At 47.0% G+C, this 71,205-nt stretch overlaps 2 protein-coding genes across 2 annotated transcripts in view; both read left to right on the top strand.

The window, feature by feature from the left end:
* The window catches only part of GAL3ST2 (galactose-3-O-sulfotransferase 2), a 111,566-nt gene extending 99,376 nt beyond the window's left edge, over positions 1–12,190 (top strand). The window contains exons 4-5 of the mRNA XM_044669512.1: positions 1,631–1,889; positions 11,384–12,190. Of these exons, the coding sequence (XP_044525447.1) occupies positions 1,631–1,889; positions 11,384–12,190 (1,066 nt within the window). The remainder of the gene's footprint in view (positions 1–1,630; positions 1,890–11,383) is intronic.
* A 32,683-nt stretch (positions 12,191–44,873) lies between these two features.
* Positions 44,874–51,698, top strand: NEU4 (neuraminidase 4). Its single transcript, XM_044669511.1, has 3 exons — positions 44,874–45,074; positions 47,492–47,747; positions 50,653–51,698. Exons 1-3 carry the CDS (start codon positions 44,874–44,876, stop codon positions 51,696–51,698), a joined length of 1,503 nt encoding a protein of 500 aa, XP_044525446.1.
* Positions 51,699–71,205: the final 19,507 nt, after the last annotated feature.

Here is a 71,205-nt window from a genome sequence, read left to right as displayed (position 1 = left end):
AGGTCCTTCCTGATTGCAGGCCCGGTGCTTGGTCCACTTTGCCACCTCGCTGCCCAGGAGTTACTTCTTTCTGGCTCCAAATTGGTAGACCTCTTTGAACAGAAGTAGCCTTGTGGTGTCAGCAGGTCCAGCCTGAGGTAGCAGGGGAATGGCCAGTCTGGAAAGATCTTAATTGGCAGAGCGATGGATGCTTCAGGGTCTGTAGGTTCTCAGTGAGTCAGAGGCACAGTTTAGGCTCTGTAGTAGAAAGGACTGGAGGAAACAAAAGGATCCTATTGGAACATGGTGTGGGATTGGGGAAAAGAAAATGCCTGATTGATTGACTGAGGATACTCTCTATATGTTTGGGCGCCCCTTCCCCAGATCATTTTCCCTTCTGAACGCCTAGTCCTCAGCACCTTATACTCATTCCTTTGAAAAAGCACCAGGTGACCTTGAAGAAGTCACTGGATAACTCTGTCAAACACTGGGTTCCATTTTGGTCCTTTTGTACTTTTCTCATCCCTTTGGATGCCTGGGACCGAGCAGGGGCCAAAATGTTTCTCACTCTGAATCCTTTTTGCTGATGAGACTCTCTGAACCCAGCTAGCACAAAACCCACAGCCCCAAATCCATTTATTAATCACTTACTATGTGCCAGGCATCATGGCTAAGCTCTGGGGATCAAGAGAAAGGCAAAGACATAAAACCCAGTCCCTGCCTGCCCTTGAGGAGCTTACATTCTTCTTGAAACCTTTCCAGCTTGGTGGGATTGATGGGAGCTTGGGCTCCTTTGACTCAGCCTCCAAAGACCCAGAAGCACCTCTATGCTACTCTGAGGGGTCAGGGGAGGATTTTAGTGGCAGGCTTGACTCCTGCAAATGTACACAATTCCCCAAACCTCACCAATACAACATTCTGAAAAGCATCAAGGTTCAACATTTGTCTTCCACGTGGCAGAGAAAGGGCAAGAGCTGGAACAGAGGGATCAGGTGGTGTGGGCTAGCTGGGGTGAGGATGGGCAGGGTGCTAGGGGTACAGGGCCAAGGCCAGAGGGACAGCTAACATATCATGAAATGGCCAGACTATAGAGTGGGGGAGTATCTCAGAGGTAAGCACAGTTCCAGGCCCATAGTTAAAGGGTTAATAGATGTTGACTGACTGAGAAAAGGTGGTCTGAGAGACCTGGAAAGAGAAAGAGGAGAAACTAAGGACAAAGAGCAAGTTTCATGTGAGTGAATGAATGGGAAATTTGGAAGGGTAGAGAAAGGCATTTCAAGAGCTATGGAGAGAGAATCAACAAGACTTGGCAACTGGACAGCTCTGTGGGGTGAGGAAGAGTGGAGAATGGAAGATGATTCCAAGGTTGCAAACCTTGAGACGAGGAGGCTGTGGCACCCTCATAGAAGTGGGGAATTTCAGAGGGAGATGGAGGGGAAGGTCACGAGTTCCATTTTGGACGTGTTACATTTGGGATGCCTATGGGACATCCAGGCAGAGATAGCCAGCGTGTAGCGGGTGCCTTGGACTTGGAGCTCAGGAGATGCCTGGGCTAGATAAATTGTTAGCCAAGGTTTTAGTGAACAAGAGGACTTTATTGGTAACAGCATTAGAAACTGATGAACGATATCTTCCACTCTTCTCTCTTCAGTCTCTTCAGCGACCAGGAATCCTTCCATCCGGTGACCAACATCATGTTCCTGAAGACCCACAAGACTGCCAGCAGCACCGTCATGAACATCTTGTTTAGGTTCACAGAGAAGCAGAACCTCACGGTGGCCCTCCCTGCAGGGCAGCTCTTCCACCTGGGCTACCCCTGGCTCTTCATGACCAAGTATGTGGAAGGATTCAAATCCCTGAATGGGACCTTCAACATCATGTGCAATCACCTGAGATTTAACCCCCCAGAGGTAAGGGCCATGGTCTGCACTGCTCTCACCTGGGTAAATGCAGCACCATCCAAGCTCCTCATTGGGCAGCCTGGCTCAAGCTCAGCACCCCTGAGCATCAGCATGGCAGCTGGATGGAGAGTGGAGTCAGGGAGCCGACTGGGAAGCTACAGAGCAGCACGAGGTCAGTGCTGAGTGAGAGTGTCTTTGGGGTTGATCTGGAAAGGTGGCTCTGTACCGAGAGCCTCATTCTTTATCAAAATTGTAGGTGGGAAAAAGGACAGATTTGAGTGATGCCACATCTTGAAACAAGAGATGGGAGGATGTTGGCTGAGGAGGATTTAGAGTGGAAGGGGACCTTAGAGGAATAGGGTCATAGATCAGAGAGATAAAGGGATCATGAAGGCCACTGAGTTACTCTTCTCATTTTACAGATGAGGAAACTGAGGCTTAGGCACACTATGTGCTTTCATGGCTAGTCTCTGAGTCAGGATTTGAACTCAAGCCTCCTTGTTCAAGGTCAACCTTTGTTCCTCTGCCTCAAATCATGGACCTTGAGATCATTCCTTAGGAGAATATGGCCATGTTGTGAGAAGAGAAGCTCTTGAGGCAGGGGCTCTTTTGCTTTTCTTTTGGTATCTCTGGAGCCTAGCACCGTGCCCGAGGGTGGCATGGTGGGAATTTATGAAAGAACTGTGGATTGGTTGCTAGACTGACTGATAGCCTGCAGAAGAAAAGCCTTTGGGGAGCATCCGTGGGAACTTTTAGCAGAAGCCCACAATGCCTTGCTCAATGCCTCACTTTTGCCTTTCTTTGTTGTGTCCCTAGAGCTTAGCAGGTGTTAAATAAATGCTCTGTGACTGATTGCTATGTGATGGTCCCCCGATCTCCTTCTCTGGGCTTGTAGGCATCCTGCCTAGCCCTTGCATTCCTCTCCTCTTTCCTGGATTTTCCCGAGGCTGCTGCCCTGGCAGTCTTTCTGTACTCATCAGGCTGAAGCCCACCCTTAGGTATTAATCAGCCAATAAGCATTTATTATGCACCTGCTCTCTGCAGGCCCTAAGAATGAATGAATGAAAATAAATGTAGTAAGCATTTAGAGAGTGCCAGGTACTGTGCTAAGTACTGGAGTTCTGGATACAAAAGCTGACGGAGCCCCTACCCTTCAGGAGCATACATTTTATTTATTTTTTATTTAAAAAATCCTTATCCTCTCTTTTAGAATGGATACTAAATATGGGTTCCAAAGCAGAAGAGCGGTAAGGGCTAGGCAATGGGGGTGAAGTGACTTGCCCAGGGTCACACAGCTGGGAAGTGTCTGAGGCCACATTTGAACCCAGGACCTCCCATCTCTAGGCCTGGCTCTCTATCCACTGAGCCACCCAGATGCCCCAAGGAGCATATGTTTTAGTAGAAGGAGAGAGCATACCGGGGGAATGATGGACTGGGAGGGAGGTTTTGGCTTGGAAAAAGACAGGGATGGTGAGAGGGACTGTAGGTGAATAGACTGACATATTCCTTCCAGAAACAATGGCAGAGCTGATAAAATAATGATTCGGAACCTGGAAGGGGTTAGAGTGGAAGGTAACTTGGTGAAGAGATGCCCAGGGAAGGAGGTGAAGCGTGGCAGGGGCAATCTCCCCGTGGAGGGGAGGAGTGAATGAAGAAGTCACCCCTTAGGTCCCGGGTCCATTGGGGTATCTGGGAGGTCCTGGGATACACCAGAATGAGAAGATCTCTGCCTTCAAGGAGCACATGGTAGAGAAGACCAAACAACACGGATCCAAGGAAAAGTATCCAGTTACCAGCTCCTGGCCAAGCTGGGCAGGGTGGCAGAAAACAGTGTTGGGTTTGGAGACAGGACAGCCAGAGATCACAACTTACCGCAGACACTTACTGCCTGTGGGACTCCAGGCAAGTCACTTTCCCTCTGCCTGCCTCAGTTTCCTCCTCGATTAAACGGGGACAATAGCTCCTACCTCAGGGGGTTGTTGTGAAGATGAAGTGCGATAATATGTGTAAATGTTAGCTGATTGCCATCCATCTGGCCCCTAAAGCTACCTCCTTGGATTTCGGATCATCCCACATCTCTCTCCTTGGCTCTCCTGGAGAAGGGAACATTGAAAAGAGCTTTTCAGCCCTTCAAATGGCTCTCCAAATGCTAGCAATTATATGTACATATATATGGCTATTTATAAACACAGCAATTCCCAAATATAGTGATTTCTAAACAGGGCTAGTTATAAACATACCTATAAGTTTGGCTATCTAAAAATATCGCTATTCTTCTGCCTCGAAACCGATACTTAGTCTTGATTCAGAGACGGTAGGTAAGGGTTTAAAAAATAAATCTAGATATTTGTAAATGAATATTTATAAATTTATTATCATCCTCTATTCCTAACAGATGACATTGGCCTGATTTATCTCTTGATTTTAAAGGCTGTGATCAGAACGGGGGATTGGGATAGGGGCAGAGGCTGGACCTCTGGTAATATTGGCATCTGGGACTCTCAAATGAGGAATACGTTTTAACAAAGCAGTCTGGAACCTTCTGTTCCACTTAGAAAGTTCCTTTGAGCACTGAGGAATGACTTGACTTGCTCAGGGTCACACAGCCCATCAGAGGCAGGACTTGAACTCAGATCTTCTTGGCTTTGAGGGCTGTTCTCTATCTCCTTCCCTCCCTTGCCTCTATTGGACATTCCACTAAATTCCTGCTTCCAGTGTTAAGAGATGCTGAGCTTGTTTAGAGAATGGAGATGAATGATGAGCCCTTCTCTTAATAAATGATCTCCTGGTTCAGGGGACTTGGAACTTAGAGGAACCAGTGACTTTTATACCTTAGAGACTTGCCTTGGAATTGAGGTGTTAAATGACTTAATGAGGGTCACACATCCAGTGTGCACTGGAGGCCAGAAGGGCCATCAGGCTACGATGTCTCTCACTTGTCTTTTTCTTTTATTGAACTCCAATTGTCTCGCTGGGACCTCTGTTTATGGATTCCTGATCTCCCCTTGGAGCCCTGAGGGATGAGCCTAACCCTCTTCGACATGATAGTTCTTCAAATATTTGAAGACCTTCTCAGGTTTCTCCTCCTACCTTCCTGAATCTTGGTCAAACATCCCACTTCCTTCTACCGCTCTGTGTCTGGCATGGTTTCAAGTCCCTACAGAATCCTGGCCTCCTTCTTCTGGACTCATTCCAGCTCTTTTATGATTCCGGTGTCCTTCGGAGAGAACAACTTTCAGGCTCCTTTCATCACTATCTATGGGGTCAGAAAGGCCTTGAACACAGTAATGAGAGTGGCCAATTTCCATGTCCTGTGAAATATAAATTACCCTGGTAGAAGGAGCTGCCCAAGGCACACAAAACCCCACAGATGTGTAGGAAGGCTATTGCTTGATCCTTTCCATTGAGGGAATATCCTTTCCCTATTTTTCTAGTTTCCTCCTAGTGCCACTTCAAAAAAGCCATTTATAAATCTGACTAAGCTGTTGCTTTGAGCCACAGTTCATTTCAATCTAGTTCCTGGACTCAGAAAGACCCTAGTTCAAATTTGGCTTCTGACATATACAAGTTATGTGTCACTGGGCAAGTTGCTTAACCTCTGGCTGCCTCGGTTTCCTCATCTGTAAATAGTGATAATAATAGCACCTGTCTTCCAGGGTTATGGGGACCAAATGAAATAATGTCTATAAAGTATTTTGCAAACTGAAAACACTATATAAATGCTAGTTATTACTATTAGTATTAATACTAATACTAATTATTAATTAATTACTTTTAATTAATTAATACTAATACTACTAAGTGTCAGGTACCATGCTAAGGACTGGGGCTACAAATATCAAAATGAAAGATTCCCTGCCCTTAAAGAGCTTCTCTTCTAATGGAACACAACATGTGTAGCAATAAGTGAAAAGAACATATATACGAAATCATTTCGACAGAGGAGTGGGGAAAGAAGGAACTTTGAAAGATTTTTTGATCCCTTTACAGAATTTTTAAATTTGAGCTTCAAAGCAACCCTGTGAGGTAGAAGCCATTTTAAAAAGATGAGGAAACTGAGACTCTTTGAGGTGAAGTTAGAAAGGCTATGTGGTCCAACGGAAAATTTGTCAGCTCTGGAGTCACAGACTTGGGTTCAAATTGTCTTGGTGCTTATTAGATGTAGCCAATGTTTGATTCTCACCTCTGTAACTGTGGGCAAGTCACTACCCTGTTCCTTTTCCTTAGTGGCCCCCTTTCTCTCAAGATCTGTGATCCCGAGTATGTAAAATACTTTGAAAACCCAAAAGAACTATACATGTATCCACTGCAGTGATGATGATGATGGGATCCAATCAGCTGTTACAAGCCATGAATGAAGGGATTCTTTTGAATCAAAGCACACTTCCACATTGGCTGAATCCTTCAAATATTTGTCTCTTTTTACATTCTGAGTCTTTTACCTCTGTATTAAGAGGTAGGTAGTTTCACCATTAGCCCTCTGGAACCCTGGTTGAACTTTACATTGAGAAGAAGCATTCAGCACAATAGTATTTCATCACATCTATATACCATCACTTGTCCAGCTGTTCCTCAGTTTGTGGGTACTCTTTCTTTGCCACCACAAAAAGAACTATAAATGTTTTTGTATATCTTTAGAGATTATTTTGTTTTGGACTAATCTCTTCCTTAATCTCTCCCTCTAATTCTCCCAACTTCCCCTTTTCCTCATATTTCACTGTTCAATGAAATGTGTTTCTGTGCACAGCTCTCTCTCTCTCTCTCTCTCTCTCTCTCTCTCATTCCTTCCTTCTTACCTCCCTTCCTTCCTTCTTTTGGCCAGTTCTCATAAGAGTAAAATTCAAGGATTAGTTGCTTTCTCCTCCTACCCTTTCCTCCTTGTTTCAATAGATGTCTACTCATTTACCCACCATGATTATATGAGATAATTTTCCCAAAGCTTCCTTTTCCTATCCTGTCTCCCTCTCCCAGTGTATTCCTCTTCCCCTCTCTTTCCATCCTTTTCTTAAGACTATCCAGACACAATAGAACCACTCCTAAGTCTTGTCTATTTGGGATGTCTCTATCAGGGAGGGGGTAACATGTATTTTCTCCCCATATCTAAATGGGAAAAGTTTATCCTTTAGTCCTTTATCATTGTTCATTCATGTTTACCTTTTTGTGTTTCTCTTCATTCCTGGTTGGAATTTCAAAGTTTTTCTGCAGCTCTGGCCTTTTCATCAGGTATGCTTGGAATATTTCTATTTTTCTTAAAGTCCATATTTTCCTTCTGTAGCATTACACTAGTTTTCCTGGTGAAGTTGTTCTTGACTGTGAGCCCATATACTCTGCCTTCTGAACATTGCATTCCCAGCTCTCTGTTTCTTTAGAGTAGTGCCTGCTAAATCCTGTGCAATCCTGACTATGGCTCCTCAGTATTTGGACCCTTTCTTTCTGGAAGCTTGCAATATATTTTTTTCTTTGATTTATCAGCTTTGGATTTTGGCTGTGATATTCCTGAGAGTTTTCATAGGTGATTTCTTTCAGGAGCTGACTGGTGGCTTTTTTCTATTTCCAGTTTCCCCTCTGGTTCTAGAGATCTGGGCAGCTTTCTTTTAAGATTTCTTGAAACAAGATGTGTAGGCTCTATTTTTGGTCATAGGTGTCACAGAATCTATTATTCTTAAATTTTTTTCTCCTCAATATGTTTTCCAGATCAGCTGTTTTGCAGTAATATCCCTTATGTTTTCTTCTCTTAGCCTTTTGACTTTGTTCTAATGTTCCTTGTTGCCTCACGGAGACCCTGGCTTCTCTTTGGTTCATTCACATTTTTAGAGAATTTGTTACTTGAGCAAGGTTTTGTCTCTTGTGCCAATTGTTGATCTCCTTTCTATTTCTTTCTAATATATCTCTCATTTCTTTTCCAGCTTCCCTACCTAAGTCTCCCTATTCTATTTATAAGACATTTTAAACTCTTTTAAAAAATGCAGTTGCTTCATCCCCATTTGTGTTTTGACCTGGGCTGTGTTTTTGTCTGAGGCTTTGCTTGTAGATGTTTTGGGGTCATTCTCTTCTGCATTTGTGTCTTGAGGGTTCCTGCCACCATCAGCTCAGAGCTCCTTGTGGTGAGGTTCTAATTTTGTTTGCCTGTTTGTTTAGCCTGCTTCCTGACACTGAGCTGGGTCCTGAGCATTTGTAGAGAGAATATCTGGGTTGCCTCCTGTTGCTGCTTTCCTGGGGTATTGAGTATTGTGCTTTTGGAAGATCTCCGGGATAAGCTGGTGTCCAGGGCTCCCAAAGTGGCCTGATCCAAAGCAAAATCTGATCTCCGCCCCCTAGTCTTAACTTTGCAAGCTCCAGACCCATACGTTTGGGTCTGAACATGAACTGTCTGCTGCTGCTAGACTCTACCCCTGTCCTCCAGTTGGGAAATTCTGCTGGATTAAAATAGCACCACCGAAGGCTTGCCTTTGGCCTGGGATTCCAGCCATGGTTATTCCTCTGCAGGCTGGTCTAGAGACTGGGAATGAGATCCTGCTCTGTTTCTGGGGTTTGAGTCATGATACTGCTGCTGTTGCCTTCTGAACTTCGATCTTTCTTGGTCCACTGCCCAGGGCCCTCCCTACCTGGGTTCAATTCTCTCTGGATTTGTGGCTTGGAGCTGGGTAATGAATGACAAAGTTGCCAGTTCCCCCCAGTCCCCGTCAGAGTGTCCTAGTATGGATCTGGGGTGCCCTGATGTGAATCTGGCTGATTATTCAGCCTCTCCCTGGTGATTGGAGACTTTAGCATGCAGAGCACTCCTGGCCCAACTCCAACCCCAGGGCCTGCTGTCTGTCTTCTTTCTCTGACTTCTTATGGTGACTGGGGCTAGGCAAATGACTCTGTCTTTCTGGCTGTCCCAATCAGCATTTGGCTGGGTACATTTTCTAGATATATTTATAGGAGTTTTGTGGAGGAGAACTCCTGCTGTTCTGCCCTCTTGGTTCTGCCTCCTTGACCTGAGACTTGAGAGAAATCAGGGAAGCTGGAAAGCGGAGATGAGGAGGGAAAGCATTCCAGGCTTGCGGGATGACAGGTGCAAGGAGCAGGAGAGCACTCAGGATGATGGGGAGGGTCAAAGGGCTGGAGAAGGAAGTGAGGGATGGGATTAAGAATGCACATAGAATGGTTGGTCTTGGGGCAGCTAGGTGGCTCAGGGGATTGAGAGCCAGGCCTAGAGATGAGAGGTCCTGGGTTCTAATCTGGGATATGCAGAAATGGGCAGCCATTTTCTGTAGGTGCAAGTTAGCAGTTTGCCTCTTTGGAACACAGAACCTGGTAAAGCACCCCAGGGCATGTGCCAGGGTGGCAGTTCAGGATGGGGTATAAATAGGGGTCCACAAACCCCTGGGGACTTCAGTTCTTTCTCTCATCTCAAGGATTAGAGAGGAGGTGGTGGCAAACTGGGCCCCTAGGTGGTTTGGGAGATTTGGATTAGGCAGGCAGGTAGGGACAACCTTCATTGCTAGCCAAATCAATACCTTATTGGCATAGCTAACAACCTTTAAATCAAGCGAGAGTGAACAGCTATTTTCAAGAAACAACAGCATCTGACCGAGGGGCCTGACAGCCTCTGGGCTCAGCTACAAACAGCAACAGAGTTGGGAAGTGTCCCTCATACTCTGCACCTTAGGGAACAACTTATGCTACAGTATTATTTTAATTTTAAAGATCTAGCCAAGATCATTTAGGGTACCCTTCACCCGCCTTTCCTTTTCCCTCTTACCTACCCTCAGTTTGATTACAAATAAACTCTGTTTGATCCTAAAGCCTAAATAATCTTTGAAACCAAACTACTTACCTTATTAATAATAACTAGTTTCCAGCAGTCAGATCCAGATAACACCTCTAGCTGGCTATAGTCTTTTCCAAGCCAGTATGATCCTTCATTTCAACCTAAGGTTCCAGGAACTCACATTTTACTTCCTGGAAACCCCACCAACTGCCTGTCTGGATTGGTTTCTAAAGCCTTGTGGTTTAGCAAAGAATCTTGAGCTCTTAAAGGAGGCTTAACCCAGCTGGTGTGGGAACAAAACTATACTCACGTCTAGCTGTGGTTAGGGTCTCTCTCTCCCTGTTTAAGCAACCATCTCTAGCATCTCCTGAGCCCCCTGCTGCTCATAACAAATCTCAGACGATTCCTAGCTGTGTGACCCTGGGCAAGTCACTTCACCCCTATGGCCTAGCCCTTACCATTCTTCTGCCTTGGAACCTATACACAGTGCTGATTCTTATATAGAAGGTGAAAGTTTAGAAAAAAGAATTAGTCTGGGCAAGGAGAAGGGCCACCTTTTCCAGTGAGATAAGAATGATGGAGGCTGAGATAAGAATGACAGAAGCGAGTGAAAGAAAGCATCCGAGTGATAAGTGATGAGAGGGGAGGAAAGGACAGAGGAAGAAGCCTTTCTTGAGAGCCTACTATGTGCCAGGCACAGCACTAACATGATCTGATCTGTTTATCACAACAACACAAATAACGACGCTGTTATTGTCCCCTTTTGCAGTTGGGGAAATTGAGGCAAACTGCAGTTAAGTGACTAGATGAGGCAAGGCCCTCCCCAAGAGGGTGGGAAAAGAGGTGCCAGAGGAGCAGAAGAGACTTGAAGAGGGATGGAAAGGTTTGGCCACTATGGGATAGTGAGTCAATTTTTATTGTTTAGTCATGTCTGACTCTGATCCCATACTGTTTGCGGGGTTTTCTTGGCAAAGAGACTGGAATAGTTTGCCATTTCCTCTTCCAGTAGACAAAGGTAAATAGAAGTTAAGTGGCTTTCCCAGGGTTACACGTCTAGCAAGTGTCCGAAGCTGGATTTGAACTTGGGTCTTCCTGACTCTCAGCCTCGCTCTCTATCCTCTGAGCCATCCAGCTGCCTTGATTGATTAGGAAGGTGTAAAAGGATTGCCATTGAGGGTCAGTCTGAGATTATAGAACACAAATCAGCCCAGCTTTGTCATTTCTTCTTGCTTCACTTAATACATAAGAATAGGATAAAAGGAGGCGGATAGTGGAAATAATCCAGGGCTTGGAGTTTGGAGAGGCACGACTGGCTCTAGGACTAGGGGAGGGATTTGGTAGTAGAGGATAACAGAGAGTTGGAGAGATTTGCCATGGGAAAGACGAAGAAGGGAAGGGAAGAGGAGGTGGCAAGCCCTGGGGTGTTAGCCTAGGAAAGAACGAACGAGTGAAGGGATTGGAGATTGTGGGGAGGAGAACTGGCTTTGAGTGGGTTCTTGACAGCATCAGGTATGTCACAGAACCTTCTACTCATGAGCCTCTTGGAAAGAGCTCTGCGGAAGCTGCTGACATTTGGCTGGCGTGATGTCCTCCGATGGGTCCCGGGAGGTGGTAGACGTCGCTCGGTCCAGGTTAGGTGCTCCCGGCTCCAAGCCTGGCCCGGGGTCCTTCTCGTGCTCCCAGCATACCTTTGGGGGACCGCCGGAGCCTGCTCATAGTCTTTTCTCTTCTCTTTTCTCTCCCAAAGGTAAAGAAAGTCATGCCGAACAACACGTTCTACTTTTCCATTTTGAGGAACCCAGTTTTCCAGCTGGAGTCCTCCTTCATGTACTACAAAGGCTACGCCCCAGCTTTTCGGAAGCCCAAGAGCTTGAATGAGTTTTTGGCATCTCCACTGAAATACTACAACGAAAGCTTAGCCATCAAAAACATCTATGCCAAGAATAACATGTGGTTTGACTTCGGCTACGATAACAACAGAGAGGGCAAAGGCTACGTGCGGGCTGTCATCGAGGAGATCCAACAACAGTTCCAGCTCATCCTGATTTCCGATTATTTCGACGAGTCCATGGTCCTCCTGAGAAACAGCCTGCACTGGGAGCTGGACGACGTGGTTTACTTCAAGCTGAACTCTCGGAGCGAGAATACGATCCAGAACCTGACCAGGGAGAACCAGGAGAAGGTGAAGCAGTGGTGCGCTTTGGACTGGGACCTTTACCAGCACTTCAACAGGACTTTCTGGCAGAAGATCAGGGAGGTTGTTGGGCTGAAGAAGCTGGAGAAGGAAGTGGCCCTCTTGAGGGCCAGGCAGCAGGAGCTCATGGACATCTGCATCCAGGACGGGAAGCCAAAGAACAAGACCCAGATCACAGATCTGAACCTCAGGCCCTACCAGTCTGGGGACGCCAACATCCTGGGCTACAACCTCAAGCAACAGTTAGACAATGAGACCCTGGCCATGTGTCAGAGGATGGTGATGCCCGAGATACAGTACATGTCTCACTTGTACTCTCAGCAGTTCCCCACGAACCCCCCCAAGAAGATCAGGCCGTAGGGATGGGAAAGCGATCGTCTGCAACTGGAAGCTCAACGCTCGGGGGCTTGAGGGCCCTGTCAGGGGGTGACCTCCAGACTCCCGAAGGCTCATCAGGCTCTGCTGTGGCCAATGGGGAAAAGGCTTCAAAAAAGAGGGGTCCCGGGGAACACCTTGGTCCAAAGGGTCTCAACTCAATCCAGAGTTTTATTTTATTTTTTTTTTTAAATCTACTGTGGAATATAGCCTTAAGATAACAGGATTATTTTCCTTTGAGGGGATGGGGTGAGTGTGTGTGTGTGTGTGTGTGTGTGTGTGTGTGTGTGTGTGACCAAAAAAGGAGGTTCCATTTTCCAGGTCACTGATCTCATGGTCTTCTCCTCCCTGAAGAACTTTGGCACGGGAGCATCTAAGCCAAGAACTCTAGGTGATTTTTCCAGGTTGGACCCAGGTAGTAAGGGGACAACATTGGAGCCCAAAGAGGAACATTCTGGGGCTAATGTGGAAATATCAGCCTGATGGGTGCGATGATGGAATTTTAGGTCTGATTGTTGCTCTTTTCTCCCCTTGAATAAACTTTGGATTTAATTGGGGTGGGAACTCCCAGGAAGAAAACTCCCTCTACCAATGCAGGTCTGCCGTTGTTCTAAATTTCAGCCCACCTGGGGCATGGAAAGGTTAGGTGATTGCTCTGGGCTCCCATAGCCAGGATGCGAGAGGGTCAGGACTTGAACACAGGTCTTCCTGTATGTTAGGCCAGCTTCCTTTGCACCATATCCCCCTGGTTACTGAGACTGGGAAATATAGGTTCGAACGATCCCTTTTCTTGTGTAAAACACATGCCCATTTGGAAAGGATCTTTAGCTGCAGGGACTCTGGCCACAAGCACTTGTTGCATGTGTGCTAGGCACTGTGGGGGGAGAAAGAAAGGCAGAACCTCAGATTTAACTCGAATGTTAGGAGAAGGGATGCTCGGCTTTAAGGAATAAAGGGCTGAACCCCGGACACTTCTGAACCCGGGTATTTATTTCCCAAGCCCGGCTTGAAGTGACTCTCGAGATAGTGCATTCTTTGTTACTGGTCATGCCAGGGCCCAAGTTTCTGCCAACTATCAATTGCATGTTTCTATGAGAGAACGATTATGGAGCTCCATTGACAATGGTCCATTCTGCCGTGTCCTAAATGCCTTTGGGCTCGTCAAGGCTGGTTTAAATTATGGTCAATGGAGCCTGCAAAACAACACCGGCCTCTCAGGGTTGGTTCGGGTGCCCAGAAGCTGCTGATTTCAAGACATCCCTGAGAGAGTCCTTTCTGCATCTTCCCTAACAAGGGGCCATTCACTCTCCGCCTTGAACACCTTCAGGAATGGAGAACTCACTACATATCAAGGCGGCGTTCAGCAGGTGGAATTGTTGAGAAGTTTTTTTTTTTATATCAGATTGAAATCGGCCTTGTGGCTACTTCTCTCCCCTGGCACCAGTCCTCCCTCGTTGGGCCAAGCCAAACAAGTCTAATCCCTCCTCTCTGTGACAGCCTCCAAGCGCTTACTGGCAGCTGTCAAGCGCTCCCAAAGCCTTCTCGGGTCCAGAATAAACATCGCACGTGCCTTTGACGGACCTCTACGGCACCCCTCGGAGGCCCCTCGTTATCTGCTTGCTTTCCTCTAGGCACCGCAGAGCTTAGTCTTATCATCTCCTTGGCAGAGCTCTCCTGAGAGGCGCCTGAAGGATTCCTGATGGAGCCTGCCCAGAACAGAGCCCAGAATGGCTCCTCCTGCCGTGTTCTAGAGGCGAGCCAGCCTTCCAGGAATGAGCCCAAGATGGCCCCACTTTCATCCGACCATCGAGTTCCACGTTTTCCCAACACTCCGAGCCTCAGTGGGCTATGAGTGGGGAAGATGAAGTCGCCACCTTTCTCTTTCTTCTCCTCTTTTGAGCAAATGGCTCGGGCTTTTGTCCACTCTTCCTTTGGTTTCCCAGTGGAAGTGGAGGGCCATTTCCTCTCCCTGACTCTTCCTTGATCATGGAAGCACACACAAACCCGGGCACATTTCTGCCTCCGTGAGCCTGATCCTGGACGTCAGCCTCACCTCACCATGATTCTGGCCCACAAGAAAAGAAGCCCTCCATTCCCCAGACCTGAAACGTCCACCTGCCAAGTGAAGTCACTTTTCCATGTCTCTGATTGGCCGGACTTGACCCCAGCCTGGGTCAGAGGCCAGTCTTCTGGATGCCAGGAACCATGTGGGACGAGAGGCAAATGTCTTCTGGGTGCCGATGAGCCCCAAGATTTCTGGCACCCTCCCAGAGGGCACAGGAGGCCCCCTCAGGCCTCGGACTCAATCACAAGGTGGGGTTGAATAGTAGCCTCAAAAGAAGAGGGATTCTGACACTGGAATAGCAGATAAAGAGCTGATGTCCAGCTCCATCTCATTCATGGACCAATTTGGCATCATTTCAAGATCTGAGATCATTGAGATGAATGTTGGGTAATTACTTTTTGTAACTTAAATTGCAACATCTTTCTGGTTAATTAGTAAATGAGCTTAGAGATTTCTTTTTATTTTTTCAAAATTCTGGGGGCAGCTGGGTGGCTCATAGGATTGAGAGCCAGGTGGTCCTGGGTTCAAATCTGGGACTCTGACACTTCCTCGCTATGTGATCCTGGGCAAGTCACTTCACTCCCATTGCCTACGAGCCTTTACCACTTTTCTGCCTTGGAACCAATATATGATATCGATTCTAAGTCGGAAGGTAAGGGATTAAAAAAAGGAATTCTTACCTTCCATCTTAGAATCAATACTATGTATTATTTCAAGGAAAAAAGCAGTAAGGGCTAGGCAATGAGGGTGAAGTGACTTGCCCAGGGTCACACAACTAGGAAGTGTTTTAGATCAGATTTGAACCCAGACCTCCCATCCCTAGGCCTGGTTCTCAATCTATTGAACCACCCAGCTGCCTCCTTAACATGTTTTTAAAAATTCTGAATTTCAAATTCTCTTTCTATTCCCCTCCCTTTTCTCCTTAAGAAGGCAAGCAATGTGATATAGATAATACATGTGCAGTCATGAAAAACATGTTTCCATATTAGCCATGTTGGTGAAAGAAAACCCGGGTCACACTGCCCCCAACAAAAAAAATAAAGAAACGGTATGCTTTGATCTGTATTCAGATTCCACAAGTTTTTGCTCTAGAAGTGGGATCATTGTATTGCGGAGAATAACTGGGTCATTCACAGCCCATCATCATTCGTTATTGCTGTCACTGTGTACAATGTTCTCCTGGTTTTGTCCACTTCATTTTGCATCAGTTCATTTAAGTCTTTCCCGGTTTTTCTGGAATCATCCCGCTTCTCCTTTCTTAAAGCACAATAGCGTGTGGACCACAACTCCTTGAGCCATTCACCGATAATTAGCATCCTCTTAATTCCGGATTCATCGCTGCCACCAAAAGAGCAGCTATGAATATTTTCATACATTTGGGCTTTTACCTTTTTAAATGATCTCTTTGGGATAAAGACTTAGTAGTGGTATTGCTGGGTCAAAGGGCAGACGTAGTTTTATTAGCGTTTGAGCATAGCTCCAAATTGTGGGGGAGACATTTCTGTAACGACTGTCCTTGCTATCATTTCTCATTAAATCCATTTCCAATAAGCTCCCAGCGTGCTTCTGGTTTATTAGTACCGTGGAACACGAGGGATGGGGGCTCGTGAATGACAGCACCAGAAGCCTCGTCCCCTAGAGTGACCATTGTGCACGGAAGGGGGAAGCAGACAGCGCTCTACGAATGTGACTGGGAGTTGGGAGATGAGTCATCCCGGGAGTGCTGCGTGGACGTAATCGTTTGCCGTGTTGAAGCTACCAGAAAGGTCACAGACTCGCTTCTGACCGTATCTGTGACTCTCAGCTTCTCATTTATATAACACTTTCCCATCGTCAGTTGTCTCAAGAGACCAAGTGAAGTCGTTTCGCTAGAATTTCCTTCACTTTATGCAAATTACAGGTAAAACGTGTCTCTGATGCAGGAAGTCCTCTTCAGCTTCTCTCTTCGTCCCAGCCACGAGGTCTCTCCGTATTCAGAACCCGAAGGGACCTTAGAAGTCATCGAACTCCCTCCCTCCATTTTGCAGACGGAGAAGGAGGCCCGGAGACCTGGGACTTCTCCGAACTCACCTGAGGAACGTGCCAGAGGCCAGATCTGAGCCAGGTCCACTTACCAGTCCACGTGGGTTCCATGGGATCTCTTCTTAGAACCACTGTTAATCCCTTACGTGTTGGGCGACCTTGCAGATAAGGACAATAACTGCCCGCGTCATCCGTGTGGGAGAGCCTCGTGGAACGGGTGCTGCGTCTTCCCCGGCCATCTTGCCCGTTGGCGCTTCGCTCTCTTCTTCTCTAATTGCTTTTTTTTTTCTTTTATTTTTTAAACCCTTAACTTCTGTGTATTGGCTCCTTGGTGGAATAGTGTAAGAGTGGGCCATGGGGGTCAAGGACTTGCCCAGGGTCACACAGCTGGGAAGTGTCTGAGGTCAGATTTGAACCCAGGACCTCCCGTCTCTAGGCCTGACTCTCTATCCACTGAGCTACCCAGCTGCCCCCTGGACTTGCTTTTCTTAATGGCTGAGTCCATCAGGCTGGCTGCTTCCGACTTACCCCCAGTCCTGTCTCGCTCCTTGACGCCTTCACGTGGCTGTTTCTTTTCTCCCTCTCAGAGGATGCGCTCCGGGCTGCCGGGGGCAGTTCTGTGAAGTTCCTGCCCTCATGGAGGACGTCCGCTATGGAGCGGAGCTGCTCTCACACGGCCTGTGGCCTGGCCCTTCCCTGGAGTCTTTGCAGCCGGATCGAGCTGGGTAGAAGCCGGGGCTCCTTCATCTACCGTCCTCGAGAGGCCGGGACCGCTTGGGCCCCGGGCGGAGCTCAGCTGGACTATGGCAGAGCCACCGAGGCTGGCTTCACTGAGGGTGATGAAAGGACCACAGAACCAGGGACCCAGGCCTGGAAAGGACCTCAGACTCCGCGGACTCTAATGCCCCCCGTTTTACAGATAAGGAAACCGAGAAAGGGGGAAGCGAAGCGACTCGAAAGAGTTACCCAGCTAGCGAATGTTTGGAGTGGAATTTGAACCCAGGACGTTTGGCTTCACGTGGAGGTGAAGTGATCCGTTCTTGCTATGTCAGGAGTTTTGGTGACAGTGAGAGGCCGCTCGTCTCAGCAGGGAAATAAATGTGCTTACTCTTAGGTGTCTCCTGCTTTCATTCTTAATCAGCGATACCACAGAGACACACACCCTCGGCCAGGCAGTCCGCTTGAGGAGGAAATGTGGCTGCTTCTGCCTCCCCCCTGCCGCCCTCCCTCCATCCTGGGCTTATTCCATTTTCCTGGGTGGGGGGTGTTTCCTAGGTCTGTGTCCTCCAGTGTCCCCCCTCCACCCCCCAAGGCACGAAGAGTCCCCAGGCAGTGCTAGGCAGAGCCCGGGCTGCTCTTTGTGGTTTGCTTGCTGCAAGAGCCACCCACAGAGCTTCTGGGGACCACAGAGGGGCTGAGAAAGGGGGCCGTCCCAGGCTGAGGTCAGCCTTGAGGCTGGTTTTCAGCGGAGGCAGCACAAATATGCTGAGGTGGCCCGGCCTGGGGTCCATATCGCCGTGCACACAATTCTATAAGGTGCTGCTTTGGTACAGGGAAGCTCATACTAAATGCAGAACCGTGGCAGCAAGCAAAAGTGTACCCATACATACCCATAACACATACATACCTACAGAGAGAGAGACAGAGAGGGAGGGAGAGAGAGAAAGAGAGAGAGAAAGAGAGAGAGGGAGAGAGAGACAGAGAGAGAGAGAGAGAGAAAAGAGAGAGAGAGACAGACAGACAGACAGACAGACAGAGACAGAGAGAGACAGAGAGAGAGAAGGAGAGAGAGAAAAGAGAGAGAGAGGGAGAGAGACAGAGAGAGAAAGAGAGACAGGGAGAGAGAGAGGAAAGGAGAAGAGGGAAAGAGGGAGGGGAAGAGAGAGAGTGAGAGGATGAGAAAGGGAGGGGAAGAGGGAGAGAGCAAATGTAAAGAGAGGGAGAGAGAGGGAGGGGGAGAGACACACATAGATAGAAAGAGGGAGGAGAGAGAGGAAGAAGGGGACAGAAGGAGGAAAGAGTGAAAGAGAGAGGAAGAAAAGGAGAGGAGAAGGAGAGAGAGACAGTGTGGTTTACTGGTTATATACTTAAACACATATGCACATACATACATACCTATACATACATTTACATACACACGGATACACAGATGTGTGTAGACATTTCTAAAAGTATACATGTTACATAGACACCCAACATATCCTTGCATACTATTCAGTGCAAACATCTACAAAGGGCTTGACAAGATCCTCCGATCTAAGCGAACATTTTGCTGATACTTGGTGGCTTCAGCACAAGGGGAGAATGATGAAAGAAAGAAAATTAAACCTGATTTGGGATTGAGAAGCTCATTAGGTCAGAGGCTTCCAGGTTGCTCAGAAGTTTCCTGCCTGGGTCCCATCAGTGAATGTCTCTTAATAGGAGGGAGTCTAAGAGCGCCGAGCATCTTGAGCACTGAGCAATGTTCCAAAGGGTGAACCTCAGACATGCCTAGGGAAGAGTCTCCAGGCTTCCTCAGATATTCAACCTATGACTGAATCTGAAAATAGGGACTAATGGTTACAATGAAGATTTCAATTTTCCCAGTGGCCTGCTATTTTCAGGTCGTTCAAGTTAAAAAACCTCATGGTGACACTGCTAGTTCCTTGATTTGAATGATCTTCTTTCTTTTCATGGTGAAGAAAGAAGTAGTTTTTTGGGGGGTGGTGTGGAGAGGTGTATGGGATATGCAGAGAGGACTAGCATCTCTGATGTTAGGGCTTGCCAAGTCCTTTTCAGGGCTGCCTGGTTTATAGTAGCTCTTATTAAATGTTTATTGATTGGGAGCAGTTAGGTGGTTCAATGGATTGAGAGCCAGGTTTAGAGACAGGAGATCCTGAGTTCAGATCTGACCTCGGACACTTCCTGGCTGAGTGACCCTGGGCAAGTCACTTTGCCCCATTGCCCAGCCCTTATCTGTCTTCTGCCTTGGACCCAATGCCCATTATTGATTCTAAGATGGAAGGTGAGGGTTAAAAAATACTTATTGGCTCTACATATGTAGAAAAGGTAGCTCACATGTCCTATACCATAGGGCTGCTAATGTCCTCAGGTGATTTTCTACCTTTTTTCTGCTTCTCCTTGACTGCTGCTGGGTGGCTCTCCACCGTGAGAAATCAGAGAAGAACATACTCCATATATTTTTGCTTCCTTTCAGAATGGAGAAGGTCTCAGCACTTCTGAAGGGAAGGGAGAAGTAGCCATAGAGAGGGAGAATTTGAAGCTATAGGAAGGGTAAGTAAGGGTAAGTTTATTAGGACCCTGGAGGAGAAGGAAGGAGAGAGGAACACAGGCACTTAGCTTTGAAAAGGAAGACACCTGCCACTTTCTCCAAGATAGAGGGAAAGAGGACCATCAGTTCAGAGGTCACTGGCTAGAAGTTTCTTCAGGGTTCAGTGACTCCCACTCCCATCATTTATAGGTGAGCAAACAGGACCACAGAGGAGAATTAACTTGCCCAAAGTTATTCAGGGAGTGAGGGACAGAACTGGGATTTGAACCCAGGTCCTCTGACTCCATCTCCAGTGTCTTGACACACAATCTTTGTGGTATGCAAGAGGAGACTTGAGGAGATCCTTCAGATGACTTTCCTCTCACCAGAGAACAAGATGATCCATTAAGGGGACCGGCTAAAAGGAAGACACAGGAAATGTAAGAGAGTGCATAGTTTTGTACCAAGCTCTCTCAATATTGTCAGCGGTTGCACTGTAGATAATATTGTCCCTTTACACAGATTATAAATGATGTAATGATTCAGGGCACCTGTAGGGGCTGTTTCTCAGGTTGATGTTTCCCTGCAGGGGTGCCTTTTCTTTGCTTGGTCATTAGTCTTGCCCTTAGGGATCACTGTCTTCTTTTTTCTTAATTGCACGGAGAAACAAAGTTTGACACTTGCTATCTGACATTTTGAGATTCATTTTCTCTCCCTCCCTACATCCTCACCCTCTCTCCAAGGCAGTAAAGAGTCTGATATTGATTATACCAGTGCTGTCATGCACTTCAAATGTCCATATTCTTCATCTTGTGAAAGAAGACACATATCTCATATACAATGAAAACCTCATAAAGGGAATAAAGTGGAAGATGGCCTGCTTTGATCTGCACTCAGACCCCAACAGTTCCTTCTTTGGCTGTGGAGAGCATTTTTAAACATTAAAAAAAAGATTTAAACCTTTAATTTTTAAAATTTTGAATTCCCTGGAGTTAACTTGGAGCCTTACTTTGCTGATAATAGTTTAGTGACTTTAGTCTTTCACAGTTGATCATTGGGTAACATTTCTGTTATTGTATAAGCTGTTCTCCTGGTTCTACTCACTTGACTTTGCATCAGTTCATATAAGTTTTTTCAGACTTTTTCGAACTCATCCTGTTCATCATTTCTTGAGGTGCGAGACTATTTCATTACAGCCATACACCACAGCTCGTCAAGTTGGCATGACTGTGTTCTAACTAAGCTTCAGTCTTACCTGCCCAAGTGGCTTCTTCCAGTCAAAGAGGAAGATGCACGAAAGAAAAATGAAAATTGCAATTGAGAATCATGGGGTTCTCCCACCACTTGGGCAGCCCCAGCAAAAGAGCACCCACTCTCATGGAAGCCTTAACCCCGAATGGGAAGAGGTGGAGTGGCTTCATCCAACCCTAATTCTCTGGGGAAATTTCCAGCACCTGCTCCTTCTGCCCATTTGTGAAACTCCTCGCATGTGAGCAGAAGCGGCACCATGGGCTTCTTTCAAGGGAACCTGCAGGGTTTGCCTTCCTAGAGTTGGAAAGATGGCCCTTCCTCTGGAGTCCTTCCTCCAGAGCCCTTCCTCTGCCCTTTCCTCTCTAGAAATATAGGATTCGAGGGGACAGTTTTCATGGGGAATTCTGGCTTCCCTCCTTTTAGAACTGCTTAATAAGAGTGTTATAAGGTGGGAGGGATTAAGGGAAGACAAGGGGACAGGAACAAGATCAAAGAGGTCCTACATACTATTAACAAACCTCAGAGCTGGCTGGGACCTCAGAAGTCATTTATTACAGGGAGAGCAAAGGGACTGAGGTTCCCCGGGCTCCCGGAGGGGCCGAAAGTGCGAGAAGTGACTTGATACAGCCCATGCCTGAAGGTGAAGGACAAGGGAACCGGCACCTGGGAAATCCCCAATGAACAGGCCTCTTTCTTCCTCTGGGAAGGGCCCCTGAGGATCTGGTGTCAGTGTTTGGGCTAAAGTAGAAGAACTGGTTCAGGAGAGCTTGGGACGCTGAGAGCGGAACATGAGCTTCCCTGGCAGAGAGCAGAGGAGGGGCGCTCCGAGGGTTTGCTGAGCCTCTCCTTGGCCTTGGGTCATGTTGACTGCATGAGACTCATGTTGGAGAGAGTAGAAGGGAGCCATCTAGACTGGTGTCAAGGCAAGGGTGCTCCCCAAAGAGGTGATGGAAACAGTCCTGGATTGGAAGTCAGCATCCTGTTGTGGTATTGTTTACTGGCTCCTTGTACATGATATGTCATCTTCCTCCTCCATTTCTTTTTTATTTTAAACCCTTAACTTCTGTGTATTGGCTCCAAGGCAGAAGAGTGGTAAGGGTAGGCAATGGGGGTCAAGTGACTTGCCCAGGGTCACACAGCTGGGAAGTGTCTGAGGCCGGATCTGAACCCAGGACCTCCCGTCTCTAGGCCTGGCTCTCCATCCACTGAGCTACCCAGCTGTCCCCCTGGTAATTTCTTATAGAACAATAGTATTCCATCACAACCATATGCCACAAGTTGTTCAACCATTCCCTGAATGACTGGAATTCCCTCAGTTTTCAATTTTGTCCTCACAAAAGAGATCCCACAAATATTTTTGACCAAATAAGTTCTTTCCCTTTTTCTTAGTTATCTTTGGGATACCAACCTCGTAGTGATGTTGCTGGGTCAGAAGATATTCTCTACGGCCTTTGGGCATAATCATGAACTTTAAAAAATATGTTTTGATGATTATAATTCAGTATAATTGAATTTTTTGGTAATTCTGGATATTTTGTTTTACGCATTTAAAAACATCATTTTAAGATGGACTGATGCATAGGCTGCACCAGGTTGCCTGCTGAAGACATTGATAACAAGGAAGAAGGCCTGGCCTAGATGATCTCTAAGTTACTTTGTAGGTCTGAACCTAAGCTCATCTTTACCAAGAATGAGGAATCAGAGAAAGACTTTAGGGGCAGGGGACCTGGAAGAGAGAGGGATTCCAGGGCATTTCCTCCTGGAAAAGGGGGGATGGCGAGTACAGTAGCCCCCCCTTCCAAATATCTCCCTCACTGCTGCTTTTCCTAGAGGACAGTCTTCTTGTTCAAATGTGCTCCCTTGCTGAATGACCCGATTAAATTGTTCTGACATCAGGTTTAGACATTTTTGGTTCATGAAAAATGTGGGCATAATTGATTGTGGCTTGACACTTGTTGATTGTCCATGAGGTCCTGATCTGCCTACAGAACAACATATATGTGACACCTGGTGCTCTGTGCAATAGCCATGGGCAGCCTACCGAGATGGCGGAACTCATCTTTCCAGAAAAGCCTCGCCCTGGTCCTCATGGCTTCTGGGTCTAGTCCAGGCCATGCCACTGCCTAGTTGGCTGATCTGGAGGCCGGCTAGCTCTCTTTTTGAAGCCTCAGTTTTCTCTTCTTCACAATGAGGGTATGGAAGGAGATGATGCTTAAGGCCCCTTTCAGAGCTGACATCCCAGGGCTCTATGATGATATATGATGATCAGGTCAGATGCCTACAGCTATTGTGCAACTGTCCAAGTCTGTGATGCATTGCTTGGCTGTTTCTGCTTTCTGCTGACCTCTTTAATCTGTTATCTGGTAGACTCATGTCAGTCTTCTCTCTAGTCTCACTGCCAGCTCTTGGATAAGGCACTTGTTATCACACTATTGCAAGAGACTCAACTCATCTTTCCACCTCCAGCCTCTGTGTCTTTGCTCAGGCCAGTCCTGAAGTATCCTCCTTCCGTTACTTTACTTGTTGAATTTTTGTATATCTTTTAATGCCTCCTCCTTTGTGTAAGCTTCTCTAGGACCCCTGGGAGATGACTTTTCCCCTAGGAATTCAGGTAGCCCTTTGCTTTTGTCTCTTTGATCAGGTAATTTTATGTTTTACTTAATGTAGATGTGTCTTACTCCTTATGATATTGCGGTTTCCCCTGGGAGCAGAAGCCCTGCCTTATGAAAACTTTGCATCGAAGTGGAGCGTCCTGTGCAGGATATAAATAACATTATTTAGCAACTACTATGTGCCAGGCACGATTCTTTTTTTATTTTATTCTTTTTTTATAATGTTTTTCCATGGTCACATGATTCATGTTCTTTCCCTCTCCCCCAAGCCACTCCCCTCCCCGTAGTGGACGCACAATTCCACTGAGTTTTACATGTGTCATTGATCAAGACCTATTTCCATGTTATTGATAGTTGCACTGGGGTGGTCGTTTAGAGTCTACATCCCAATCATGTCCGCATCAACCCATGCGTTCAAGCAGTTGTTTATTCTTCTGTGTTTCTACTCCCACAGTTCTTCCTCTGAATGTGGATAGTGCCAGGCACTATTCTAAGTGCTGAAGATACAAAGAAAGGCAAAAAACCTCTCCTAAAAAACCCAACCCAGTCTCTGCTTTCAGGAAACTCACAGTCTAAACAAGTCTGTACTAACAACATATACTTGTCCACTCTCCCCCTCCCAACCTGGAAAGCCTAATCTTCTAATTAGAAAACAGATGACCTAATATTGTAACCTGGTTAATTATTCCTTTGATTCTTATATTGACTTCAGGGTTCAGGTGATGATAAAAACAGCAAGTGGTATGTATAAAAAAAGAAACTGAAGTTCTCTAAAGTTTTAGGATTGGAGAACAGAATCTAAAAGATTGCACTAAATTTCATGGAGCCTTGTTGCTAGCAGATTTCACCAGAATTATCTAGGAACTTCTACAAGGGATTTGGATCTAGAGAAACAAAGCTCCCTTCAGAGCTACCTTGAGAATGATGCCTATTCCAGAATGTTCAAGAGAAGATATCCAGAGACCAGAAGATTATATGAGGCATCTAGATTCAAGATGTGCTGATTAAATGGAGATTGGTTGTGGGTTACTAGACTAGAAGGAGACTTGATGCTCGTTAATATTGATGATTATTACATTCCTTTTCTTTTAGGTTCCATGGTCTTTATGTCGAAGTTTTCTTGGTTACCTTGGTGACATGTAAATCTCCCTTCTTAAACGGTCCATTGTGAGTCCTCTAAGTAGTTTGATCAGTAATCTGACTTATGTGTGTTTTATAATACTCCATATTGTATATTCAGACATTCTAACATTTTGTCCTATTTTAGACTTACTTTGACCACCTCCATGTCATTCAATTACAACAAATTTTTGTTTTAATGTCATATCTAGCCTCTTCATTTTTTGCATCATCAGTGTTTCCATCTGAAACACTCTTCTTTTTGCCCATTTTATCAAGGTCTCTTAAAAAAATAACACGAGCATTGATGATATTGTACACAGCTGCATGTGCTTGAGGAGCATGCTCAAGTGGGCTTGCCCCAGGCGCATTAATTGAATTTTAGCTCTTGTTACATAAGACCCAGAATCATTTTATAATTCATGCTAAATCATATTTTGCTTTACTTAAACTTTCATTGATTGTGAGTGTGCTGTATAGGAAAAACGTGCAGCCAGGGAACATGCCTGGCTGGGAAACAGAGCGGGTCAGCTCACCTCTCGAAGGCAAGAGTTTTGTTGTATGTTGCCCCAAATCATGCATAGTGATGGTGTCCGGCTAATAGCTATTTTCTTGGCTGCTCTGTTCTCTGTTGGCACTCGCTCTGGGTTTCGCTCTTCTGCAAGTTCCTGGTATTTCTACTGAACTGCGGCTGCACCTGCTGCCAGCACTTTGAGTTAAAACTATTAACAACCACAACAATACTCATGATAGCTCAATTTATGAGGACTTTGAAGCTTACAAAGTTCTTCACATATATTGTTTAATTCTTGCAACAGCCTAGGAGGTAGAGCTCCTTTTTAGAGATGAGGAAATTAAGGCTGATGGAGGTTGGTTTTTACCCAGGGTCACCCAGTTAGTGTCTGGGACAGAATTTCAACTCAGATCTTTCCAACTTCAAGTCTGACACTCTATTTAAGTGGTACTATGACTTTAAGTGCCAGGGGGTATTTCAGCTCTTTTATGATTTTGTACCCTAACCAACCGCACCCAGTCAACTAGTTAGAGAAAACTTTAGGGATTCTGGTCTGTATGTTGAATCAATTTTGTCTGTTGCTACTTTGGATTCTTTTAATATAATTATCATTTGAATTATGATTAGAAAATGCCAGCCAGGGTATCCCTCACGGCTCTTTTCTTATATCTCTTTGCACTCATTGCTCTGGTTACCTCATCTACAATCATGGTTTTGGGAATCAGTGATTTAAAAAAAATTATATCATTTTTATTTGCTTGATCTGCCATTAAGACAGCCTTTCTCCAACGCAATAGAAATCTATTAGGACATGAGTGTACAGACACACAAATGATCCTGAACATGATCGCAAGGGAGCTAAGTAGAATTTTTATGAGCAGATGTTCCACCATATTATCTCAACTGATCCTCACCACATTTCTGGCAGGTAGTTGCTATTTTTGTCCTCATTTTGCAGATGAGGAAACCAAGGCAGTCTAAGGTAAAGTGAATTGCTCAGGGTCACATAGCTGCTAAGTGTCTGAGGCTTGATTTGAACTCAGGATTTCCTGACTCCAAGTCCAGTGCTTTATAAACGATGTCACCTGGTTGTCCAGCAGGTAGTTTGATGGTGAGAGACTGGAGTTCAGGTGAGAGATTAAAGGCAAATTTTCAAAAGTTGGGAATCTTCTGGGATGATGAAGGGGATTTTGAGAGATGATTCCTGGAACCATGATTATAGATGAGGTAACCAGAGCAACGGGAGTAAGAGGTGTAAGGAAAGAGCCTTAGGGAGTACCCAGACCTAGGAACCTTCTTCTACATGGTGGCTCTGCCAAGGCAGCTATCATACCCTCCCCAAAGTCTTTTGCACGCCACCCCCTCTTCAGATGGTCAGATCTCCCCCTGCAAAGTCTCTGGGCCCTTCACCATCCCAGCTGCCCTCATCTGGGTTTATTTAGCCAGGACTGAACACAATGGAATTTGGAAAAGTGATAAAGATGGCTCTCCTGGGTAGTGAAATCCCAAAATGGATGGAAACCAACCATAGACATGGCTGTTCTCTCTTCCTCCACTTTTCTTGGACTGACTGCTCTGGGGAAGTGTTGCATTTCCCTGAACACTAGCTTTCTGTGGGGACAAGAAGAACACCTTGCACATAGTAAGTTCTTTATTAAATGCTCATTGAGTTGAAAGACCTTGACAAAGCCCTATGGATCCAGCAGCAGAAACTGGCAGAACTGGTCCACAGACAGAGCTAGAACCCATAGGGAACCCAGAGGCCAAATAGTTCAACTCTCCTTTTGTGTGGAGGAAGAAATTGAGGCCCCGGAAGGAATGTGATTTACCCAAGGTCAAATGGAAGGGAACAAGGACATACAAGCAAGGTTTTAGGCCTGGATTTTCTTTTCCTTAAAACCCTTACCTTCCATCTTAGAATCAATGTGTATTTGTTCTAAGGAAGAACACCAGTAAGGGCTAGGCAATAGGGGTGAAGTGACTTGTCCAGGGTCACACAGCTAAGAAGTGTCTGAGGCCACATTTGAACCCAGAACCTCCTGTCTCTAGGCCTGGCTCTCAATCCCCTGAGCCACCCAGCTGCCCATGGATTTTCCATCAATTGTATTGACTACTTCTCTGATGCTCTTCAGCTCAGTTTATTCCTCTGTACAACTTAGGCATCCTAGGAGCAAAGGATTTAGAAATGGGTGTAGCCAGTGCCAGTACCAGTGTCAGCATGAGCATCCTGAGTGTCAGAGTGACAGAGCCAGTGCAACATGGTCACGGAGGGAGGAATGTGTTTGATTTAGTAAGCTAGCTTGGGAAGGAGAGGAGCTTTTTTCAGAAAAAGAACAAGCCATCAATGAACTCCCAGGAAAAAATCTCCAGGGCCAGATGGATTCACAAGTGAATTCTATCAAACATTTAAAGAACAACCAATCCCGATTCTATACAAATGATTTGACAATATAAGCAAAGAAGGAATTCCAACAGATTCTTTTTATACTGTCATCCAAGGTCACAGAGGTTGTCACAAAATCCATTTGGATTTGAACCCAGCTCTTTTGATCTCCAAATCCATTGTGATTCCCACTAGACTGAATTCTGGGGCATGCTTAGGGTACACTGGCTCCCATGGCTTGTCCTGGCCAAAACGTTCCAGGGTAATTGTCTCATTGTCCCAAGCAGTCATACCATGGCACCATTCAGAGCAAAAACATTCCCACTCGGTGCCATTGACACTGTGCATTATGAAGCATCTCTTGGTGGGTGAGATTAAACTCTAAAGGACTCTCAGGACAAGGGACCTCCTGACAAAACATGCCTGCCCACAATGCACTGGAAAATGAGCAAAAGTGGCAAAAAAGCAAATAAAACAATCAATAGGCTTAGAAGAGGAGGGAGAGGGTAGCCCACTAGGTCGCAGGCTCATGCTAAGAACTTTGCAAATATTTTTTCATTTGATTGTGTAGAACCATAAGGATGAATGCACCCACAGATGGGCAAACAGAGCCTGTGCTCAGAAGGCCTGAATGAAGTCTATCAACAAATGAATGAGGCAGGGGAGCCCCATCCCCAAACATGCTCCACTTAACAACTAGAGCTGCACACACACACACACACACACACACACACACACACACACACACACACGCTTATAGGCCAGGCAGGCTTGGCATAGTTGTTGGCCTTCCAGGATGTCCCAGAGCCTATGTGGGACTAGCTACAGAGAAGAAATGAGTCTACTTCCTCTGTGACCTGCTCAGCTTCCCCTGGATGGGCTGATGGATAGGCTGCTCTTCCTCCTCCTCTTTATTCTCCTCCTCCTCCTCTTATTTCTCTTCCTTTTCCTCTTCTTCTTCTTTCTCCTCTTCCTCTTCTTCCTCCTCCTCCCAGCTCTAGACCTCCCTGTCTGTGGCCAAAGATGGAAGGAAGGGCCAGGCCAGTTATTGGCCTATCCATGCTCTGGGGGGGTCTCTGTCCTCTAGGAATCTGCAGCCAAAGCACTAGGTAGGAAAGGTGGTGCCCGCCTGAGCTGAGATTCTTGGCCATTCCAGGCATGGCTGTATTTGGTATTTTCTTTGCCCATAGAGTCTGCATCTGGTGCTGCTGGTAGGCAGGCTCTTTGGTTTAGAATGTGCTCAAGGTTTGTATCCATCTCCTGTGCCTTCTCACTCCTCAGAGTCCAACTCTCTTGTAAGCAACAAAGTGGTTATAGTGAATCGTTCCCCTCATTCTCTGGGGGCCCTTCTGTAAAGGGGTGAAGTGGGCAATCCCATGGCAATTTAACATAAAGTAGCTTTCTGTTAGTATGTCAAGTGGTGTGTCCCACAAGCACCAGGATTCCCCAGCGAGCCTTTGTCTCCTTGTTAGAGGTGTAGATGATGAACATGGGCACCCTACAATCCCAGGCATGGCTGGTTGGCAGCTTCTTTCTCAGCTGAGAGACTGGCTATGAGTATTGGCATCCTTGACATCTGAAACCCGAAGCACGAGAAATGGGTGGGTGTGGCTCATTCCTAAACATCATGGGGAGGGTGTAAAACTCCTGGCATCACTCCGGGTAGAGTGGTAGAAGCGTGCAGGAAATGACCCCAAGGGACTCGGCAGTGCCTGGCAAATAGTAGACACTTAATAAATACTTGATGACTTGGCCTGTAGACTCTCAGATTATGAATTCAAGTAGTTGCAAAGACAGGGCTGTTTCTGACACAAATGGGGAAGTTTAGAGGAAGGACGGGTTTGGAGAGGAGGGGTTGGTGCCTTCTGAATAGGCCTGGCCAAGGATGGTGAGGTCCCTTTCATCAAGTCAGTGTAGACAGAGAGCCCTGCCAGGGCAAGAGTGGGTACAACACCTTGGGAAAGGCCATGGGAGAGTCACTATAATAATGAATGTTTTTCTCTTAAAAACTGACACATAGGCCATATGAGTTTATTTCATCCCAATAACAAAACTACGGGGTAGATAACAACTGTCATATTTCTACCCTTTAATGGTGTGCTGGCTGTGCAGGGGTGACGAGCATCTCTACGGGGAGGGCTGCCAAGTCCTTTTCAGGACCACCAATTCAGCCACCTTTGGTGTCCACCTCCCACCCAACTCTCACCTGTGACTCCAAGAAGTTGTGGCATGTGCAGCAGCCACACATTGGTAAACCAGCTCAGCAGGTAGGCTAAACTAGGTTGAGGGCAACCTGCAGAGAGTTAGAGGGAGGTCTACCCCAGGCATGTGAATGGGTAGATAAGAACATTTGGTTCCAATAGCCACAAAAGGGGTAGAAGCAGGTACTCTGGGATGCTTAGAGCTTGGTTAGATGTTGAAGAAGCCAAGGGCATCCACTGTATCCCAAGCCATCCCCAGTCATACTGGCTTTATCTTGCCATTGGACTTTGATGATTCTGGAAGAGAGAGTAAGGCTGATGACTGTGTAATTCTGCTTCATTTAAATCCAACTCATGATAAATTCAAAATGGGTAAATGACCTAAATATAAAGAGTGAATCATAAATAAATTAGGTGAATATAGAATAGTATACTTGTCAGATCTGTGAGAAAGGAAGGAATTTAAAACCAAACAAGAAATAGAGAACATTACAAAATGTAAAATGAATGACTTTGATTATATCAAATTAATAAGGTTTTGTACAAACAAAACCAATGCAACTAAAATTAGAAGGGAAACAACAAAGTGGGAAAAATTTTTATAACAAAACTCTCTGACGAGGATCTAATTTACCAAATATATAAGGAACTAAGTCAAATGTACAAGAAATCAAGCCATTCCCCAATTGAAAAACTATCAAAGGATATGAATAGGCAGTTTTTGGTTAAAGAAATCAAAATGATCAATAATGACATGAAAAAGTGTTCTAAATCCCTCTTACTTAGAGAAATGTAAATCAAAACAACTATGAGGTACCACCCCATACCTAGCAGGTTGTCTAATATGAAAGTAAAGGAAAATAATGAATATTGGAAGGAATGTGGCAAAATTAAGACATTAATACACCTCTGGTGGAGTTGTGAATTGATCCAACCATTCTGGAAGGAAGTTTGGAATGATGCCCAAAGGGCTTTAAAAGAATGCCTGCCCTTTGACCCAGCACTTCAGGTTTGTTTCTCAAAAAGATAATAAGAAAAATACTTATATAAAAATATTTATAGCTGCGCTCTCTGTGGTGTCAAAAAATTGGAAAATGAGGGGGTGTCCCTCGACTGGGGAATGGCTGAACACATTGTGGTATGTGATGGTGATGGAATACTACTGTGCTATAAGGAATGATAAAGTGCTTGATTTCCATATGAATTGGAAAGACCTCCCCGAACTGATGCAGAGTGAAAGGAGCAGAACCAGGAGAACATTGTACACAGAGACGGATACACTGTGGGACGATCAGATGTAACTGACTTTGCTACTGATAGCAATGCAATGACCCAGGACAATCCCGAGGGGCTTAGGAGAAGGAATGCTAACATATCGAGAGAAAGAACTGTGGGAGTAGAAATGCAGAAGGAAAAATTTTCACTTGTTCATATGGGTATTGGATGTGGGGTTTTGGTTTTTAAAAGATTATTACAATAATGATTAATGTGGAGGGGGCAGCTGGGTAGCTCAGTGGATTGAGAGGCCAGCCTAGAGACGGAAGGTCCTGGGTTCCAATCTAGCCTCAGACACTTCCCAGCTGTGTGACCCTGGGCCAGTCATTTGACCCCCATTACCTACCCTTACCACTCTTCTGCCTTGGAGCCAATACACAGTATTGATTCTAAGATGGAAGGTGAGGGTTAAAAAAAAACAAACAACCCAATAATGATTAATGTGGAAATAGGTATTGAGTGACGATGCATGTATAACCCAATGGAATTGCTTGTTGGCTCTGGAAAGGGGAGGGAAAGTACACAAATCATGTAACCATGGAAAAATACTTAAATAAAAATCCAAAAAAAATCAACTCACAAACAAGTCAAGACATCACCCCGTGACGTCATCGGTCCTCTTCAGAAACAAAAGATGAACAATAACAACTTATTTTAAGGATAAGAAAACTGATTTTCAGAGAAGTGGCCACTGGGCTATCTAGTGAAGCTCTTAAACTCAGGGCAGCTTCAGGATCCCTTTCCAGGCTGGCTTCAACCCCTCTTTCCATACTGGACTTCTTACTCTTCTATCTTACTCTGGACCAAACTGATTTCCCTTGCTATTTCCTGTACGTGACCTCTCCCCTCCTGCTCCCTTGGCTTGGCACAGTCTAGGATCTTATAGGTGAAAGGGGCAGAGTCCCAAGTCCAAGTCCCGAGTACCTTCCAAGGAGCAGCATTGCGTCTTGACTCTCTGGGTAAAGGAAAGACGAAGTTGAGTTCTCTCTTTCCTATGAACTGAGGGAAGCCCCTGAGTTCATTCCATGAGCCTCTCTCCCTGCTCAGCCCCTACTCTCCACTGATGTGGGGTTTGTGAAGGCCCCCAGGCACATTCTGGAGTGTTGTGCTGTTGACTGTGCACATCTCTGAATGTGGGGTCCAACCCTGCTCTCAGATGCTATGAATCCCTGGATGGGTCCCGTCTCCTGGGCAACTGCCAATCACGCGCGTGCCCCTGGCTTCCCTACAATGGACCGCTTGTCTGAATGCCACTCTCTGAGCCCAGGCTGCTGACTCATGGCTCTTTCTCCTGGCCATTCACTGGCCTCACTATTAGAGAGCGATGGGGAGAGCAGGCAGGGGAGAAGAGACCAGAGCAGAGAAAGAGAGAGACTGTGTGATAGGGATAGAGAGGAATAGAGAGAGTGGAGGAGAGAGAGAGACAGAGTGAGACAGAGACAGAGAGAGACAGAGAAAGAGAGACAGAGACAGAGAGAGACAGAGAGAGAAAGAGAGAGACTGTGTGATAGGGATAGAGAGGAATAGAGAGAGTGGAGGAGAGAGAGAGACAGAGTGAGACAGAGACAGAGAGAGACAGAGAAAGAGACAGAGAGAGAGACAGAGAGAGAGACAGAGAGAGACAGAGAAAGAGAGAGACTGTGTGATAGGGATAGAGAGGAATAGAGAGAGTGGAGGAGAAAGAGACAGAGAGTGGAGGAGAGACAGAGAAAGAGAGACACAGAGACAGAAAGAGAGACAGAGACACACACAGAGGGAGAGAGACATAAAGAGACAGAGACAGACAAAGAGAAAGACAGAGAGAGACAGAGAAAGAGACAGAGAGAGATAGAGAGAGAAAGAGAGAGACTGTGTGATAGGGATAGAGAGGAATAGAGAGAGTGGAGGAGAGAGAGAAAGAGAGAGATAGAGAGAGAAACAGAGAGAGACAGAGAAAGAGAGACAAAGAGAGAGACAGAGACAGAGAGAGAAAGAGAGAGACAGAGACAGAGAGAAAGAGAGACAGAGAGAGACACACAGAGAGAGACACACACACAGAGGGAGAGACATAAAGAGACAGAGAAAGAGACAGACATAGAGACAGAAAGAGAGAGACAGAGACAGAGACAAAGAGAGACAGAGAGAGAGGTATAAAGAGACAGAGAGAGACAGACGTAGAGCCACAAAGAGAGAGACAGAGAGAGAGATCAGGAGAAAGACGTAAACTAGAGGAAAACCAAAATAGTGTGCTGAGGATAGTCCCTTGGCGAGATACCTCCCCTCACAGTCAGTAACTGAGTGCACTTCAGCGGTGGAGAGGCTTTCCTTGGTGGAAGTCAGTGGGCTTCCAGGGGCCCCAAATCTGTAAAAGGATGAATCTGTGGGTTCCTGTTCCAGGGCTGAGTCTTGGCTTAAACTAGGACACGACTCACTGAGAAAGACGTTGGTAAGTTGATTTTATTCTCTTCTCTTCCCCCTAATCCTGTCGTCACCAAGAGAACCTTCCTCCACCTGGAGCACGCTGGATCCGGGGCACTCCTGGTGCATTGCTTTGCCCTTTGTGGAAATATTTGGCCAGAGTCTGGTGCTTCTGCCAAAGGTCTGAGTGAAAGGGCTTGGGGTGTGTGTGTGTGTGTGTGTGTGTGTGTGTGTGTGTGTGTGTGTGTGTGTGATCTGAAGAGGCTGTGACCACAGTATCCTAGATTTAGAGCTGACTGGATATTTTGGAGACCATGAACCTCACCCCTTCCCTTTTTGGCAGGTGAGGAAACTGAGGTAGAGAACGGTTCACAGGATCACAGATTTAGTGGTAGAAGGTCATCAGCTCCAATTCCTTGATTTTATGGATAAAATAGAGGCACGGAGGCCAGGAGGGATTTGCCCAGGGTCATTCGGTTAATAAACATCTGAGATAGAATTTGAACCCAGGTCTTCCTGGCTCCCGGTGCAGTGCTTTTTAAGCTATGATTCCATGTTGCCTTTCATGACAGATTTCCTCCCCTGCTCCCTGCAAATTCCTGCTCAGTATTCTGTTGTCCCTCTCGGCCCCCCTCCCTTCCCTTGGCCTGGACGTGTCACTTCATCTATCTAGGTAACTTCCTGTGTGGAAAACACCCTTTACCAATGCACCTGCACTGAAACTCGAGCTCTTAGAACGTTGCTCCGGACTTTAGAGGTTAAGGTTAGACTTGAGGCTTGCTCGGTGTCGCACAGCCAGTATGGGGCAGAGGCAGGATTTGAACCCGCAGCTCCTGAGTCTGAGGCCAGCTCTGTCCGCCACCACAGGGCTGCTCTCTTGACTCCGACAGACAATCGTAATGGCCGATGTTTACCGTGACAGACGGGGACAACAGGCATTGCTCCTCCCATCTCACAGATGAAACAACTGAGGCTCCCGGAGGTTCACTTCACTCCAAGGAGCAGGAACAGACAGAGGATGGATAACAGGCCTGGAATGCCACAGCCAGGGTCGTCGAGGCAGCGGCTCGGGGCTGGCATAGTACGCTGAGAACTTTAGCCCGTTCAGGTTGACATCAGTGCTGGGAGCCAGGGAGGACTCTGGAGAGCACAGATCTCGAACCTGGAGCTCAGAGATGTTCACTGACTTGTCCAAGGTCACCCAGCGAGGAGGGATCTGAGCAAGATCTGCACCCAGGCTCTCCTGGCTCCAGGCGTGGGGCTTCCCGCAGCCTCCGTCTAGTTAGGAGCGTCTCGGAGGGCCTTTTCACCCCCCCCCCCCATCCCTTCCTCTCTGGTTTTTCGGATTCCCCCTCCCAGGCCTAAAGCCTTTTCTCTTCCTCTGACCCACCTCCCGAGCAGAGAGCAGGGCCATGCGGGGGCTGCTGGGCAGTTGGGAGAAGCGGCTCTGCTCGCGCCCTCGGGTCCAGCCGCTTTGTCCGGAGAAACCTCCCGGCCCAGCTCGGGGGCTCTCAGTGAGTCTCAGGCCAAAGGGGTCTCGGCACGGATGGGCACCGAGCCGGACTTGCTTTTCTTTCTCTTTTAAACGAGAGTGAGACGCCCGTCAGTGCGAGCTGCCTCGGGAGCGGGCGGTCACGGGCTCCTACTGAGATAACGAAGAGAACACGCGGCCCTCTGGGGAGCCCGGGCAGAGGGCAGGCGGTGATGGCCGGCTGAATGAGCTGGCACGGCCGCCTTCTGAGGGGGGCCTTCTGACTCCTCCAGGGGAGCCCAGCCTCTGCCTCTGCCACGGTCTCTCCACACTTCTTCTTTCTGGAGAGCTTCAGGGTGGCAAAGTCCGCTCTGACTGGCTCTTGTGAGCATCTCTGTCTCAGAATAACCCTCCCTGATGAGTTTTCTTTCTTTCTTTCTTGAACCCTTGCCTTCGGCCCTAGAATTGCTACTAAGTACCAGTTCCATGCCAGAAGAGCTCACAGGGCAAGGCAAGGGGGTTAAGTGACTCGTCCTGGATCACAGAACTTGGAAGGGGCTGAGGTCAGATTTGAACCCAGGACTCTTGCCTCCAGGCCTGGCTCCCTATCCACTGAGCCGCCCAGCTATCCCTCTAACCCTCGTTTACAGAGTGCTCTCCCAGTTACTGAGTCTTCTCGTCTGCTTCCTTTCTCTTTTCTTTTTCTCCATCCTGGACTTTTTCTTTCTTTTTATAGGATGTTATAGATGTCTGTGGCTCCTCGACATTTACAGAATTCTGTCTCTGTGACTCTCTCTGTCTGCCTTTCTTTCTGGGTCTCCTAAAATCCCATCTATAGAGAGTTCAGAGTTTACAAAGTGTTCTCTGTCTCTCTCAGCCTTGCTCTTTGTCTCATAATAGCTCCATTTAGACAGTGCTCTTAAGGATTGCAAAGTGTCTTCCCCCTTCTCCTCCCTTTGTCTCTCTCCGTCTCTCTGATTCTGTCTCTGTCTCTGTCTCCCTCCCTCTCTCCTTCTGTTTCCTCCATCTCTGTCTCTTTCCTCCCACTCCCTCTATGTCTCTGTCTGTCTTTCTGTCTCTCTCTCTGGTTCCCTCTCTGTCTCTCTTTCTCTGTCTCTGTCTGTCTCTGTCTGTCTGTCTGTCTGTCTCTGTCTCTCTCCCCTTGCCCCTATTTCCCATTCACTTTTACAGAAAGACACAAATTCTGGAAACAGAACCAGGCGCTCTCAAGGCGATCGGGAATGTCTGATGGTTTAGCTGATGGAGCTCAGTGGAAGCTTGGGATGATGGGAAGGGGCTGAGGTTCAGCTCTGCCATTCTCTGTGACCTTGGGCCAGTCCAATGCAATTCTCTGGCCTTTTGCTTCTTTGCCTGTAGAATGAGGCACGTGGATGAGAAGGTCTAAACTCACCTTGGCCCGATGGCCGTCACCACGTAGACAAGATGCTGGTGGCTTTTTCCTCCTGATTCTGTGGCTGCTTTTGTTACTGGCTGGTGCCAGGGAGCCCTTGGTGGAAACCTCAGTGGAAAGGGCACAGGCTCTGGAGCCAGTGGATCTGGGTTAGATGGAGGCTCTGCTGGCTGCTGGCCACGTCATTCTAACTTCTCTGAGCTCGTGGCCCTGCCCGGGCTCCCCGAGGTGGCCACTGCTGAATGTCCCGAGTCTGCTGGATCTCCTCGGATAATGGCAGCTTCAGCTTCTCCTTCTTTTCTTCTCTCCAGCAAAGGGAAACAAGGTGGCATCTCCGGGGAGCTCTGGGACAGGCTCACAGGGCGATTTCCGTTCACCCGCCATCCCTGCTCCTGTTGCATTGCTCATGGCTAGAACGAAAGTCATTCGGATGGACACGTGTCTGGCATCCTGGCAGAACCTTGAGGTTGCTGCTGCTGCTGACAACCAACACTTACATAGCCTTAAGGTTTGCGCAGCACTTTACAAATATGATCTCACCTTTGCCTTGACAGCAACCCCGAGACAGTGATCATTCCCCCATTTCTCAGATAATGAAACTGAGGCAAACAGAAGTGAAGTGCCTAAAGTCACCTAGCTAGTGTCTGAGTTTGGAGATGGCCACAGTCTTCCTGACTCAGTGCTCTGAGGCATACAAGCTGGATCCGAAAGGTGGAAGGAGGAAGAGATTCTCCCCTTGGAACATGGTGATGATGAAGAGTCCAGGGAGGTGGGATGTCCTAGTGGGAGAAGAGCCCAGGCCCCACACTCCCCACAGGGAATCCCAAAGTGGGAAGGCTGCCGAGGTGGGATGGCAAAGTCTGGAGAACCAGAAGCAGAGTCGAGGGTGGATATATTAATACTATGATATCTTGACGCTCGGCAGGTAGATCGGCTCCCCCACCTTTCTGATCGTACATGTCTTAGAGGTTGCTTTTCACATGACTTCCTGTTTGCTAGTCATCACTGGCCACATTCTACTCCCTCTTTGAGTAGTTTAGTTTAGTAGTTTAGTAATTTAGTTACTCCCTCTCTGAGTCTTTCCTTTCCTTTTCTTTTTTAAAAAATTATTATTAAACTCTTACCTTCCGTCTTGGAGTCAATACTGTGAATTGGCTCCAAGGCAGAAGAATGGTCAGGGTGGGCCATGGGGGTCAAGTGACTTGCCCAGGGTCACACAGCTGGGAAGTGTCTGAGAGCAGATTTGAATCCAGGACCTCCCATCTCTAGGCCAGACTCTCCATCCACTGAGCTACCCAGCTGCCCCTTCTCTCTGAGTCTTTTCATTGCCCTTTGGATCACCTAAAATTATGAATCTTCAGAGATTCTAATGATTTTAATTCAATTCAAATTAGATTTTGTTAGGTTCTTAGTATATTCAGACACTGCTGTAGATACTGAGTATACAAACCGAGTTTATAACCAGAAAAAAATAGCTCCTTTCCTCATGGAACTGATGTTCTACTGGAATACACAGAAAATTAAATAGAAAAGAATACAGAGTAATTTCCAGAAGGAGTAGTTAGTAATCACAGAATAGGAATTCCAAAGGGCACAGGGGCTGAGGCGTCTCCTTGCTTTATAACTCCCTCAGTGTTGATACTTAGTATTGATTAATGTTTAATCATTAATTTTGTTTAATCATTAATTTAATTTAATCATAAACAAACAAACAAATAAATCAGTGATTCCCAAAGTGGGCGCCACCGCCCCCTGGTGGGTGCTGCAGGGATCCATCAGGGCGGTGATGGCCACAGGTGCATTTGGGGGCTGTGATAGTATGTAATGGGGCGCTAAGTCATATTTTTTCTGGAAAGGGGGCGGCGGGCCACAAAAGTTTGGGCACCACTGAAATAAATGAATAAATAGATTCAAATAATTAATTAATGATGAAGTGAAATCCTTTTTGTGGGTCCATCTAGAGTGAGCTCCTCAGCACTTCCCCTCTTGCTCATAAGAACTTTACCATTTGTGGGTGGAAGCTACTCTTTGCTCCCCTGGCCAAATGCTTTTTTGGAATAAAAGAACAGGCAGGCAGTTGTACTCTCACCACTGCCCATTCTGTGGTGCCATGGTGAAGATTTGCTCTGCTGGAGACGATGATCCTTTCTCATGCTCTCATCGAGGTCAATCCTGACCTGAGCCCAGAGCCTTCTCTTGGCAGTTTCTGGAGCTGTGATAGGTGAGAGAAGGCTTTGGAGCTGCTGGGATTTCTCAATCCCCTTCTTAAAAATGGTTTCATCATTCCCTACAGGGACTCCTTTGTAACTGTCTCGGTCGTCTCTTCCATTTTTTGAACTATTCCCCCTTGGAGGGATATATATATATATTTTTTTAAACCCTTAATTTCTGTGTTTTGGCTTATAGGTGGAAGAGTGGTAAGGGTAGGCAATGGGGGTCAAGGGACTTGCCCAGGGTCACACAGCTGGGAAGTATCTGAGGCCAGATTTGAACCTAGGACCTCCCGTCTCTAGGCCTGACTCTCAATCCACTGAGCTACCCAGCTGCCCCCGGGATATATTTTTTAAACCTTTAACTTCTGTGTATTGGCTCCTAGGTGGAAGAGTGGTCAGGGTGGGCCATGGGGGTCAAGGGACTTGCCCAGGGTCACACAGCTGGGAAGTGTCTGAGGCCGGATTTGAACCTAGAACCTCCCGTCTCTAGGCCTGACTCTCCATCCACTGAGCTACCCAGATGCCCCCTTGGAGGGATATTGAAAGCAGGTCCCTGAGGACCTGAAAAATGTGGCGCCTCTGGCCCAGATTTGTCTCCAACTTCAATTTTTTGAATAGCTATTTCAGCTTCCTTATATCAGGTACCGGAATAAGAGTTCCACTGAACCGTCCTCCGTGACAAGAAGAGTCTCTCTCCAGAAGGGTCGGCGCCTCTGGCTGATGTCACACTGACTTCTTGTCCTCCTTGCTTTGTCCATAATTATTTGGGTTGGTATGGCTTCGTCTGCCAGATCTCCTAGGGACACGGCTTTGGCATGGAGGTGTAAATCACAGTCTTTTGCTGCTTAATTCCAGGATGGGGTGCAGTAAACTGAACCCTAATCCACATTGCCTTTGGTTGCCTTTTAAAAAATCTTCATGAAGGTCTCCAGTGTTTGCCAAGGTAGTTTCTGAGAGGCAGGATGGCATCGTGGAGTCATGATGCCACAGGCACTCATTTGCCTCAGTTTCTCCTTCTGTAAAAAGGTCTCTACTTCACAAGACTAAAGGAGGAAATGCTATGTAAGGCACCTGTTCCTGGGATGAATTTTGGGGCTTCACCTTCCCTAATCCGTGAGGATAACTGGAGTCAAGGTCACTAGCAGCTTCCCAGCGAGAGTCGCACGATGTGTCTGGGCTCTCGAGCTGGTCACGTTTAAGGCCGAAGCCCCAACCCACGTCTGTTCTTTGTCTCCCCTGCAACAACTGCCAGCTTCGAGGCTTGGCACAGTAGTCAAGCTCTGAATTTGATGCTGTTGAATTTGCTCCATGTCTAGACACCTCCCAGACATCTTCTAGGAGGGTCACAGCCAGGACAGAGATGAGCATCTCATCAGGGCAAATGGCCTTTGGTGGGGGCAGTTTCGGCTTAGGCTTCCCCTGGGGGTATGGACTGAGCAGCTAGCAGCTGACAGAGGCTCCTGGAATTCCAACTGGAAAGAGCTGGAGGTCATGGCCCCTTGGAAAGGCCTCCAGGAGGAGGATGGTGACACAATGATGATAATGAGCACTTGAATAATTCTCCAAGGTTCACAACATGCTTTACAAGTAGGATTTCGTTTGTTTTGCCTCATTTTGCAGATAGGGAAACTGAGGCTCAAAGGGACTTAGTGATTTGCCTAGGGCGTATCAATCACATAGATCTCATAGCACTGTGAGATCCTGTGTAAATGGAATTGGCTCAAGCCCATTCGTAGTTAAAACTCTAGCCACCAGAGATAATGTCATCCCCACCTCCCTTAGTGGGAGGGGGACGAGTGACCCACACGGGACAATAAGTAACAAATCAAGAACAAGGGGCGGCCCTTTGGGCAGTCCAAAACTAGTATGAGGCTGCCATTTGTCCACCTGAATTAGAGGTGGACCCCCGGGAAGTGACGAAAGCTGCCGCCCTTCATATACGATGGTAACTTCCTGTGGGGCAGTTGGCGCTCTGAACTGGGTGCTGAAGGATCTGGGCTGAGACCTCAGGCAGGTTCCCCTCTGAATGGTCACCTGGGTAAGTTAGGCTGACTTCCTGGGCCTACCTTGGCGTTTCCAGAGCCTCTACCTCAAGGAGGCTTCTTTGCCTCTCTAATTGCTAAGGTCTTGTGGCTAGTAGCCTAGATTAATTAGCCTTTTAACCCTCTCTCGGTCCGGCCCTCTGCCGGTCCGGGCCAGCCTCTCCCTCTCTCTATTTCCCTACCTTCTACCTTTCCCAATTGTAAATAAACTACCATAAAACGCATCCTGACTTGGGGCTATTTTAATTATGGAATCCATCTGAATTTGATTGATTCCTGGCGACCACACCTTAAATATAATATCTAATTTTCCCTCTTACAATCTGAACCAGAGTCTTTCCGATTCCAAGTCCAATACCCTATTTGGCAGCTCTTACTGTCTTTCTACTGAACAAGGCAGCTCTAGGAGGCTCATGGGGAAAGAAGGCAGCAAGGTAACCTTCTTGGGGTCCCAGATTTAAAGCTGGGAGGAACCATTGGAGCTCACCTCGTCCAACCTACCCCATTTCACTGATGAGATACTTGAGGACTATACCAGGTAAGAGATTTGTCCAAAGTCACACAATCACTTAGTAGTAAAACTGGGATTTGAACCCAGGGCTGACTCCCAGTACAGATCTATTTGTACTACTGTGCTGTCCTCCTACTTGGAAAATCATTGTATTTCAACACTTTAGAAGTAAGTAATGACATGTCCAAAGAATGTCAATACTACATTTCTTCAGCTGCCTTCCCCATCCCTGCTCTGCCTCAAAATGCCCTCTAAGCACAATGTTGGGGTCATGGTAATCTCATTTCTCCTAACCTTCTAGAGCTGTGTTGGCGAAGCTATGGCATGTGTGCCGGAGGGGGAGTCCTCTCCACATGCCACCCCTCTGCCCAGCAGCCCAATGGGAGTGCTTCTTCCTCTTCCCCCCTGCTTCCCCTTCTCCCCATTTGGGGTAAGGGAATGGCTCACATGAGGCGGGAGGGTTGCGGTTTGGACACTTGGTCTCTGAAAGGTTCGCCATCACTGTCTTAGAGTTTCCCTTTGGCCTCTGGGATGGCTGGAGAAAGTGCAGCGAGTGTGGATTGTGCTTATAAAAACCCCAGGATTGCAGGTTTCATTCAAGTCAATTCGCCAAGCACGCATTGTTATGTTCTGGACCCATGGCTATCCCTGAGTGCCCAACGAGGAAAAGAAACAAGTCCCTGACCTTAAGGTCACAATCCCTGTGAGCAAATATTTGAAGGGTCAGAAACCCAGAAGAGGGATCTATCTCGTTCTTCTCGACCCCAGAGGACACAACGGGGAGCCAAGAGTGGAAGCTGTGAATTAGGATTGGACCATCGGAGTTTTCTCAGACTCTCTTGGGAGGCAGTGCATTTCCCATCACAAGAGGCGTTCTAGCAGAGGCTGTGAGGATGCCTGCTTATTGGCGGCATGGTGGAGGGGATTCCTGTATGAATGACCTTTGAGAAATGCTTGCCCGCTTGATGGTCCATTGACTATGACTTGATCTAGATGCTCTCTGAAATCCCTTCCAACTCTAGTTGAGGTTCTCCGACTGTCCCAGTTTTATCCAGAGGGGATTGATTTCTGGGATCAAGAGGTCTTCGTGGAGGAAGTTCCACTTGCCATCCCCCTCCCTCATTCTTGTGGCTCTCCCTTCAGAAGCCCCGAGACTGGACTCAGAAGACTTTAGTTTGAAGCCTGCCTCTGCCACACGGAACTCGTGTGATGTTGGCCAAGTCCCTCATGTCCTCTGGGCGCCTGTGCTCATCTGTGCAATGATGTGGTTGGTTGGAAGAGGCAGATGCCGAGGTCCTTCCAGCTCTGTTTGACTTTGTGGTCCCAGGAGGGGAGGAGAGAGCCTCGGAGGCTTCCTTCCCCTTCTGATACCGTCTCTACCGAGCATTTCTCTCATTCTCCTTCACTGATGTGCTGGACATGAACCCGGGATGTCAATTTGAGCCAGCTCCACTGTTTCTGTGGCAGAGCTCCGATGTGCATCTCCATGGCAACTGAGAAAGGAGGCGGGAGAATGGTCCCCTGCTGGAAGCTGGCCTCTGTGGTTTGAGTCCAAAGCTGAGCAAATGTCATCTCAAAATAGTCAGGGAGCAAGTGGGTCAGGGGTGGCAGGAAATAATACAAGCACATGGAGGGGAGGGGAGGGTGCTGGCGACGCATAGAACGGTCTAACTGCAAAGGACGGAGTGCCCTGGGATAGGGTGCAGCCCACCCCCTTCATCCTAGCCTGCACCTTCCTGGGGGTTGAGGAAGAAAGAATGAGGCCTTGGGACTCTGGGAGTGGCAGCCCTGGGGCGCTCATGGCATGTAGCAGCTCAGATGACATGAGCTATAAGGATGGTGATGACTGAGGCAAAGGAGCACGTCCCTCTCCTCTCCTGGGACAGTGCCTTGGGCAAACTCAGGCTTGTCTCATGCCACAGTTACCCATGAGGCCCCCCTCTTCGGGGCTCCACTCAGCTGTCCACTGCCCTTCCCCCAGGAGGCCAGCGGAATCACTTATTCTTGCAGGGGGCTTTTGCATTTTAATAGGGACTATGATGGTAGTTTCAATATTCAGCTGGGCAGCTCCAGGGACGGGGTATTTTCTGTGGTTAATATTTCACAGAGCAGGAAAAAGAGACGGCTCCCTGCTCCTGCCTTCCCCCTGTCCTCTCTGGGCACCATGTTTCCCCCTAGAACTGGGATGACTCTCTCCCTTCCTCTCCTCCTCTCCCTCTGCCCCATAACCTTCTTTCACGTCCTCTATGAAGCCCTCCCTGACTTGAATGGAATATAGATCAGGGATGGTTGCTCTTCCCCACGCCTCAGTCAGATCATCCCTAGAGGACTGTGCCTGACTCTGGATCCCAGCTCTTAGGAAGGACGAGGAGCAGCTCGAATTTATCCAGAGTCACCAGGATGGTGAAGGGCACTGAGGCGATGCCATTTGAGGATTGGTGGTGCCGAGTCTGGACAAGAGGAGACTCAAGGGGGACAGGAGCACTGTTACTTATCTGGAGGACTACGACGTGGAAAAGAGAGTCGGCCTGTTCTGTTTGACCTTAGAAGAAGAGCCCGGAGTACCGGATAGAAGGTGCCGAGAGGCAAACTTAGCTGGGACACCAGGGAAAGGCTTCCTTGTAGAGCAGAACGATGGCTGGGGACTTTCTTGCAATGTGAATATGGTGCAGGGAAAACAGCGAATAGAGCACTGAGCTTGGAGGCCATTGGGCTCGAGTGGGCCTCGGACGTTAACCTCCGTCTGTCTCATTTTCCTTTACTAGAAAGTAAGGATGAGCCCAGAGATTTTTCTTTCATTTTTCATTCTTCAGTTAGAATCAACAGGAGTGAAGCAAGCTCCGTCCTGAGGGGTTGAGGGCAATTGAGGTGGCTCCTTCTCCTAGGACCCATTGCTTGTATTTTTTTTTTTTAAATTTTAAACCCTTAACTTCTGTGTATTGACTTATAGGTGGAAGAGTGGTAAGGGTAGGCAATGGGGGTCAAGTGACTTGCCCAGAGTCACACGACTGAGAAGTGTCTGAGGCCAGATTTGAACCCAGGACCTTCCATCTCTGAGCCTGACTCTCCATCCACTGAGCTACCCAACTGCCCCCTCCCCCCCCTTGCTTGTATTTTATTACCCCCTTATTTAATCCAACTAAGGAAATGGCAGGCTTGGGGAAGAGATGGAAAGAACTGGCTTAGTCTACAAACTCATTGTCATTTTCCCTGATAAGGAAAGACCCAGAGGATGATGGGGTGGGCAGCTCGTTGGGCTGATCGATGCCCACTTGGGGCCATGATGCTGACTGCTTCTAGAGAGCCACCCAGTCATGCTGCTACTAGTTAGGTTGTTACACCAGCAAAGCTATCCAAAAGGCTGTCTAAGAGGGCTCTTCTTCACTGGAAGCCTTAAAGCAAAGCTCGGATGGCTGCTTGTCAAGATATATTGTCGAGAGCAGTATGGGTGGGGTGGGATTGCTGCCGAGACCCCTTTGGTTTTATATTTTGCGACTCTGAAGTTTTATTCTGGAAACACTGTAGTTATCCGTCTACCTCATCGGCCTGGGGGGAAGCATGCCCAGTCTGGGAAGGTATGAAACAAAAGTTCAATAAGAATTAAAATGCTAGGGGGCAGCTGGGTAGCTCAGTGGATTGAGAGCCAGGCCTAGAGACGGGAGGTCCTGGGTTCAAATCTGGCCTCAGACACTTCCCAGCTGTGTGACCCTGGGCAGGTCACTTGACCCCCATTGCCTACCCTTACCACTCTTCCAACTATAAGTCAATACACAGAAGTTAAGGGTTTAAAATAAAAAAATAAAATAAAAAAAAAAAAGAATTAAAATGCGAGCTTTCAACCCTCTGTGGGAGTCCTGGAGGCTTCTTCCCTTTCCCAGGAACTTTCTACCCGCTGATTAGTTGTGTGCCCGTCCTTTCTTCCAGGAGAGCCATGACCAGCCCATATTTCCCAGCCCGCACAGTGCTGTTTGAGAGGGAGGAAGGTGGAGTGACCTATAGGATACCTGCCCTGCTCTACATCCCCAAGAGGGCCATTCTGCTGGCCTTCGCAGAGGAGAGGCTCAGCCCTGATGACTCCCATGCGAATGTGCTGGTCCTGAGAAGGGGGGCCTTCTACAGGACCTATGTGGAGGTGAGTGACACCTCGGCCACGGAAGCACTCCCTAACTGGCTAACTTTGGAGGGGCTGCTGAAGGGTTGTGGGCAAGTTATTGACGTGAGGGGCTTCTGGGGGAGAGACTCGGGCGCAACATCAACATCTCGTTTCCAGAGACCTCCAGTCCCACCGCAGAAGCGCAGGGACAGCGTCAGAGGTAGGAGAGACACTCGGAAGCCCCTTCCTTCTGCGGGAGCTGGTGGCACCCCGGGAGGGAGGGTGAAAGAGCGGGATGGGCAGCAGCATCAGGGCACGATGTGGCCTGTTGGCTCCTGACGCTGAGAGTGGAGTCAGGAACGACGAGAGGGCTGGATGTAGGCTCCAACTTTATTTTTTTTTTAAAAGCTTTATTGAACATGGCTAATATAGAAATATGTCTTTTTTTTTAAACCCTCACCTTTCATCTTGGAGTCAATACTGTGTATTGGTTCCTAGGTGGAAGAGTGGTCAGGGTGGGCCATGGGGGTCAAGTGACCTGCCCAGGGTCACACAGCCGGGAAGTGTCTGAGGTCAGATTTGAACCCAGGACCTCCCATCTCTAGGCCCGACTCTCCATCCACTGAGCTACCCAGCTGCCCCCTGTAGGCTCCAACCTTTGATGGTTGTGTGACCCTCGGTTAGTAACAGCCTCTCCCAGTCCGATTTCTTCATCTGTCCAATGGGGCTTTTCTAGCATCATTCAGTCTGTATGTGTCGGAGGCAGGATTTGAACCAGGGTTTTTCTGGCTTCGAGGCCAACTCTCTGCCCACTATACGACACTGTCTCTAAAAACGGTAACCGTTGCACAATAGAGGCAGGCTGTAGTGGATCTCATGCTGGTTTTGGAATCAGAAAGACCTGGGTTCAAGTTTCATTTCTGCCAGTGTCTAGTTGGGCAGGTCTTTTTATTCCCACGCCGAAGTCTTAGTGAATGATCGCTTCCCCAAGTCCTGCAGTCACGGGTGTGTGTAGACCAGGAGGATGGGCACCCCAACCCCCATTCTAGGCTGGATCACAAGGCGTCCGCTTTGCACCTCCATCGGTGGAGCGGAAGGACTTTCCATTCCAGAAAGAGTAAGTCCCAGACGGGAAACGTTACCCTTCTGGACAGGCTGGCGAAGCCTCGGACCATTTCTTAGAACAATGCCGGGTCGCCCGCGTTCAGAATTGGAGGAAATGCTAAGTTTCAGCCAGAGGCGAGGGAGGAGAGAGACGTCATTTCCCCCTTCCAAGTCGATGGCTCCTCTGAAATCTACCCATGGACTCCGTGTTGAGAGCCTTTCCTCGCTTCCTTCTATATTCAAGTGACTATTGCATGTCACAAACATTCGACCCATTCCTCCAATCCGAACGTGTAATAGCTTTCACGGAAATATAAGAGACGGTGCGGTGTGGTAGAAAGAGCTCTGACTCTGGAGTCAGAGGATCTGGGTTCAAATTCTAGTTCTGTTACCTACCACCTCTGTAACCTTGGGCAGGCCGTTTAATCTCTCTGGGCCTCAGTTTCCTCATTTGTAAAATGAGGAGTTTGGATGAGATGCTCTCCCAGCTTTAGATCTATGATTCTACGTAAGCTCCTTTATTCATCTTTGCGCAGTCCCAGAGACACAGTAGGTAGGGGGTGGAGGGCTTCCTTCAGAGCCCAGAAGCTCCAGGTCTGCCTCTGACACTTCCTGGCTGGGTGACCCTCACTTAGGAATTCTCTTTTGCTCCCAAGGTTTTAGAAAACTCTCTAAGTCTTGTACAAGGCGCTTCCCTCTGCCAATGCGATAACAAGTGGAGTCCCCCTCCTGCAGCATTATTATTCCCATTTTATAGTTAGGGAAACTGAGACTCAGACTTCCATTGATTTGCCTGCTAGTAAGAGTTGGAACTAGGGCTTGACCAAAGACAAGCCAGAGCAGTGCTCTTCTCCTGAATTCTGTCCCTGTCCTTGGGACTCCCTGCATCGCTCTAGTCCACAGCTGCTTTATTCCAGCTGTGTGCAGGGGTTGTGGGGGCTTTTGGCCCCACGGAAGTTCAATTTCTTGAACTTAGAACGTTGTAGAGCAATTGCTCCAGGTGATCGACATTCTCCATGTTAAAAAGGAGATATTAGCAAGCCAAGGAGAATTGGGGAAGGGGAGAAAGGGGAGAGAATAAAGAATGAAGGTAGGGGGCAGCTGGGTAGCTCAGTGGATGGAGAGTTAGGCCTAGAGATGGGAGGTCCTGGGTTCAAATCCAGCCTCAGACACTTCCTAGCTGTGTGATCCTGGGCAAGTCACTTGACCCCCACGGCCCACCCTGACCACTCTTCCACCAAGGAGCCGATACACAGAAGTTAAGGGTTTAAAAAAAAAAGAATGAAGGTGGTCTGAGAGGCAGAAACAGAGCAAGAAGAGACAGGGCTTTGATGCTTTTCTTCCCTCTGTAGTGGGGAGACATGCGTGTCCTGAAGACGGCATCCCTGGAGGAGCATCGGTCCATGAACCCCTGCCCTGTGTACGATGAGCTCACGGGCACCGTCTTCCTCTTCTTTATCGCCGTGCTGGGCAACACCCCGGAATCCTTCCAGATCATGACGGGCAAGAACGCAGCCCGCCTTTGCTGTGTGACCAGCTCGGATGGGGGCCTCACCTGGAGTGCTGTGGCCGACCTCACCGAGCAGGTCATTGGCTCTGTTATAGAAGGTATGGCGAGATGGTCCACTTAAACAACAGGCTTTGATGCTTCTTTGGGGGTCCGATAGGGCTTTTACTGGGAAGAGGGGAATAAGGAGGGAAGAGGAGCCTCAGAGAAGGACCAAAAGCCACACGATTGAGAGGATGTGAGTTTTGGAGGGAACCAGAATAACCTGGTCGATACGGGGTGCTGAGGCGATGGACGTGTCTTGACCCTCTCGCTGTCTGACATGCAGTCTCTGCTGAGCTTAGTTCTGGTCCTGTGAGGGGCAGTTCCCATTGCCCGAGTTTCTTTGCTGGGCCATTTTCTTCTCTTCTACGTCTTCTCTACATTCTTCTCTTCTACATCTTCTTCTTCTACATCTTCTCTTACCTCCCCTCTGGGGTGCTCTGGGCTTTTGTATTAGTTCCTGGAGGAATGAGAGTCTCCAGGCTTATGTTAATCACTGCACTGGGCAGGGACTGCTGGCAGGCAGGAGGAATGACCGCTCGCTCCCCTTCCTTTCCTCACCATTTACCAGCAAGTGCTTTAGAAATGGATGACTCTGACTTTAGCCAGCAGCTCCCTCAGAGAAAGAGATCTCAAGTCAAATTTCTTGAAGTATCGGGGACGAGCAGGAAGCGGCCCATTTGGGTCATGTGGAATGCGGGCACAACTTCTGGCTTTCTCAGCGCTTCTCAGCACGAGACATCCTTAGCTAGTCTGTGGGGTGCCCGAGGCCGATGCTAGGGACCGACTCAGTCCCTGTAGAGTTCCATGTGTGGGCTGAGCGCATCAGATTATGGCAGCAGAAGGGCTCTGGGCTTCCTCCCTCTGACAGGCTGCTGAGGCTTGTCATCGCCTCCTTCCCTTCCCCTCCATATACCCAGAGGTGTCAAACTCCAAGCAAAACTCCTGAAGGGTGCCCAAATCGGACTAAAATGTTATTGAAAATAACAAAGTAAGCAAAAATACAACACAACGTAGAAGATGTTAAGTTGTGCTTTTCTAAGTCAGTGGACAGAGATCCATTTCTGTTTGGAGTGGAATCGCCATGCCAAGTCATGAGGCCAAAGTCTGGCTTGAGAACAGAGAGATTAGATTCTTGGACTTTGTAATAGAAACAAGACATTCAAGTGAAACGCAGGCCCTTTCTAAACTTACATGCAATGCAAATAAAATAAACGATACTAATAATAGCCAACACGTTTATGACAGGCATGATGTGCCGGGTGCTTTACAAATCTAATTTCATTTGATCCCTGCAACCACCCTGGAAAGTAGGTGCTATTATTTTTCTGATTTTATCAATGCGGGAATGAAGGCACCATTCACTTTGACAGGAAGTCACTGTAAAGTGAATATGCCCCTCTCTGCACACACACACACACACACACACACACACACACAGAGTAAGCTTAATATATTACTATATTAATATATATCATATTATAGATATAACATTATATCTATAATATGATATATAATAATACAATTAACATACAATATCTCCAAGTATTATATTGAATAAGATTTATTAATAATAACAAAGTAAAAGAAAATAAAAAGCTAGAGTAAATAGGGAGCTAACCCGGCCATAGTCATGAGAGAAGAGAGTGAGAAGGTGAGGTTACACACACCTTATAAACAAGATGTAAGGACACTATGTGGATGAAGGGAAAAGGATTCTGGGAGATGAAGTCCAAGAGTTCAAGATTTTCTAATTACATCACACACACACACACATACACATGTTTTTGAGCATCAGACGTCCCAGTTCTACAATGGAAAATCAAGTAAACAAATGGTTTTATAAGATTTTGCCTTAAAAAAAAATTGTTTACAGGCAAGGTTATTTTCCCCTCTGCTGAGTATCAATGCAATTCTTGTGTGTGTGTGGGGGGGACAAGGGGAGAGAGAGGAGAGAGAGGAGAGGAGAGGAGAGGAGAGGAGAGNCAGGAACACTCAGACTGAGTTTGACTTAGATACCAGCTTTGAGGCCGAGGACAAGTCACTTCACCATTCTCTGCTGTTGTTTCCTCCTCTATAAAATGGGGATGATAGCAGCACCCGTCTCCCAAAGCTATTGTGAGGTTCAAATGAGTAACATGTGTAAAGTGTTTTGGAAACTTTCACATGCTAGAGAAAATGTAACTTTTGACAATTTATATTTGAAGATATTATTTAGCCCACAACACGTATGACGCATATACCCACACATGTGTATACACACATGTGCCAGGTATGTAGCATGACTAGCCACACATATATGTAAACATACATGTGCACACAGGCATGCATATACTTGCATATTATATCCTGGCCCCACAAGATGCTGGAGATCCTGAATTTGGGACTTTGACTCTCTAGCTCCAAACACGGTGCCTGGTACCTCGCAGACCCTGGTAAATGGGTAGATGGATAGAGGCTGCATAGCCAGGCAGTTGGATGGATAGATGGATGGTCGGATGGACAGACGGATGACAGAAGGGCGTCTGGATGGGTACCCGGATGGCTGGATAGATATAGAAGGAGAGATGGGTGGGTAGATGAGAGCTATGAGAGAGGCAGCATTTATTAAGCGTGTTTAGTGTACCAGGCTCTGTGCCAACTCCTGGGGCTACGAATGTAAGCGATACAGCTCCTGCCTCTAGGGGGCCTACAATCTAATGGGGGAAGATAACACCCAAAGGGCAGCTGGAAAGCGGACCGTGGTCTGGAGTGGGGGTTGCAGGCTAGTAGCTTGGGCTTTGGAACTGGAACCCAAATGTTCCCGGGAGAACCCCTGTCTGTGTGGATGCTTTTCCAGGAGTAGATCTGGAAGAGGGCCATTAAAGCTACCCCCGTCGCTTCTCTTCCTCCTCCTCCTCTCCACCTGCTCCCCCCTTTTCCCCCTCCTTCATGGCAGTCACTCCCTGTCTCTTCTCTCGGCAGACTGGGCTACCTTTGCTCTGGGCCCGGGCCATGGCATACAGCTGAGGTCAGGCCGCCTGCTCGTTCCTGCCTACACTTACCATATCGACTGCAAGGAGTGCTTTGGGAAAATCTGCAAGACCACCCCTCACTCCTTCACCTTCTACAGTGACGACCACGGGCAGAGCTGGCACTTTGGGGACTTCATCCCCAATCTGAAAACCGGGGAGTGCCAGCTGGCATCTGTGTACGAAGAAGACGGCAGCAACGTCCTTTACTGCAATGCCAGGAGCCCCCTGGGCTGCCGGGTGCAGGCGCTCAGCTTGGACGATGGGGCTGCTTTCCTCCCAGGACAGCTGGTCCGGAAGTTAGTGGAGAGCAACCGTGGTTGCCATGGCAGCATCGTCGGGTTCCCGGCTCCCCTGGTGAGGGGCTCCTCCCGGGTTCCGTCACCAGGGAGGAGAAGATGGCTTGCGGGTGGCTGTGACTATTCCCATTTCCTACAAAAGCTTCACCGCCTGCAGAAGCCCCGGGGAAAGGGGGCTGGGAGCATCCCAGGCACCTCAATAGAAAGGGCACCCCAGGGCCACCCACGAGACGAGAGCTCTGAAGAATCTCTGCTCTCTGCTGCTGGGGGCCACCCAGGCCAGGCTGCCCCAGGCCCTCTCTCCCAACTTGCCACCTCATTTCAGACACCCACTTGGGTGTTATATTCCCACCCAACTAGCCACAGGTCGCGGGTAAACCTGGGAGTCTACCTGAGTACTTTCCCCAGAAATGCTGATAGCTGGACAGAGCCTTGGGTGATCTACGAAGGGCCCAGCGCCTACTCCGATCTGGCAGCCATCGAGTTACCCTCCTCAGAGCCGGCAGCCACCCCAGGGATTCCAGCCATCACTTTCGCCTGCCTCTATGAAAGTGGGGCCAGATATGCCCACGAGGAGATCGCTTTTTGTCTTTTCACCCTCTCTGAAGTTATTGAGAACATACCCACGAAGCTGAGCTCACTGGGTCAGAGCTGCCAAGGAGGAAGCAAGAACCAGTGGAAAAACTGTGTGACCTCCTGAAAATTCTCCCCTCGTCGTTCCGGAAGGGAGGCCTCCAAGATAGCCTGGTAGACTTAGTAGAGTCTCAGCAGAAGACTTAGAGAAATACCCTAACGCCACCCAAAGGCTCTTGTCATTGGATAACATATCACCAGCGTTCGGGGGACATTCATTGAAGCAGAAACATCGTGGCTTCAAGATAAATTTGGGCTGGCTCCTTTAGGAATTCGGATTGCATTGCTTACCTGGAGGAGCATCCTTGAATGAATGAATGAATGAATGAATGAATGAATGAATGAATGAATGAAATTGTTAATTTTTTTTAATTGGAGCCCTCTATTTTCTAACTTCATTCCTAAGTTCTTCTCTTGTGACTCTATTTCTCCTTTGAGCTATCCTCAAGGTTTCCATCACCTCTGCTTACTACATAGCGTTTTGTCTTTTATCAGGCATCTTTTTTCTTTGGTTTGTAATATTGGCTAACTGTACTTGGAGTTCTCTTTAGGTTTTTATTCATTTTTTTCTTCTTTTATTTTAGCATCCTTTCTGTTGGTTTCTCTGCTGATATCCCAGGCTTTTCTGGAGCTTTTCCTCTTGATATTTCTAGAATTCATTTTTTTCTTCTTTTATTTTAGCATCCTTTCTGTTGGTTTCTCTGCTGATATCCCAGGCTTTTCTTGAGCTTTTCCTCTTGATATTTCTAGAATCCTTTCCCCTGTATTCCCCATCTCTTACTCACTGGCCCCTCTTCTTTCATTGGCGCTGGAGGTCCCAGACAATGTTCTACTTGGCTGTAGATCTACCTTAATTCTTCTCAGAAGAGGAATAGTTGGTTCACCTGCCTGGGTCCTTCTCCTGAATAACCAGCAGGATCTCAGCTTGCTTTCCACTCACTTTCCCCCTCAGGTCACAAACAACTATCCATCACGGTTCATTTCAGACTAGTTTTTTCTTCATGTAACTAGGCAGAATTAGCCACTTCTTTAGCTCTAGAGCAGGGGTTCCCAAACTTTGTTGGCCTGCCGCCCTTTCCAGAAAAAATATTACTTAGCGCCCCCATCACATACTATCATTGCCCCCTTACAGTTATTCACTGTCCCCAAATGCACCTGTGGCCATCACCTTCCACCCTGGATCACTGCAGCACCCACCAGGGGGCAGTGGCGCCCACTTTGGGAATCACTGCTCTAGGGGTTTGAAAGGTGTAATGTACAGATGATGGCAGCATGGAATCCCTGTTGGAAAATCCCATGGAATCCCAGCATGGAAAATACAGGGATTCCATGCTGCCATCATCTGTACATTACAAAGGCTATGAATATTTGGGCAGAGATAATGTGGTTTTGGGGTCCCTATCTCAGTGCTAAGCTCCTGGCAGAAGCCTGAGACTGGCTCATGGAGGTGGATGGGTGGCATACTTAATAACACTCTTAAGTATCATAGTTCTCTGCTGTCAATGACTAGGGTTTCTAGCTTGACCACTGTGGTTCTTTTATTTTATCTTATAATGAAGCTTTAGAAATTCTATAATCTGTTGATAATTTATTTGGAAGTTGAAGGTTAAGGGATTTGCAGAGAATTACTACTCTGCCATCTTGCTGCTCATATGTCTCATTCCTGAATGAGTGAATCAGTAGTAGTTGAGGGGGAGAAACAGTGACTTTAAATATATCCACGTTTGGATTTCAGGGACATTGTCAATGAAGAGATCTGGGACTAGAAGCTATTAATTGTAGGAGAAAAATTAAAAACCAATTTCTGTATTATGAGAATATCAGAGAAGCCATTAACATCTGTATTTTAAAGACAGGTGGTGTATGAATGAGATCACAAGCCACAGAAGTAAATATTTGAAGAAATGCAGCAGCTAAATGAGTGACCACAACTTTGGGAATGTTTTCTGCTTGAACACTCACTCTTGCTTATTATCCAACATGGAGCCTGGTGGCCATTATCTACTGATTGCCAGGAGAGTCTCTTCTTTTTCTCAATGAGTTCAGTGCCTGGTTCCTCCTCCTCTACCTCTCCAGCTCAAGTCCTGTCATCATTCTAGGGGACTTCAGGGGCCCTTAAATACCTGAGATGTCCACTTTGCCAGTCTAATTATCTCCCACGTCCTTCCGAGAGACAGATGAGGATGATCATACATACCCTTGGTCTTGCCTTCACCCACAAGCTTCCCTTCCACCTTCAAGAATTCTAAAATTTCTCGATCCAGTCAGAGTTTCTCTAATTCCATCTCTTCCTGTGCTTTATTACTCAGAAACTGATTCTTCATTTTCACTGTGCCTTCCAGGTCTTCCCCACCTCTGGCCTTTGCTAAGCTATCATTCTGTTGGCTTTCCTTATCCCTCTACCTGGGTCCCTTAGGAACCAGTTCAACTTTGCACTATCCTGTAGTACATCCCTTGCCCTCTCACCTCATCAGGACAGGCTTTGTCAATCTCCAAGTCTGAATTGCTCCCACCATCAGCCTCCTTCACTCTTTTTTTTTTAAACTCTTACTTTCTGTCTTAGAATGGATATACGTATTGGTTCCAAGGCAAAAGAGTGGTAAGGACTAGGCAATTGAGGTTCAGTGACTTGCTCAGCTAGACAGCTAGGAAGTGTCTGAGGCCAAATTTCACCCCAGGTTCTCCCCACTGCAGGCCTGGGGCTCCATCGGCTGAGCCACCTGGCCACTCTTCCTCTTGCTTTGAATAGAAGTGGAAGAAGTCATAAAACACCTTAGAATGAGTCCACCACATATTCATATTATTTGACCTCACCTGGACCTTCATTGTCTGAATCATTTTAGACCTTTATAGGCATGTGCTGCCTACCCAATTAGAATGTAAGCTTTCTAAAGGCAGGGACTACTTCCCATTTCCTCTATCCTTAGGCTTAATTAGCACAAAGCCTAAGGGCTTAATAAATTTGTTTCAGTTGATGGGTTGGCTGCCTTAACTGGGTGATTTCTTGGTTTCTCAGAGTAGTCAAGAACACTAATCCTGTCATAGGCTTCATCAAGATAGAAATGCTATTCAGAAGAAGGCAGGGATGGTCCCACTCTTTTCTCCCTTTATTACACTATCTCTGGAAAGCCACAGCCAATTCTGAGCATCACAATTTGAGAAGGACATTGTAATCTGGAGAGAATGTCAAGCAGAATGACCAAAAGGCAAGGTGACGGGACACTATACCACATGAGATATTAAAAGAAGTGGAGATGTTTAGTCTGGAGAAGAGAAGACCTAGTGGACACACAAAAGCTACCTTCCAGGATTAGAGGTCTGCCATGTGGGAGAAGAATTAGATTTGTGCCGCTTGGCCCCAGAGGGCAGGACTTGGACCAGTGGCAGGAAGTCACATATTGATTTGATGCCAGCAAAAATTCTCAACAAATAGAGATACTCCAACATGGCATGGGCAGCTGGCAGATTCTCTCTCCTTGGGGCTCTCCAAGTGAAGGCTGGACGACCATTTTTGGGCATGTTGTAGAAAGGATTCTCATTTAGAAAAGGGTTGGATTAGAGGACCTCGAGATGCCAACAGAACTCAGAGATTCTACAATTCTGTCAGTGAGTCAAATTGCTTTATGTACTGTTTACAAAATAAACAGTTCTATTTCTCCTAAGCATCTAGGGTAAGAATATTGAGTGTTGACCTTTCTTCTTTCATAGTAGTTGATTTAGTTACCCCATAATAGTTACCCCAATTGGGTGCTTCTCATCATTGGAAAAGGTAGATGTCTAAGAAGGCCTCAGAACAAGGAAGGCCTTCAGTGGGACACCCCTATAACCTCCTAGGAGCAGAAATATCATCATCCTCTCTTTCTTTGGCAGTCAGAGCTTTTCTGGAGAAAAAGAGTGCAGAAGAGTCTCTTCATAGGTAAAGTATTAGAGATGGCAAGAACTCTTTTTTTCTGAGAGGAGGCTCTTTGTATCCATGAGGGATGAGAGGGGGTGGATCTTGGGATAAAGATGCCATGGAGAGGAACCCAGGTGACTCAGTGGTTTGAAAGGCGAACCTAGAGATGGGAAATCTTGGGTTCAAATCTGACTTCAGACACTTCCTGGCTATGTGACCCTGAGGAAGTCACTTAACCCCAATTGCCTGGCCCTTATCACTCTTCTGCCTTGGAACCAATGCTTAGTATTGATTATAAGATGGAAGGAAAGGGTTTAAAAAAAGCTAAAAAAAGATGTCATGGAGATGGGACCCTTAGGGTGCCAATCACCCTCTCCAATGGGACATGAGAATAACCCAAAGTACCCACTAGGTGCTTTAAAATCTTCTCATTCTGTTGAAGGGTAAGGACAAGTCATGGCATGATGGGGAAAGACTCTTATCAAGTCTAACCCCAAATGCCAAAGTACAGTCTTGATACATATAGTTGTAACAAGACAAAGAAAGTATAGCTATAATAATAATGCTAAAGTTTGTTTAGGGACAAGATAGAGTTTGTTCAGGATCAAAGAGTCTATTCTTAGGATCTGTCCAGGGTCAGAGAGGGGACAATCAGTTTTTAGGGTGACCGAATCTGTTCATGACAGAACCATGTTGTCTGCAATGTAATTCCTGCTGGTATTTTCCATTACTCAGAGCTGACATGGTTGGTCTGAGCTTACCCATGGTTTTGGTCCACGGTTTTGACAGTAACAGATCGATAGCAACAGAATTCGCCCTGAGTGTACACGTGAAGCATTGTTATTTTGCTAAGCTCCCACTACATTTTTTAAAAATTATTTTTATTTTGAATATTTTCCCATAGTTACATGTTTCATGTTTTTCCCTTCCCACCCCCGTAGCTGATGTACAATTCCTCCCAGTACGTTTTGATTGGGTGACAGCAGTTAAGTTTGGGGCTGGAGCTGCCAAGTTTGGACTTGGGAAACATGATATCTCAGGAAAATGAGAGGTATTAGCAAGGGGTTAATTTGGGGGTCCTGATAAGGGTAATGGCTAAGAGTGATTGATAGGGTATATGGATGCAAGGCTCCCCTTAATGTCAGCACCCTGGGCCAGACCCCTGCTTGTCCTGTCTGAGTTACTGCTCTGGCAGCTGTTTGTTGGAAAGATGATATCAGAGAATAGGATTGTCCTCAGTCCCTGTATTTCCTAGTGGCTACGGATATGGAGGTGACAAATAGAAGGGCAAGGAAGGGGTTGAGGGAAGATCTACAGCAATAAGCACTGGGCATGAATGCAATTACCGCATGCCTATAGTTCTGTGTTCTTTGAGGTTGCTCCAAGGTTGAGCAGAATCTTCAGAGAATAAGTAAGTAATGGATGAAAAGCATCAAAGTGTTTACAATGCCAGGCACTCTGCTAAGTGCTGGGGATACAGAGACCCCAAACCAGACAGTCCTTGGCTTTCTTTCCCTTCAAGCAAGTGCTGGGTCATCTGCCAGCCAACCTGCTTTCTATGCCTATGCCCCATGTTGGATTTGACCAGCAGGGAATAATGGAGCATTTGTTCAGGGAACCCACGGGAAAGGTTGAATTTTGCCCATTTTTAGAGAAGAGAACAGGGAGAAAAAATGGGGAGGGTACTGTTTGGTTTGCCATCTCTCAGAAGGCCAGCCCAGCTGGGTGGACTTCCACTATTTTATGGAGGTCATTCATTCCCAATGCCCCAGTCCCCGCCTCTCACAGAACTTAACAGTCTCTGCCATAGGGCTAGGGCAGGGAGGACAAATAAATAGCAGGGACCAGATTGTACTGGAGGCAAAGGAAGGGTCCAGATAAGGGGCTTGAGGAATATTGGAGAAAGGAGACATCCCTTTTCCTGGGAGGCCAGGGAGGAAAGGATCTTAAGGCTTCCTGGAGGAGGAGAAGATCTGGACTGAGCCTTGAAGGAAGTGAAGGATTTCAGTAGGTGAAGATGAAGAAATGCATTCCAGGCATAGGGACCAGCCTATGCAACAGGAATAGTTTGTAGTCCTGTTTGGCTGCAATGAAATTTAGGAAGGAATGTAATTGTGAAGCTGGAACATGAGGTTGGAGCCAGGACGTGCTGGGAATTGAATGTTAGGATCAGGATGGAGGGCAGGGATGGAGTGTGATCTAACCACTGTGCACAATACCCTGTATACAGTAGGGGCTTAACAAATGATTGCTCATCCAAAAAAGATGTGGGGAGGGTGTTGTGGAGCTCGGAGCTCGGTATGACTCAACACTACACTATAGCAGCCAGATGCTATCTTGTTTGGACAGGCATACCCCAGGGATACTGCAGGTTCGATTCCAGACCACGGCAACAAATGAATATTGCAATAAAGTGAGTCACATGAATCGTTTGGTTTCCCAGTGCATAGACAAGTTGTTTACACTATTCTCGTCTATGAAGCATGCACTAGTATTATGCCCAAAAAGACAGTATCCGTACCTTAATTAAAAATGCTTTATTGCTAAAAGATGCTCTCCATCATCTAAGCCTTCAGGGAGTTCTAATCTTTTTGCTGATTGGAGGGGCTTGGCTTGCTGTTGATGGCTGCTGCCGGATCAGGGTGGTGGGTGCTAACAGTTAGGGTGGCTGTGGCAATTCCTTACCTCCTGTCTTAGAATCAATACTGTGTATTGGTTCCAAGACAGAAGAGCTGTAAGGGCTAGGCGATTGAGGTTAAGTGACCTGCCCAGGATCACACAGCTAGGGTGTATCTGAGGTCAAGTTTGAACCCAGGACATCCCATCTCTGGGTCTGACTCTCAGTCCACTGAGCCACCTAGCTGCCCCCAAGCAATTAAAAAAAATAAGCTGATAATGACATTTGCTACATCAATTGATTCTTCCTTTCACTGTAAGGGTATTAACTGGCCCAATTTCAAGTTTGTTGTGTCTCAGGCAATAGGGAGGCCTGAGGAGAGGAAGAAAGATGGAGAGATGAGAGAGATCGCCAGTCAGAGCACATACGACATTTACCCATTACATTTGCCTTCTTATATGGAAGTGGTTTGTGTCAAGGAACCCCAAAGATCACTGATCTTGGTTCATTAGAACAGACATGATAATAATGAAAACACTTGAAATACTGTAAGAAAATGATCAAAGTGGGCCACTGAGATTCTTGAGGAGCACATGCTGTTGGAAAAATGGCACCAATGGACTGGTTTGATGAAGGGTTGCCCCAAATCTTCAATTTGCAAAAAAATATAATATCTGCAAAACACAATCAAGTGAGACTCAACAAGATGAAGTATGCCCAAGTATTAAAAAACCTGATCATGCCAATTGGCTGACTATTTGAGGTAGATGGGTGTTTCGAATTCCCCCTTTAAGAGAGTCATAGTAAGGTTCAGAGGGTTGGGAAATGAGAGGCTCATCCTGTCTGGAGTCTTCTGTCTACTTCTGCACCCCTCCCCCCATTCGGGATCATTGATCATCTTTTATGACTATTAATTTTTATGGTTTTTTTTCCAATTAATTTTGTAGAGACAGCATGAAATAGTAGATAAACCATTGTCAGGGAGACCAAGGTTCAACTGTAGCCACTTCTGACCCTGACAAGGTATATGGTCACAGATATGCCCCTCATCCTCTCAGAGTCCCAGGTTTTGCATCTCTAAATTGGAATGAATAATCCTTGTAGCTCTTCCTCTGGAGGGCTGTAGTGAGGCCTCAGGCAATCACCCTACCATCTAATATGAGCAGAGAGCCTCATAAATGTCAGTTATCATTTTGGTTAGAGAATCAACCAAGAGGTGGTTGCCTTGGAAGCAATCAGGAAACAGAGGTCAGAGACCTTATTCTGGCTAGAGCTTACAGTAGTTATTTGGGTATTGATTTTGCAAAATGGGTTTAGATTGCCTAGTAGGAGTAAACTAAGGAATAGCTGGGGTGGCCTGGCAACCCTGGAGAGCTCCAAGGAGCCTCACCATCTTCCAAGCAGTACTGGAAGCACCATAGAAGCAGTGACCCACCCTTTCTTGGCCTTGATGTTCCCTCAAGGGCAAGACCTAGAAAGGTTGAGGGATGGATCTATGGTGACTCACTTTGATTGCCTGACCAGGTCCTTTCTTCCTGTCATTCTCTGTGCCCTGGGTGTGGTTGACTTCCCTCTGACAGATGTGATAACCAGAGGAGATAGTTGCTGTGGTATCAGGGGGATAGCTTTTGTAAGAGATGCCTGAGCTAATGCCTCTGTGACACAAATTGAGCCCATTGCTGAAAGGAATCAGTCTTGGGCCAGTCAGGAGAGAGACTGCCAAGCTTCACCCTGGAGATTTTCAGACATCTGAGGGATGTTGTGGAACTCTCAAAGGTGTCTCAGTGCAAGGAGCACCACATGCTGAGGCAGATCATCTGAGAAAACCCCCAACTTATTGTCAATTTTCTTTGTAGCCAAAGGCATGCTCTATGCCTTGGTTTCCCCATATGTTAAATGGAAGCAATGGTCCAGATGTAAATTCTCTTGTCCTTTGTGGAGGTGTGTGACTCTTTCCAGCAGAGAGCAGCAGAGGATCATGTGCCATGCTGACAGAGGACAGGATGCCCAGAGCCACCCTCATGACATTATTGCTATTAGCAGATCATGGGCTGGAGTCAAAAGGGGCTTTAGGCACCTTGAAGGAGGGACAAAGACTTCATCATCATTAATTGCGCAATGCATTTATTGCTGTTAGTAAAAGTTTCTTTTATTCCCAAAGCACTTTCAAAGTAGGGAAGCTCTGGGCTATCCAGGAAAATGCTTTACTTAATGCCTTCACTTCCTCCAAGACCCCCCTTAGGTGCCACCCATTATGGAAAACCTGTCCTGATCCTTCTCACTGTGGGTGATGGCCCTCCCCTCACTCTTGGAGAGAGAAAAAAAAGATCTCAGAATCCAGCCTTCTACTGAGAGGAGGGGGAGAGTTCCTAGGTACTACCAGCCTTTTGGAGAGATGAAGATGGCACTCAAGGTTCCCTGTATTTCCCTTCTGAACAATCAGCAAGTGACTAAAGCTAACCAGAGGGGAACAAAAGACCTGGGCATTTCCTTCACTATTGTTAGACTGGGTGGGGGAGCATCCCCAGGTGAGTATTTCCTTCTGGAGTAGTCCAAATCCTTTAGGCTAGAGGCACTTGTGGCTTCTCAATGACCAGGGGACCCACTGGAAGAGGCTCCTCCAGAATATGCTAGTCTGCCTTCTTTCTGAGGGAAGTCCAAGCTAGAGGATGGGAGCACGACTCCATAGGACTATATGGGCACTGGGGAAAGGTAAGTTTCACCAGAGTTAAAGAGATTGTAGGGACTCTTTATGGCTACTTTGAGTCCTTTCTGCATCTTATGCCTTTTTTATGGGATGTAAAAAAGGCTTTTCTCTACCAGATATACATCGGTATGTTAAGGGCTTGGACAAGAGCTGGGGCCTTAGAATTCTTTGGGAACTTGCTTCAAAGACTGAATCTGGTCTGCGTGAGCCCCCAAACTGAGATGTGAGGCTATAGGTTACACATAGACTTATCCACTTACAAGGTGTATCGTCCACTAGATGGAAGCCCTTTCCATTTTTTGCTTGTGCTTCTTTCTAGACTTCTTTCTCTTCCATGAGGCAACTGTTGGCATAGTAGATAGAGGATGGAACCTGGAGTCAGGAAGACAAGAGTTCAAATCCTGCCTCACACACTTGCCATCTGTATTACTCCTAGGCAAGTCACTCTGTTTGCCACAGTTTTCTGCACAGTGGATAGAGCCCTGGGCTTGGAATCAGGCAGATTCATCTCCTTAAGTTCAAATCTGGTTTCAGACACATCCTAGCTATGTGACCCTGGGCAAGTCACCTCATGCTGTTTGCCTCAGTTTCCTCATCTGTAAAATGAGCTGGAGAAGGAAATGGCAAACTATTCCATTATCTTTGCCAGGAAAATGCCAAAATGGAGTCATGAAGAGTCAGACACAACTGAAATGACTGAACAACAGTAAACCTCCCAGGGCAGTAGCTGAGATAATATTTATAAAGTGTTGTGTGAACCTTAAAGTGCTATATAGCTATGAGCTATTATTGCTAGCATCACCACCACCACCAGCAGCAGCAGCACCATGTCTCAGCAGCCTCCCTACCCTGGAAGACCCCTTTGCCCCAGGGCTCCCCTTTTTCTGATCGGCAGGTTCCTTCAAGTTTCTGCCTTAAGGAAATTGTCCAGGCCAGTCCCCTTCAGTCCTTCCATCTCCTACCTGTGATGCTCCAGATCCCTTGTGACAGAGGCACTTAGGCACTGCCCCTCTGGGGCTGGGTTTCCTCCTCTGCAAGATGAGGGGGTGGCACTAGACACCTTCCAGGGGCTGTTCGGGTTCTAAATTCCATCACCTCCCCAGGATGCTCTAACCATTAGTGCTGCCCGGACACCAAATCGGTTGCCCTGGCAGGGAGCGACTCCCCCTCATTGGAAATCTCCAAGCAATTGCTGGATGATTCTTTGCCAGATAGGTCGTGGGGGAGAGGGGGCTTGTCCTGGGCTGGTCAGGACAGCGACTAAGGATTCTGGCTCTCAGGGGTCGGTCTGGGGGAGCCAGGTGAGGTGAGTGCCGGGAGTACCCTGGCGCACAGAAGGGGCGGAGGGCTGGGATGCCTCTAGGATCCCGGATGTCAGGCCAGGGGAAAGCCCAGGTCACCTCTGAAATGTCGGCTTCCCCGGCTGAAGTCCAGGTGTTATGATGCTGCCCTCTTGTGGTCAAAGCCTTGATCAGCTGAGCTGGCCGGTCAGCATTGGGTACCACCCTGTATATCTGTCTGGATGGGTGGAGAAGCTTCATTTCCTCTCGGTTCTCATGGAAAGGATGCTGGGTTTAGATCAAGAGGACTCGTGTCTGAATCCAGGCCTTAACTTCCACCTTAGAATCAATATTAAGTATTGGTTCCGAGGCAGAAGAGAGGTAAGGGCTAGGCAATGGGGGTTAAGTGACTTGCCCAGGGTCACATAGCTAGGAAGTGTCTGAGTCCAAACACCATCCCAGGACCTCCTGTCTTCAGGCATGGTTCTCCATCCACTGAGCCAATTAGCTTCCCCTTCCTTTTTACTATCTTCATGAATTTGGGTGCATCATTGAACCTTTTTGGTGCCTTGGTTTCCTCATTTGTAAAAAAATGGAGTTGGGTTAGATGACTAACTCCTTCCAGTTTTTTTTTTAAATTTTAAACTCTTAACTTCTGTGTATTGACTTATAGGTGGAAGATTGGTAAGGGTAGGCAATGGGGGTCAAGTGACTTGCCCAGGGTCACACAGCTGGGAAGTGTCTGAGGCCGGATTTGAACCCAGGACCTCCTGTCTCTAGGCCTGGCTCTCAATCCACTGAGCTACCCAGCTGCCCCTCCTTCCAGTTTTATATCTGTGACACTGAATTCTCAAAATGGCACTGGAATCCAGGGAGGAGAAATGTGATGGGGAAATCCCCAAATGTCATAAGGGACACAAGTGTTGCTGTCATTACCATATTCCTCTAGGCGTCCATTTTCCAAGGGAGGAAACTGAGGTCCAGGAACTCCTTCAAGGTAGGAAGCATCAATTAATCAACAAGAATGGAACCCAGCTTCAAGCCAGGGCATTGGTATAAGACTCTCCTTATTTTGGGAGTGAATAATTACCTGACAGCTGTTTGCCCAGGTGCAGGAAGGAAGGAGTTGGGGAAAGCTTCTTCCTGGCTTTTGGCTTTGGAAGAGGAGCCATGCAATCCCAGACCCTCTTCAGAGAGAATCTCCCGAAGGGAGGAAAGGAGCAGACACACAAAGGAGCCGGCACCTTGAGCAGGTCCCTGATTTTCAGCTCGCTGCACCAGAGACTTCACCAGGGAGGCAATAATTCCAATCTCCAGGCTAGGTCCTTTGGCTCCAATCTCAGGGAGCTTTCTACTACACCTCCTGCTTTCAAACACTTTCCCTAAGACACTGATCTCCTACACTGCTTTCCTTCCCAAACTCTGCCTCCCTCTAACCTCAGGCCTTGAGACAACCTGCACATTCGGATGTATCTCAACTTTGGAGACCAATCATAGCCCTTGATGTCGAGGGCCCATCGCTTGTGACTCAGGATCCCGTGAGCTCTGACACCGGGATGCCCAAGTATAATAGAGAAGGGCCCAGAAGGTGTTGTCAAGGATCTAGTTATTGTTAAACTTCTAAGAGAATCGCTGTGGCCAGACCGTTTGGTGATCTCCTCAGGCAGATTTCAGCATAGTCTGACACACAAAGGGCACAAGGGAACTCAGAGGTATACGGGGAAAATGAAGCTGCCTTCTTCTGTCACCAGAGGTCTCTATTGTTTCAAGTTAAACCCAACAACAATTAGGATGGGTTTACTAAATGCCTACTATGTGCCAAGCACTGGGCTAAAGATAAGGCAAAATCCGAATCCCTGCCCTTCGAGAGCTCATCATCTAATGGAGGAGACACTATGAAAGCAGCAATGGATAAGCAAGAAATAGGTGGGGTAAAGTAGAACTAGTCAACAGAAAAGGGGATTGGGAAAGGCTTTTTGAAGATTTTAATTGGCATCTGAAGGAACCTGGGGAAGCCAGGAGGGAGAGAACCAGGCATGAGGGGCAGCTGGAAACAATACCCAGATAGTTCATTCCCCATTTCTCCTTCTAAGAGGGGAATGGGTCAGTCAAAAAGAAAACCAAATAAAGCTTGTTTGAGTTTTCCTTGAGCTTGTTTCTGTGCAGTTTCATCTGCTGACTGCAGTGAGTAAAGGTAGCTGGCAAAATCCTCAGGCTTATTGCTTGGAGCTGTTGTCTTCTTGTCTCCTCACCTCAGTTGCCTTAAGGGAATGGCTGAGTGTGAAGGGAGAAGGGGTTTATTTTTTTTGGGGGGGGGCTGGTTTGTTGTTCATTCATTTCAGTAGTATCTGACTTTTTGTGACTCCATTGGGAATTTTCTTGGCAAAAATACTGGAGAGGTTTGCCATTTCCTTCTTTAGTTCATTTTACAGTTGGGGAAACCAAGGCAAACAGGGTTAAGTAAATTGGCCAGAGTCACGTAGCTAGTAAGTGTTTGAGGCCAGGTTTGAACTCTTCAAGATGAGTCTTCATGACTCTAGCCCTGGCATTCTATTTACTGTACCACCTAGTCTAGATGCTCTAAAGGGAGAAGGACCCTAACCCTAACCCCAATTCCAACCTCTTTTGGGCAAAGCTGGGTTGGTGGGGGAACCCAGGATCAGGGAGGAGAGGTAGTATCAAGGAGAAACAAGTATTCAAGTTGTAACAGGTTAGAGACCCTGCTTGTGCCAGCGTGTCTCCCTTGGGAGCAGTGGGATTGAATGGAATGGTTGACCTGGCTCTGCCATGGATGCATTTCCTGTGTCCCAAGGAAGGCATATTTCATGCAAAGCCTTATGGTTACAGGATCATAGGACCATGGATGGAGAACTAGACCTCAGAAGTTAGTCTAAATCTCTCATTTTATGGATGAGGAAACTGAGACCCACAGGGACCAGGTGAGTCACTCAAGTCCTCTAGGATGATGCTGTTAGCTGTAGCTGCCCCAAGTTTCCTTTTGATCTGTGGAAGGAAAATGTTTTTGGGGTAGAAGACTCTATGGTGGGACTCTCCTTTTCTAGCCCCCCACCTTGTCTGATTTTTTAACTCTGCCCTTCCTTCCCCCTAGGTCTCTAGGATGGAGTCCTGAATCCTGATAACATGGGGTCTGTCTTAATCTTGATTTCTACTCATTGACTCAGCCCAGTGGGTAAAAAGAATGCTTTGTTTGGAAATAGAGGATCTGGGTTCAGACCTTGCCTAGTGAGATCTTGGGCAAATCACATAATACTCCCTGGGCCTCAAATCCTCATCTAGAAAATGCTTGTTGGATTAGATAGTCTTGAAAACTCCCTTGAGCTTGAATCTCTGATCTTGGTATGCAGGTCATGGAGGGAGTGGATCCCCTGCCTTATCCCATATTGACTGAGTTCCCTGTCCTATGAAACAGTTCTATTCCACAATGGCTGTGGGTCTCTTTTGGGGCTTCAGACTCCTTTCAGTTGTATTCTCCATCTTTCCCCACCTCCCTACCACTGGCTGGCTTTTTTGTCTGTAACCTAAATTCACCCATTGCCTAGGGAGCTTGCTTTGTGCCACATTCCTCCTGAGCCTGGGTTTCCCACCTTGAGTCCCAGTTTCCCCATAGTGAGGTCTCTGGTACCAGAGATCATGTTCCCTGGGTGAGCACCTCTTAGACCTGGCCAGCTTTTTCTGGGGGTGATGCCCTGTATCAGCACTTGGTCAACATCCTGTATCTAGTCCTTTGGCCTGATCTTGAAGTCATCAGGCAGTCACTCAACAAACATGGTTGTAGTGTTTATGATGTTTATTTGCCATGTGCTGGGCTGGGCTGAGTGCTGGGGCTATAAAGAAAGGAAAAAGCTTAGTGTGATTTCTGCCCTCAAGGAGCTCCACCTGGGGGTGGGGTGGGGTGGGGTAGGGAGATGTGCAAACACAATGGAATGGACAGAAGGGAATCCCCACGGAGAAGACACTAGCTGCTGGGCAGGAGGAGTAGAACTGGAAAAGGCAGGCTTTGAACTGAATTTTGTGGGAAATCAGGGACACTAAGAAGTGGAGGTGAAGATGTAGAGCATTCCAGGCAGGAGAGGACAGCCAGTGCTACCGAGGGCCAAAGATGAAAGCCAAACAGAGGAAGTGAAATTTGATTCTGGAGGGCAGGAGGAGCCACTGGAGCTCCAGGAATGGAAAGGGTCAGTGACATGGACAGTCACATATTTTAGAAAGGTCACTTTGATTGCCTGAAGGCACTGGGAGGGGGCAGGGAAGGGAGGGTGGGGGATAAGTTTGATCATATAACTTGTGCGGAAATTTATTATTACATGTAATTGTTAAAAAAATTTATAACATTACATATCACATATTATATAATATGCTATCTATCTATCTATCTATCTATCTATCTATCTATCTATCTATCTATCTGGAAGACCACTTTGTCAGCTGAGTGGAGGGGAGAGACAGGGGGTGGGCAGACCCATCTATAGCAGGTTATTGTAAGAATGAAGGCATGAGGTTCTGAGGGCCTATACCAGGGTCAGGGCAGTGTCAGGGAAGAGAAGGGGATGTATAGGAGATCTGTGAAGGGAGAACAGTTTGCACATGTGAGAGAAAGAGAAGACTTGAGGAGGACACTGGAGTTCCAAGCCTAGGTGACTGGACATAGTAGCATCCTTGACTGTAATAGGAAAGTTCAGAAGGAGGTAAGCCCTGGTTATGATACCAGTTGGTAAGAAGAAGAAAGATGAAACTCATACAATCAAAGCTTCATTTATCCAGTTGGATATTTTTGACCATCTCAACTATTGGAAATGCCACGTGAAAGCTTGGAAGGAAGCAGTGGAGTCCTCTGAGCACTTTAAATTGATGGCTCCAGGTCCATACATGGATCTAGGCAAGGTCTTCTTGTAGATGCCATCCACAATCCTGCATGGAATGATTATTCAGCTTTCTAGCTCCCAGCAAGGAGAGGCAGCAAATTAGGAAAATGGTGAGGCTCTGAGGGAGAAATGTCTGACATTACTTAGAACCAATAACTTGGCAACCTGGCAATAAGGAAGAAAGTGGGATGATTAGAAAATGTGTCAGACAGCCACCCAATGGCATAGCAGCCTAGGCTATGGATCACTGGGACAAACAGCCATCTACACCTCAACGGCTCCTAAGGGCGTCACTGCCTCCTACCAAGTGGCTTGGTACCGTGTCTGACGTTCTCGGTGGTGACCTTGAGTCATCGAGAAAAGGTTAGCTTATGTTCCACATAGTCTGCTTCAGAAGATGGAGGGACAGGCATGACAGGCAGCTCAGGAAGTTTTCCACCCAAAGTGGCTCTTCTTTACAGTAGAAGTGATTCTTGAAGATTTTCGGTTCAGTTATTGGGAAAATTTCCTTCTGCTAGCAGCCTTCTCACAGATGGCAGATGTATGTGGTTGTGACTGTCTTTCTCTGAGGGGTGGAAGGCTACACTCACTATCTTTCCTAACTTCTGAGAAAAACGTCACAAGCAGAAAAGTACAGAATGTTGTTATTTGCAAACACTATTAACCATTTCCTGTTCTTGATGCAAGAATCAGAAGCTAATTGCGTTTCTGGGGTCTTAAAAAAAAATCCCTCTTAGACCCAATGGTTTAAAATGGAAGAACTCCACCCTCCTTATCTTCCAGCCCAGAATTTTAGCGCCACCACAGATGACTTTTAATTCCGATGAATAATGCCGCATCCAGTTTTTGTCATAAGTACATGCTGACATTATTAGTCATTGACCGGCCAAGAATAGCTTTATGTGGATGGTATTTTCCGATGAATATTTTTCATATTAAGTGGAAACATCTCATCTACATTGTCACAGCAAAGTTAATTTGGTAGCTCATGGAGAATTTTTGTTTGTTTGTTTATCTAGTTTCCAATTGAACCTATTTCTGAAGTCACAGCATATTTAATGACAATCCCCTTGTGTGCCTATGATAGTGTGTCTGTGGGTATCTTCTCATTTTTAGTCCTTGTCATCTTTCTGAGGGTCCTGCTTGTTCTGTTACCCACCCTCAATTAGCCCGGATGCCTCTACAGAATTTTTTTCTTACTTCATCTTCTATCTGTTTATTCAATTATTCATTCACCAAAACTTACCAAGTATTTTTTTTCTTAACCCTTTACCTTCCATCTAAAAGTCAATGTATTGGTTCCAAGGCAGAAGAATGGTAAGGGCTAGGCAATGGGGATTAAATGACTTGCCTAAGGTCACACAGCTAGGAAGTGTCTGAGATCACATTTGAATCCAGGACCTCCCATCTCTAGGCCTGGCTCTCAACCTGCTGAGCCACCTAATTGTCTCTCCTCCCCCAGTACTTCTGATGTGCAAGATGTGGGGGGTTGTAAGGGGGAATAAAAGCAATAAGATACAGATCCTGACTTCGTTGAGTACTCTGTCTAGCAGAGGACAGAAGAAAAGAACAGGTTAATTCTAATACAGGTAAAATGTAAGAACCCCCAGAAAGTAAGTGCTAACTAAACTTCATTGTTTCATTGATTTAGAGCAGGAAGGCACTTAAGAAATCAAGACCAATGCCATCATTTTATAGATGAGGAGACTGAGGCCAAAAGAGGTTGAATGGCTCACTCAGGGTCCCACAGTTATTAAATGTATGAGTTGGTAGTCAAACCTAGGTCTTCCTGATTGAAAGTCCAAATATCCATGTAGTCGCTGTACCACATTGTCTTTTGTGCACTCACCCTGTGCTAATTTTCCTTAAAAGTATCATCAGAGGCCATCCCTTCTCTCCCTACTGGATGGGAAACTATTTGAGAGCAAAAGTCTTGTCTCTAATCTGGCTGGGGTTGACAAGCTCTGCTCTTTTATCTTTCTCATTGCTAAGCACAACTGTTGATGTATGGTCTGCTCTATCTTTTTTCAATGAATGAATGGATGGATAAATGAATGGAAGAGAGTGATCCATGAGAATCTAAGGCTAGGAGTAAAAACAAGGATGATCCTGGGAAATAGACGGTGGCGGAGGCATCAATCTGATTATGGAGATCAGAAGTTCACAGCCACTACCAAGAACCAGGGAAATTAAATCAGCCATTCTGGGCTGTGAAAACTTTCCAGCAGAGCCCTGGGTAAGACCATGGGATGGGGAGATCACATATTTAGAGGACAGGACTTTGGAAGCCATTTAGTCCGACTCCCTCATTTGACAGATGAGGAAACTGAGGCTCATGGAAATGAAATATCTTCCCCAAGGCCATAGAAGTAGGATGTAACTCAGGCAGGATTTGAATCCCAAACCTCTGACTCCTTAGTGAGTACTCTTTGTAGTATGTGATATTCTGCTTAGCCCTGTTTCACTAAGAGCTCAGCCTAGAAACTTCTGACCAGAAACAGAATTGAAGTGTCAGCAGGGATCTCAGCAGCAGGGTATGTAGTCCAAGGGGCACAATGGTCACTGTAACATGATCACCTCCTGTTAAAGCCACTGAGGAGGGCAGCCCACCATTCCCCCACATCCTGGGGCAGGTGGCCCATCCCATTTCTGGGCAGCTCTAATTGGGAGGAAGTTTTTCCTGTCATCAGTTCAAATCAACCTCTCATTATTCCTGGTCCTGCCCTCTGGGCTCAGATGGAATAAACAGCATCCCCATTTTACACAGCAGCCCTTCAGACATGTGAAGACAGCCATCAGGACCCCTGAGTCGTCTCTTCTTCAGGCTCGTCTATTATGAACTCTGGGTACATACTGTCACTGGCTCCATTCCCTGGGTAATTGGATCCTGCTAATAAACAGCATCAAATGGTGACAGGGTTGGCCAGGGAGCAGATGGCAGATGCAGGAATACAGTCTTGTCCTGGGCCCAAGAATATCAGGACCACACTGGACACACTTCAGGCCCCTCAGGCTTACCAAGTCTCAGGAACTTCAAGGGACCTAAGAGGCACCTGGATTGGAAGATGCCTTCTATGCTTTTCCCCACAAAGTAGTCACCTGCCTCCATTGAGAGACCTCTGGTGAGGAAGAGCTCCGTCCCTCCCTCTCTCCCACTCAGTCCATTTCCCTTTGGGCCAACTCTCACTGTTAGAAAGGTTTCCCCAAACAAAATTTCCCTCAGCAGCTTCCACCCCTAATTCTTAGTTCTGCCCTGGAGCCAAGAGGAACAAGGCTAATCCCTTCTCCACCAGGCGGGCAGCACTAGGGACAGCTGCCAAGGACTGGCTAAGTCTCATCTTGGATCAAATACTTCCAACCCCTAAATACTTCAAGGGCTCTGCTCCTGGGGATCACTCACTATGGCAATGTGAGTGCCTTGAAAGTGTGGACTCCTAAAGGGGAGTCAGTGGAGCCCTGGGTCTTGAAGCAGCAGTCGGCAAATCTTCTTGACCCAAGGTGGGCTCTGGCGCTCATCTTCTGGAGGAGTTTGAAAAATCACAGATCAAGGACGAACTAACTGTTCTTTCCTCTTTCTCTCAGAAGGCTTGTCCCCCACCCTGAGGCTGCTGAACTTGGACAGAGGCACGACAACCTGCAGAGACTGACTGCAACTAAGGATCTGCATTCTTTGGGAATTGCCAACTGCCCTCTCCTTCTTCAAACAGGGGATGGAGAGGGAAAAAAATTGAATTTTATCCAGCAAGCATTTATTAAGCTCCTATTCTGCACCAGGGCCTGGGATGCAAAGACAACATGAAAAGCAGGCTGAGCCCCCAAGGGGCTCACGTTCTGCTGGTGGATTAGCCAAAGAAGATAAGGAATGAAGGGAAATAAATTTATCAAGCGTTTACTATGTGCTGTGAACACTGTGCTAAGTATGAGGAATACAAAAGGAAAATAAGACAATCTTTGCTCCCAAGGAGCTTAATAACACCACAGATATAGGGGACTTCAGCTACAAGGTGGGAGAGAATACTGACGACTTGGGGAATCAGGAAAGGCTCCCAGGAGGTGGCTTTTGAGACTAGTCTGGAAGGAAGTTTAAAGATGGATTTGTTAATGATTCCTATTTCCTGAGGGGGTGGGGAAGGAAAAGAGATCTAGGAAGAAGGGATTTGGACATGCCCTGGTGGAAGGGCAAGTAGAATCT

Source organism: Gracilinanus agilis, chromosome 3, assembly GCF_016433145.1.
Source record: "Gracilinanus agilis isolate LMUSP501 chromosome 3, AgileGrace, whole genome shotgun sequence".
NCBI classification, from domain to species: Eukaryota; Metazoa; Chordata; class Mammalia; order Didelphimorphia; family Didelphidae; genus Gracilinanus; species Gracilinanus agilis.
Note: the sequence above shows the minus strand (reverse complement) of the source record. Positions and strands in the feature narration are given on the sequence as shown.

Excerpts from the sequence above, each read along its gene's own strand:
- NEU4 (XM_044669511.1), top strand. The coding sequence starts at position 44,874 with ATGACCAGCCCATATTTCCCAGCCCGCACAGTGCTGTTTGAGAGGGAG. Across the intron at positions 45,075-47,491 it reads TCTACAGGACCTATGTGGAG|TGGGGAGACATGCGTGTCCT; the intron begins GTGAGTGACACC and ends TTCCCTCTGTAG. Across the intron at positions 47,748-50,652 it reads CATTGGCTCTGTTATAGAAG|ACTGGGCTACCTTTGCTCTG; the intron begins GTATGGCGAGAT and ends TTCTCTCGGCAG.